This window comes from Terrapene carolina, unplaced genomic scaffold, assembly GCF_002925995.2.
Source record: "Terrapene carolina triunguis isolate 2854851 unplaced genomic scaffold, T_m_triunguis-2.0 Scaffold68, whole genome shotgun sequence".
Classification (NCBI taxonomy): Eukaryota; Metazoa; Chordata; order Testudines; family Emydidae; genus Terrapene; species Terrapene triunguis.
This window is the reverse complement of record NW_020664419.1, coordinates 52,169,551-52,236,484: the sequence shown is the minus strand read 5'-3', so window position 1 is coordinate 52,236,484 and position 66,934 is coordinate 52,169,551. Positions and strand designations below refer to the sequence as shown.

Below are 66,934 nucleotides of genomic sequence, written 5' to 3'. Positions count from 1 at the left end.
GACTAACAAATTTATTAGAGCATAAGCTTTCGTGGGCTACAACCCACTTCTTCGGATGCATATAGAGTGAAATATATTGAGGAGATATATATACACACATACAGAGAGCATGAACAGGTGGGAGTTGTCTTACCAACTCTGAGAGGCCAATTAAGTAAGAGAAAAAAAACTTTTGAAGTGATAATCAAGATAGCCCAGTACAGTAAACTGTGATCTGCACCAGTGGTTCTCAACCAGGGGTCCGCGGAGGTCTTCCGGGGTCCATCAACTCATCTAGAGATTTGTCTTGTTTAACAAGAGGCTACATAAAAAGCGCTAGCGAAGTCAGTACAAAGTAAGTGACTTGTTTATACTGCTCTCTATACCATACACTGAAGTGTAAGTATAAATTTTATATTCCAGTTGATTTATTTTATAATTAGATGATAGAAACAAGAAAGTGAGCAATTTTTCAGTAATAGAGTACTGTGACAGTTTTGTATTTTTGTGTCTGACTTTGTAAGCAAGTAGTTTTAAAATGAGTTGAAACTTGGGTTATGCAAGACAAATCGGTCTTCTGCATGGGGTTGTTTGGAAAAGGGTGAGAGCTACAGAGCCAGCATGCTAGGAAGGTGAAACCTGCCTGAAATAGCCAGGGGTGTGTGTGTCCTAAGCTTAGTTGCTCTCACAGGGGTAGGTTCCTCAGTTTGGGCAGTGAGGAGGCACCTGTCTCTGCTAGTGATCTATAGCCAAGACCCCATCTTTTGGAATAATAAGATGAGTGCTCTTAGTCTTTTCTGTTGAAGCTGCTCCACTTCGTATCAATGCTTAAATAGCCACTGGGCCACAGAGAAAATGGACTGACTCTGTAAACTGGTAGGGCACCCCAGGAGACCTCGGGTCCAGCCTTCCTGCTCCAATGATTATTTAAGTATTTATCCAAAGCTGAGCAGCTACCACAGCAGTGATTGAGGGTGCCTCATGTGACCTGGAGTGCCTATGGTAACCCTCACTGAAAATGCCAAAGTCAGGGCAGGCTGCGAAAAGGAGAGCAGATGCTCTCAAAAATGGTGGTGAACACTGACGTTAGACTCACCAACCAAACTTCTGATTCCCCACACTGGTTATCAAGAAACTGGAGGGGGGGGAATCACACAGCTCCCTTTATTGTATTCCAGTAAGGTGAGGAGTTATTTAAAAACTCTGCTCGCTATACAAAATGTTCTTCTGAACCCCAAAGGGCTAGCCACATTACTAGGCCAATATTAGTTTGGATCTTATCCAAAATACCACATTGCCAGGCAATTTTTCAGTATCTAAAACTAAAGGTTTATTAGAAAAGAAAAGAACAAGAAGAGTTGCTAAATGGTCCAAGTCAGCTACGTACATAAGACTTCGAAGTCCATATATCAGGTCTTTAGCAATATTGGTGAGTTTGCTGGCTTGAAAGTCCCTCTGGAACTAGGGATGTAAAATATTAAACGGTTAAACGGTAAACCAATAAGTATTAGTTTTACTGTTAATCCTCCATCGTTCACCCATCTCCTTTCGATCAGCTGGTAGAAGTCCTTGCTGAGGGCCGGGGCCTGCATGCAGATCTCAAACAGGTTCTTCTGCAGCAGAGGTGCCATTTGGGAAGCTGGTAAGAGGTGGCTATGGCATCAGGAAGGGGCAGGCATCATGAGAGATCACTGGGAGCCCAGCCCCCTAATAAAGGAGCCACGTTGATATTAATGCTCTAGCCCAGCGGGGTCTTCGCCCCAGCAGTGAGGAGGGTCCTGTTTTAGTTTGTAAAAACAGTCCCTCCAGCCCCACAGACCTGAGGAGGAAATACTTGCACGGACCTAGGGGTGAGGACCCTTGTGGAAGGATACCGCTTGCTAGGCCAAGAAACGCCTGGCAGCGCAGGTAAGCAGGACGAGGAAACTGCCAGTCTGGGGGCTTCGCAGGAGGCAGCCAGCCTGGCAGGGGGAGTGTGTTTAGGATGGGGGGGGGCAGGGGCTGCAGGCCCCATTGGGGGTAAAGTGGGCCCCGGCATCCCCCCTGTGCCACTGGAAGGAGTTCGGAGGCGGACGACGCACTGGTCGGTGCTGCGGTTTTGGCTGATAATTGAAGGGAAATGAAGCTGCTGCTGGGGTGGCATGGAGCATCTGTGGAGGCCACGTCAGGACAAACTAGATACCTGGGGCTCCTCTCCCTTTTCCTGGTTGTTGAGGATGTAAGGGGCATGCTGGGCCCCCTCAACTGCCCCAAGCTCTCCTGGCTAGGCCTGTTGTGTCCTGCATCCCTCCGCCCCTCCCACCCCCCCGCTGCCCTTCCCCATCTGTCCGGGGCAAGGGGGAGGGGAGACATGTCATCCTAGGCATTGTGAGGCTCAAATTGGTTAACCGGTTAAATGGTTAACCAATATAATTTTTATAGTTTAAATGGGTACTTTTAAAAATGATACACCTCTACCCCGATATAACACGACCCGATATAACACGAATTCGGATATAACGCGGTAAAGCAGTGCTCCGAGGGGGCGGGGCTGCGCACTCCGGTGGATCAAAGCAAGTTCGATATAACGCAGTAAGATTTTTTGGCTCTTGAGGACAGCGTTATATCGAGGTAGAAGTGTATTTACATCCCTATCTGGAACACATCCAAAGCTTGGCTGGGTCATTCAGTCCTTTGTTCAGAACTTCAGTTTGCAAAGAACTTACTCCAGAGGTAAGAAGCAGGATTGAAGATAAATGGAGATGCTGCAGCTGCTTTTTATATCCTTTGGCATGTGGCTTGCATACAGTGTCACACCTCACATCAAAATATCCCATTGCTCAGTGATTAGAGCATCTTCCTGAGATGTCAGATCCTTCTTCCCAATCTGGCAGAGCGGGGAATTGAACCTGGATCGTTCACATCCCAGGTGACCACTGGGCTAAATATTGTAAGAAAACTCCTCCGAGCAGATTTTGAATGGGACCTGATCTGATAGGTACCCTCAGTCCACCTACCGGATTGGTCTCTGCGCATAAGATAGGCAGATGAATGCCTATCTTTTCCTGGTTTGTGCATCGTTCGGCATCTAGATGCCTAGAGTGAAGCAGCAGTGTAAGTGCCCAGAGGTAGAAATTTAGATGCAGAGGGAACCTGTAAACTTAGGCACCAAGTGCGTTTAGGCACCTGTGGGGTTTGGTGGGAGTTTTATGGATCATGGTGGAGTTTAAAACTGGGTTTTAGGTGCCTAAAGCTGAATTTTAAGGGCACTCAAGGACCTTTGTGGATCAAGGTTTAAGTGACTTGCCCAAGATTGCACAGGAAGTCTGTGGCAGAGCTGTGAATTGAATCTAGGTCTCCTGACTAGATAACAGGGAGGTAGATGAGTTATTTTAATTAAGTGCCAATGTGGACACAAGAACAAATGGATATAACCTGGCCATCAACAATTTTAGGCAAAGGCAATTATGCAAAGATTTCTAACCATCAGAGGAGTGAAGTTCTGGAACAGCTCAGGGGAGCAGTGGGGGCAAAAAACGTAACTGGCTTCAAGACTGAGTTTGATAAGTTTATGGAGGGGCTTGTATCACAGGACTGCCTACAATGGCACGTGGCCCATGAGGTTTTTTGCTACTGGCAGTCGCCCAACGGCTAGAGATGGGGTGGATTCTGAGTTAATACAGATCATTCTTTTGCGGGTATCTGCCTGGTGGGTCTTGCCCATATGCTCAGGGTCTAACTGCTTGCCATATTTGGGGTCGGGAATTTTCTCCTGGCTCAGATTACCAGAGATACTGGGGGTTTTCGCCTTCCTCTGCAGCATGGGGTACAGGTCACTTGCAGGTTTAAACTAGTGTAAATGGTGAACTCTCTGTAACTTCAAGTCTTTAAACCAGGGGTTGGCAACCTTTCAGGAGTGGTGTGCCGAGTCTTCATTTATTCACTCTGATTTAAGGTTTCGCATGCCAGTAATACATTTTAACGTTTTTAGGTTTCTTTCTATAAGTCTATAATATATAACTAAACTATTTTGTATGTAAAATAAATAAGGTTTTTAAAATGTTTAAGAATCTTCATTTAAAATTAAATTAAAATGCAGAGCCCTCCGGACTGGTGGCCAGGACCCAGGCAGTGTGAGTGCCACTGAAAATCAGCTCACGTGCCGCCTTTGGCACGCATGCCTTAGGTTGTCTACCCTTGCTTTAAACCATGATTTGAGGATTTCAGTAACTCAGCCAGAGGGTAGGGGGTCTATTTCAGTGGGTGAGTGAGGTTCTGTGGCCTGTAATGTGCAGGAGGTCAGACTGATCATCACGATGGTCCTGTCTGACCTTAAAGTCTATGACACTCCCAATCCAGTGATTGGTCCACCATAGACCATCCTTTCCTCCCCACTTCCCTTATGTATGTAAGTGTATACATTAATTTTAGCAGCAATTCTTTTCAGCACATGCCTGAGGAATAACAAGCCAAAATATCATAATTTGGTCAGAAAGGACCCTTACTGTGTTCACCTGGTTAAAGGCTTCCCTAATTAATATCTCTTATTGTCCTCTGTGTTGAGAGGTATAAATAGAGAGACTTTAATATGCGATGGAATTCCAAGTTTTTTGCTTAGGCTCCTATCCTCCAAACTCTTAAACATGCTAGTACACTTTACAGGGTTCTAAATTAACAGGATCAATGCTAGAAAGGGACCCGAGCATTGGTGTGCTCAGCTCAATGAAGACCTCTGCTCATTTGCAAAAAACAAACAAGATGTTAGGAAGCATAAGGAACAGGCTATAGAATAGCAAGAACAAGAGAAACAGAAGGGTGCCAAATTTCAGTACTAAGATTTTTTTTTCACACAACACGTAATTAGATTATAGACCTCATTGTCACAGGATGTCACTTAGGCCAAGAAATTAGCAGGATAGCAAGAATATCCAGAGTTATAATAGTTAATGGTTACCAAAAAAATAAGAAGGGATATAACACTTCATTTGTATAGGTTTAAAACAATCTAATTTTTACAGATTAGGATAAAACCTTCATGGAAGACAGATTATCCCACATCTGTCTATTGCTGGGTTTCTTGCAGTTCCTCTGAAACATCTGGTGCCAGTCACTTTGGAGACAGGATATGAGACCATGGTTCTGATCCAATGCTGCAATTCCTATGTTCCACTGAGTTCTAAATTCATTGTAACGATTTAGGAAAATGACCTTGGCATCATTCAGGATAGCTCCAGGAGAGCATCTGTTCAGTGTGCAGCAGAGGTCAAAAAAAGCAAGCAAAAAGTTACACTGTATAAAGAATGTGGGTTAATGATCATGAAAATATTATCTTTGTTTTAGGTAAGGCTATCTAATGTTAAATTCTGGTCATCCTGTCTCAAAACAGATATACCAGAAATAGGAGTCTAGGACTCTGAAAACTTGAAGGCGTGGAAAGAGTAAAGAGATTAGTAGTATCTAATTGAGAAAGTATAAAAATAACAGGGGACATAACGTTAATATACAAAATAGTGACTGGAATCAGACACAGTGAATTGGATATTTCTGTTTACCTTCTATCACAATGCAGGACCAAAGGGCATATAAAATTAAATGTAAAGAAAACAGAATTAAAACGGATAAAAATAAGTACTTTTTTACATAGCAGCTGAACAATAATCAACTATTTGTTTTGCATCACCACAAACTGAGACCTGGAATTTAGGAGGGTTCAAAAATATTGAACATCCACAGTGATGTTGGATAGGGTAAACAATATATATTTTTTCTGTAAGTGATAAAACCACATTTCAGGGCATAAATCAGCTGCTAACTGACAAGGGTGTGGTGGCAGTGGTGGGCAACCTGCGGTCCATCAGGGTAATCTGATGGCGGGCTGTGAGACATTTTGCTGATGTTGACCATCCGCAGGCACGGCCCCCAGCAGCTACCAGTGGCCGCGGTTCACCTCTGGGAGCCTCCCCCTTCCTGGTAGTTAAAATGAACGTACATATTTAAACCTACCTAAAAATATTAAATTGATCAAATTTCTGCCCATACACAGACACGAGGTAGCATCTATAGAATGAGTACATTTTATAGCTGCAGATTTTTTGTTAAATGTTAACTTTAAAAAGCCAATTTCCTTGTTTTTTCACACAAGATGGTGTGACTACAATGTTTTGAAAAATTATTGAAGACACATTTCCTTTAATACAAGATCACATAGTTTACTCCTTAAAGAGGCAATACACCTTATTCACAATAATGAAAAACATGACTTGTTTCTTTCTTTTGAAATGTTGCGGTATGTCAGAAAAGTTATAACTTTTTTTCATTTTAATAACTTGTTCTCTTCTCGTCTCCTTACTTTTTCTCACAATGTCTTTGCTCATACTGGTGGGAAGATTCAGTCATGCATGCAAAGTAGTTCGGTCGATTTTTTTTTTCTCATTTTACTGAAACTAGTTTTCTTCAGTAAATGCTTTTGATTCTCATTAAAACCTATTTTCCCCCAAATTCAACAGGTAACAATGACTTCACCAAATAAAGCACTAGAGCTACAGCTGCAAATGAAGCAAAATGCTGAAGAGCTGCATGATTTTGTGAGAGAATTAGAAAGCTGGGAAAAAGATATTAAGCAGATGGATTCTGATTTGAGGAAACAGAGTGGTGCCCCAGAAGAGGTAAATTCAAGAGTCCAATCTCAATATTAACACAGCTATTAATAAAAAGTGGTGGTATTTGTTTAATAATTTATCATTTAGTTTTGTTTTTCTTTGCACAGATTAATATTCAAAGTGATTCTCATTTTAATTGTCTAGGGACACATTATTGCTGCTCCTCAAGGATATTTCATAAAGACTAAGGATCAGTATCTCCTAACCCTCCCCCCTTTCTTTTCTTTCTCTCTCTCTTTTTTACCAGCAGCATGTATGATCAAAGTACATGCAATGCTACCCTGCTATATGTTTAAAGTATTTCTTTATGCTGGGCCAAATCCTCTTTGATGTACTCTTCTGAGAAGTCCTGTTGGTATCACAGGGCTCCCTGCATAAGTAAGGCAAATAGGATTTGGCCCTCTGCAAGTAAACTGATGCTTCAGTATAAAACTGTAAAAATTTAACAACCACTAACGTGTGGAGGTATATGGTTTATTTCTATGCAGAGTAACTTTGTGTGGCATCCTAGCTCCATTGAAATAAATGGCATAACTCCCACTGATGTCAGTGAGGACAGAGTTTCACCCTCTGCAGTCACGTGGATAATTAATATTGGTATGAAACGCACCACTGGCTTTTAAAATGTTTTATGTTTCAGAGGAAAGAGAACACATGGAGATTTACAGAATCAGCACATTTCCCAGTCAAACATGCATATTACCATTTTTTTGCTCCTCTTTCCTTTTTATCCAAAATATTATACATCTATTTATGTCTGAAATTCAAATCCAAAAATGAACTGAATCTTGTTTTACATAGTCACAAAGAGGTTCCACCATGGTAAACATCTTAATGTGTGTATTTTTGAAATTGCATTTTAACACATCCTATTAGATTTATATTATCCATAAGGAAAATCTTTGTCAGCTTCTGGAGCAGCATCAGCATGAACATTATTTGAGTGGAGCTGCAAAGCTGGGTGACAAACAGTTTTCTTCAAAATGTTTTGGATTCAGGGAAACCTAATCTAAAACTAAACTTGAGTCTATCTTACTTCAGAATTGTGACAGTGTAAAGTCTTTCATTTACATTTATTTACAAAGATTTTCATTTTTCAAAATACTTTGAGTATTAAAGTTTACAGATTCTCTTAGAACCGGAGCCACATGTGGCTCTTCAGAAGTTAATATGCGGCTCCTAGTATAGGCACCGACTCCGGGGCTGGAGCTACAGGTGCCAACTTTCCCAATGTGCTGGGGGGTGGTCACTGCTCAACCCCTGGCCCTGCCCCCACTCCACCCCTTCCCTCCCCTGAGCCTGTTATGCCCTTGCTTCTCCCACTCTTCCCCCCGCCCCCCGCCTCCTGCACGCCAGGAAACAGCTGATCGGGAGGGAGGGGGAGGCGCTGTTCGGTGGGGCTGCTGGAGGTGCTGGGAGTGCGAGGGGGAGGAAGCTGATGCGGGAGCTGCTGACGTATTACTGTGGCTCTTTGGCAATGTACATTGATGTATTCTGTCTCCTTCTCCGGCTCAGGTTGGCCACCCCTGTCTTAGAAGATAAAGCCAGTCATGTGTTGCTAGTATCAAAAGCTGTACCACCTTAAATCTGCCTTCAGCTTTAAGACATGCAGTTTTCAATCATTCTTTGTTTTTAAAAAAAAGTATTTTACTTTAAACATTATCCTGTCTTATCTGAAAAAAAATCTCATAACTATTTCTCTGTTAAGTTAAAACTACACTGAAATAACTGTTTGTTCTACCTAGAATTTACCACCAATTCGAAATGAGGCATATAGGAAAAAAAAGAAGAGCAAAGCTAAAGTACCTTCTAAGAAAACCACTGAGGAAAACAAAAAAAACAAGATAAAATCTTATGACTATGAAGCATGGGGAAAGCTTGATGTGGTACGTTATTCCAGGCATATGGTATACTTATCTCCTGTGTCATACCTAATTGATGCTATTGCTTAATATTATATTGCATTAGTGCCTAGAGGCCTGCTAAGTTGGTTCCCAGTTGTACTAGGTATTGTAAAAGCAGAAAATAACACTCCTTCCCCCAAATAGCTTACATTTTGGTCCTTGAAAAGATGTGAAATAGGATATTATAATTTATTTAAAATACATTAGGTGTGAATTATTCCACAGTGGTTACGCCCTGCTCTGGCTCATATGATGAATTTTTGTCTTTAAGAAAAAATGGTTTTAAAAATAGTGTTTTATTTTAAATGTAAAATAATTCTACAAGAAGTGGCTCAGAATAGGAGAAGAGCGTGTGAGGTAAATATTTAACATATATGTTGTAACTTTTTATGGAAGTATTGGTTAAAGCTGGTGTACATATACACCTCTACCTCGATATAATGCTGTCCTCGGGAGCCAAAAAATCTTACCGTGTTATAGGTGAAACTGCGTTATATTGAACTTGCTTTGACCCACCGGAGTGCGCAGCCCCGCCCCCCCAGAGCACTGTTTTACCGTGTTATATCCAAATTCATGTTATATCGGGTCGCATTATATCGAGGTAGAGGTGTATTTTTAAAACATTTTTGGCATCTCAGTTTATTACTACACCTCTACCCCAATATAACGCGACCCAATATAACAGAATTCGGATATAATGCGGTAAAGCAGCGCTCCAGGGGGGCGGAGCTGCGCACTCCGTCGTATCAAAGCAAGTTCGATATAACGCGGTAAGATTTTTTGGCTCCCGAGGACAGCGTTATATCGGGGTAGAGGTGTAGTATGTGTGAATAAGCTTTGTGATTAATATGTTTTTAAAACAAAATATTCGGAAAATAGTTTCTTGAAGTACCTGCCAAACCCTGAGTTCATGAGCTCATGCTGCTTGTGCTGCTATTGACATTGTAAGCATCCAGACCAATGCAAGAAGTGTATTGAATTAAGCTGTTGTGTAAAGGCTGAATACGTTCTGTTAATTATTTGGAATCAAACAAATTTAACCTGTGAAAGTTTTGGAGCTGAAGTCTTACTACTGTAGTGTCTCTTAACTAGGTTCCTGAAGTGAATGCAGCATGGTGTTTAAAAGGAATGGAAACCTTCAGGATACCAATAGGATGATGCCTCTTATGAATTTTAGTCTCAGGTTTCTCATTGGATATGTCTGACTAATGCTACACAGTTAGGTTTACCCAAGAAGGTAACAGCTTACAGAAGCTGGAGATTTGAGGATGGCTATTTAAAAAATTGTAATCAAAGTTAATTTTTAAAAATGTTTCTGTAGCTTTGAGGTAGATAATGCTATGTTTCAAAAATACACCTCTACCCCGATATAACACAAATTCGGATATAACGCGGTAAAGCAGTGCTCAGGGGGGAAGAGCGCACTCCGGTGGATCAAAGCAAGTTCAATATAACGCGGTTTCACCTATAACGCGGTAAGATTTTTTGGCTCCCGAGGACAGCGTTATATCGAGGTAGAGGTGTAACAGATTAACTGTCTTATGATGGGAGTCCAGTATTTAAGGTCTTTTAAAACTTTAATCTGATCTAAAAAATAAAATACTCAGTAGAATAAGTATTAAGATACTAAGCTCATCCCACTTTTATTTACATTCAGAAAAGGGTAGAATCTGTGAGGTTTAGCATGTTATCAGCGATTAAAATGTTTGAATAAGCATTGGGCGTGGGGTGGATTTTTGGGATGACAAATATTTCCCTGTAAGAGTGAACTTTTTCTTTGCTGTGTGGTGGATTTAGCATGGCTGTACATATACTAAATTAGACATGGTAAGTGCAGAGAGACATCTTGTTTGTATATTAATAAATTTTTCCAAGTACAAAATTGTAAACTGAGATTCACTAAAACTAAGTGCAGTGAATACACTGAAATACTGTGAAACAAATCACGATTTCATAATCAAAACTGAGTGTGAAAGCTTTTCATTTAATTATGACTTATTGTGCCACTTACAAATTTAAAAATGATCATGAAAAACCTATACCACTGTCAATTTAAATGTTACAGTTTGGATTACGGATTACAAATTGAGTGGTCTCCAAACATGTATTGCAAGCCCAGCTGCAAAAATCTGTGCAATTCATTAAGGCCTGAATTCAGAAAAGCACTAAAGCATGTGCTTAAATGTTTTCTTGAGTAGAGAAACCTGAATAGGAATCTAAAATCCCTGATGTAGAACGGACATTCAGGTAGTTCAGGGTTTTTTGTGAACTTCGTGGAGTATGGCTATGTTCTAGTCACAGAAAATAATTCTGTATTTCAAACATTTATGGTGTATATTTTCAAATTTATGCAATTTTATACTGCATGCACAGCTGTTACTAAGCACCATCCATAGCACCATTATCAGTGTTTAAATATCTGTAATAACAGTTAGCATTTTACAAGAACCCAAGTAGAATAACTTAGTTTTATTATTTTTTAGTGTGTGTGTCAGGAAGTTGTTTTATTACCTTTGTCAATATTTCAAAATCAGCTTACAAAATTATAAGTCATACATTCTTAGGCCTCAATGCTGTATAGAGATCTGCACAAGTGAACCCCCGTGGCTGAGCAACATCGCAACCTTAGTTAAATAAAGACAAAAAGTACTATCAGTAGTATTTGTAATAATTGACAGATGTATTTTTAAAAATCCTATGTCTAGTTTGTCTTTTGATATCTAGTTATAATTTGTATAGAGTCATGGAATATAATGAACATTATATACGTGAATTTATTTTATGTTTTTAGGACAAAATACTTGAAGAACTTGACAAAGAAGATAGTACCCATGATTCCTTATCTCCAGAATCGGACTCTGAAGAAGATGGAATTCATATAGATGCAGAAAAAGCTCTTGCTGAGAAAGAAAAGGTTATTGCAGCATTAAATGACCATTTAAAAAAAAAAAAAGTGACCGAGACATTTGAACTTTGGCTGCTTCTTCAAGTCATTGTCCACATGGATTCCACTTCTGGTGAGCATGTGCCCAATAACAGATTCTTTTAGACAGCAGTGTCCGTTGGGACCATGACCATGCCCCACATACACTTGAACTGCACCACCCTCTCCACACTCATACTCCCTTTCGGAAAGGACATAAAGGGAGCAATGGGCCCAGTTATCCCTCACTTCTTTCTTACTGCTCCTGACAACAAGAGAGAACGCTTGCAGTGTCCGCATACTCTGTGCACTAACCTGTTAGTTGTCAGGATAATTAGAATTGTTAGTGTAGTTAGTCAATAGTTACTTTGTTACACCCATTTGGCTAAAAAAAAATTAGATTAGATTTGGAGTTTACCTGGTACTTAGTTGATATGGCTAAAACTAAATCCCTGGGATTTAAAACTTGTCCTTCTTGAGAGGCTGCTATGTTGTTTAATGGTGGATGGTCTTGGTGTTTCTTCTGCCTTGGTGAGGGACAGAATCCTGATAAGTGTTCAGTCTGTTCCTTTTCCAAGAGGATGCACAAAGCCACCGAGGCCCATCTTAAGCTCTACTTTTAGAGCACTAATGAGGGCCTCTTCAGAGCCCGAGGCTAAAAAGTCCTGCTTCCTCAGTCTATTTGAATGAGCACCCTACTGAGCTGTGGCCCTACACCAAGCTCCTAGGCACTTTCTTAATCTAAGACTACTGCATCTGGCAGGACAAACAAGAACTCCTCTACCCAGTCATTGTCTGAAAGTGATTGGAAGCAGCGCCGCTCCACAAACATGGTCACCCATCATGGTGCCCAATAAAAACAGACAAAAGACCTACCGTGACTCGAGCCAATGCCCCTTAGCCAAAAGGCAGTTGGTAACTGAGACTGGGTCCCTCTGATGCCTTGGTACAGTTAGTCGCCAGGAACTTATGGCACCATCTGAAACCACGGTCTTCATTTCCCTCAGTACTGCCATTGGAACTGCCAGCCTTGAGCCTCAGTGCCCATGACTCAGACTTCACCTCCGCAGTGCAGATGTTTCCAGCACTGACTTTTTAGGTACCCATTCGTCTTATGGTCACCAGACTACTGAAGTCACCCCAGCTATCTGCATCATTTAGCAGAGGTGCTTCTGCCTCACTGCCAACTTCTGATGTGGCCATGGTAGTGATGAACTCACCTGTTAAATCCTGTCACTTGGTTGTGGGAGGACCCTAGGACACCTGACAAGATTGCTTCCTTTAATGGGGGAGCTATTCATTTTCTTCCTGCCCTTTAGAGCATAGCAGGAAGATATCTCCACATACACCTCACTCTGCCTTGTATAAATCTTACTGGCCAGATAGATTCCAGAGAGTGCCATTATAGGCACAGACATCAGGAAACTTGAGGAGAACATTCTTTGTGGCTTCACCCCCATGGCCTCCACCCCTGTGTCATCCCAGGACACCTTGTGCTGCCCTTACCTTTACTCTTCCCCTGCTCTGTAGTTATATCTCCTACAAGACACCGTAGATTTACTCAGCAGGTCTTAGTACAGTCTCATAGTCTGCAACAACAAGACCATGACAATGAAGAATAGCAGCTGAAGATGGAAGAACACTTATTCCCAACAGCAATTCCTTCTATTCACCAGATGAGGCAATCACTTCTGTTCTTAGCTAGACAGATGATTTCAGGACCTTCTGAGAGCTTTTAAGACACACAGCAGATATGTTAGAAATTCCCGTAGAGGTAGTATAGGAAAAGCCACACAAATTACACGCATGCGTCTGACGAAGTGGGTATTCAGCCACAAAAGCTTATGCTCCAATACATCTGTTAGTCTGTAAGGTGCCACAGGACTCTTTGTTGCTTTTTACAGATCCAGACTAACACGGCTACCCCTCTGATACTTGACACAAATTACTAGGTATCCTGCACTCTTTCATGCCTTCAAGTAGCCTTACCATGCGTGTTAATGGAGGCTTGTTAGAATAGCTAAGATCTTGTGGCAGACCCCAGCACCAATGGCACCGACTTCGAAAAAAGCCGACAAGCAATATCAGGTTTCCTCTGAGGGATCGTTGAGCCCATTCTGTCTTTGATGTCCTTGGGTGGGTGGGGACATCACAAAGGTATCTAAGGCATATATGTGGCCCCAATGGATGCGGCTGAAAGGATCTGATCTCACATGCATGGGACACATGCACACCAGAAGCAGAATCTGGGTGGACAACACAGCTCAAAAAACCTCAGTTACTGTAGGTTAAGTAACCATTCTTTTTTCTCTCCCCTCCAATTTCAGCTAGAATGTATGATATCTTCATTTTGCCAAAGGTCCATGATTCATTATATTCTTCTGAGTGAGAAGATTCCCTCCTGATCTTCGCACACCATTTAAGTCAACTTTCTGCTTGTTAAAGGGGATAGGTTGTTGAGACTGAGCTTCCCTATCTTAAATATAGCACAGCCCTGGAAATACTGTTGTCTTCCCTTCCTCCACCACCTTGCCAGTATTCCTCATCCTGGACCTAAAGTAGCTAAATCTAGGAGTGAGAGTAGTTCAGTCTTTGTCCATAGGTCTCAACCTTGGTCTTTCTGTTGACTTCGAAGAAGGGTGCCAATTCTGATGGGAGTTTTTTGGTTTTTTTTGTTTTTTTGTTTTTGTTTTTCATTTGACTATCTGTTCATCAGGATTTGAGGTGGGAACACCAACTCACTATATATGACTGTGCAGAACTCAGATGGTACAGTACTAATTCTTTGTCACTATCAACCTTGGCTGGACTTGAAAGTCTTCATATCCTGTTGTCAGTCTCCTGACCTTTCCATTTCTTTTATGAAGTATACGTTTTTGATTCACTCTCTCAATTCTGAGCTTCCAGCTTACCTGTATGAGTCTGTTGCCTTGTACAGCAGCTGATCACTGGGCTCATTATGTAGCTTGCAGAATTGGTAATCTTGTGAGGCAGCAGCAGGCTGTTAAGAGTAAGAACGTGTGATGCGTATGTCATCCTCCTTCCTAGAGATTGTGTTCCCACAACTGTCCTAGATCCAACCATCTGAGGGGGAAGAAAAAAAAAAAGGGTTTCCATTACTTCTGAATTTCTCTTGTACGCTGTCCTGTATTATCTTAGTCGCTCTCATTTATGAGTTAACCTTATGATCACTGTTTTTATTTGTGGGACACTTTGTTCTTCCATTATAGATTGAGACAGTTCATCTTGACTGATGGGCTGGACAAATATTCCTCACAAGATTTTATATTGGCTTCTTTCCCATACTACTATTATTTTTCTAGCAGATTTTGTTTTAAGATGCTATGTAAATTATTATTGGAATAATATTAGCAGAAAACAGATTAATGTAGAAAATATACACAACTCTCAGGGTGCATCTCAATTCAAATTGGTGTCAATTGTGTCTTAAATGTTCCTTTAAAATCTAACCCAGACTGACTTTTCTGAATGCCAATAGAAAGCTGCTTCCATAACTGTGGAAACAATGCCAAAACAATAAGTTCTTTTTTCCCATCCCTTCTCCAAATATCTCCAAATTATACTTGGGCAAGCCAATATTCTGGCCTCAGAATAACTTGTAACATAAAAGGAAAATACAAAATGTACTATGGCATGATGTCATAAACCTTCTTGGAAAGCTAAAATACTGTGATATTTGGTTGGATTTTCATTGGCAACATATGAGGAGATTTTAATAATTATGGAAATTCAAACAGCAGTGGTCTGTATTAAGTTGAGTCTTTTAACAAGCTGGATGACCTTGAAATAATAGAGTATGACAAAGTAAACCATCTTTATTACAGGGATAATAAAAATTGACTGTAGGAAGGTGAGAAACATTTTAGAAATGTTTTGTAAGTAACAGACTAATGATAGCAATGTTTGGAGACTTTAAACTGGAATGTTTAACCCAACGTATAAAATGTTTGTTCTCTTTGCACCACAAAATTAAGAGACTGAACTGAAATGAGTACAAAATGTTTATTTAGCAAAAGACTGTACTGTGACAAATTGACAACAAGCTGCCTTTTTTGTTTTGTTTTGTTTTTATAAACAGGGCAATATGTACTTTCAACAGGGAAAGTATGATGAAGCAATAAAATGTTACACAAAGGGGATGAATGCTGATCCATACAATCCAGTCCTCCCCACAAACAGAGCATCTGCTTTCTTTAGAATGAAAAAGTAAGACTTGTTATCAAATTTTTTCTTTGGAATACTATTTTGCTTTGAATTGTAGTCATAAATATATTGTTTGTCATGCAAAGATCCACAGGTCTGTTTATGTGCATTTTCAGCCTGCTTGCAGCTTTGGAGGTAGAATTTGATTTGCCAGGGTGGAAAGTGTCTTTCTGAAGTTATCAGTTTCAATCTGCCTCCACAGCTTCAGACTGAAATCCCAACCTCCCTGTTGTAGAATATTTGAGTAAAGATACTCTTTTTTTTTTGCCCTCTAAAATAGCCCCAAATTTTCACAGTGCTTCCAGGGCTTCCCATTTTTGGCAGAGGGACTGTGGTGTCTAGAGACCCTGCACACCTATTATATTGGAGTGCATCGTAACAAAGAAAAGGAAAAAATATTTGTCTCTTAGGGATCGTCTACACAAACACTTAGATTGCAGCAAGCTGGGGTGTAACTAGCCTGCCGCACACTGTGGACCCTGCTGCTGCACATTAGAAGTTTCCTAGTGTGCTTTAATCTACCCTGTTTGGGAGTAGATTAAAGCACACATGGGAATTTCTAGTATGTGGCAGCATACACACAAAGTTCCCTAGCGCACTTCAGTCTGTTCCGATTTCAAAGCGGGCTAGGTTAAAGCTCACTAGGGAACTTTTAGTGCGCAGCTGCAGTGTCCGCATGGGCACTTAGTGCACAACAGTTTAGTATGGGGTTGATTTACATCCCAGCTTGTTGTGAACTAAGTGTTCATGTATACAAGCCCTTACTGCTCCCTTTATCAGGTACCTCAACTGAGATCTAAACCTCATTTCTGGGCATGATCCAGGCCTTTTATTGGGAATTCAGTCTTTATTGGGCAGCAGGTATTGCTCTAGCCTCCTTCAGATGTCAGGAAAAGTCCCAGGTGGCCCTGGGGCAGAGAGAGTAAGCTGTTTGTTTTTTGCCTTTTTACTCCCAAAGGGGATTACCATCAGAATAGTGCTGAAAATACTTTGAGGAAGAGTACACCTAAAATTGTCAGAGTTCATGTCAACAACTAATGCTGAATACCGCCTCTACGCATCGTCTTTATCTAGAGAATTAATGTCACTGAAACCCCCCAAAATGGACTCTCTCTAATGTTCTGTCATACTTCGGATAAATCCTGTTAGCTTAATCTGGAGCCATACTTATGTTTCTCTTTAATCTAAATGTATTCAAAATAACTAATTTGCAGTATTGTTATAGGTTTTCTGTTGCTGAATCTGACTGCAATTTAGCACTTGCACTAAATAAGAATTATACAAAGGCTTATTCCAGGAGAGGAGCTGCTCGCTTTTCTTTGCAAAATCTTGAGGGGGCCAAAGAAGGTTAGTTTTTTTTTTTTATTATTTAAAACAATCCTTATTGTAAATGCAAACTCTTTTATACACTAAAGCTTCTTTTTGTAGATTTTTTGTTTGTTTGTTTTTATCCCTGTTGATCAAGAACTCTTGATTTCCATTTTCAAGAAGAAATCAAATGGGTGCCAGATCGAGTTTATCTGGCAAGTTGAAAAGGGATAGTAAGTCTAAGAAGAGTAGTTACAAGTAGTATATGAAATAATTGGATTTTAAATGGCTTAGAATAGTAAACTCTGTGTGACATCTTAAGCCAGCTAGCCAGTTGTTGTTTTTTTGTAGTACCACAAAATGACTTGATAGAAGCTGTCAGTTCACATTTTGGTACTAGTTAAATATGCTAGTTTCTAATTTCTCACCTGTAATGTTGTTATATAAAAATATGGAATTTTGATGTCCTATCTGCTGTTTAGATTATGAAAAGGTTTTAGAACTGGATCCAGATAACTTTGAAGCAAAAAATGAACTCCAGAAAATCGATCAGGTAAGAGAGATGAATCGTTGCTAACAGTTTAATAAACACCTTTTTTTATATTTAACTTGATTCATGATGCCAAGAAACTCTTTGTTAATTTTATATTTATGCTTTTAGTACATGGCATATTTTCCGTCAGGATTTTAAGAAAAATTTTAGTCTACTTCTTGCAAATTAATAAGCATTGACCAAAGAAATGGTAGCTCATTGGGGCCTACAGTGGACTAACCCATATAAATCTTGGTGAAAAAAAACAGTGGATACCAATATTCTGACCATGTCATGTTTCTAACCTGTTTTTGATTTCTCAAACGATTTTCATCCTCCCATCTGTTCTTTTGTTTTTGTTTTTATGTTTGTGATCAGTCTAGCACAAGTCACATAGTAGCACTGTATATAAGTGGAAGAACCTTACGTGTTCCGTTAGCTACAGAGTAATTCTGGCTGATCGTATGTTTGAGTGCGCTCTACTTATGCCTCAGACTAATTTTTGTAGTTGATACAAATTGGGAAGCGTGGTGAGTTGGGTGTAAGCATGGCAGGAGATCAAAAATCGATGTGGATTAAAATCTATGGTAGGTCCACCACGCAAGCAGTGTACTGAGAGAGAATGTTGATTTTAATTAGCTGTGGTAAATACAAGTTACTCAGAGTCCAAAAATAATACCCCTGTTATTTTGGAAGCATTTGAAAAAGTTACTTTTAAAACAAATCTTTGCCTTTTAAACATTGTAATGAACTCTAAAATGATTTGCCAGCTGGAGCTAATGTTGTACAGACAGTGCTGGGAATAAGCTACAAGCATTCTTCAGAAACTGGAACATCAGAATCAGAATTTTACTGCCATCTGCTAAATATTTTAACAAAAATCAAAGTTGTGCTTCACAGAGACGCTGTGATGGAAGCATGTGGTAGGTAGACACTTCAACACAATGAAGAGCTCTAGTCCCTTTTAAAGAGCTAGTCCCTTTAAATGTTTTTATTTCTAACAGTGAGAAATTGTATGCATCCAAGTTATAACAAAGTAGCTTTCTTAAAAATAAATAAAATGCTTTCCAAGATAGAGTTTTGATTAGACTACAAATTGTGATATATTCCAGTTGAAGAAAAGTGTGTGTGTGTGTAGACTTGTCTACATGGTGCCTTAGTCCACACCAGGAGGAGTGTAAATGCTAATGCGTGCCAGCATGTTGCACATTAAATGGCCTGTGTGGATCCTGCTGGCACACACTAAAAGATACCTACTCAACTTAGTGAGTGACATGTTAGTGCACATTAGAATTTATACTTCTGCCTGGTGTGAACAAAGCCACCATATAGACAAGCAGTGTGTGAGAGAAAATGAGTTGAATAATATTGCTGATGCTATCTATCCCAGGCTCTAACATCAAAAGAAAATTCACAACAAAACGAAGCTGAAGAAGTTGGAGAGAAGCTTGAATTAACAGAAGAAGAAAAGAAGCAAATAGAAGAGCAGCAGCTCAAGCAGAAGGCTATTGCAGAGAAAGATTTGGTAAATCACATAACCTTTACACATGAGGGGAAAATGAACAAAATATTTACTCGAGATAAGTAATAGTATACTATAATTTTACTGTGCAAGCAACAGTGGTGCCAGGTTTATTTTTTTCAGAATAGCCATAATAACTAGAGATATAGACTTCTATAGTCAGGGGGAGAAATTGTGCATTGACAAAGCATTTTGCGATCTGAAGAAGATGAGTTAGAGGGCCTACCTAGAGAAAGAGGAACTCTTGGCTTTTCTTACAGCTAAGTCATAATAAACTATTGCTAAGGATTCCTTATGCTGAAATCAGTCTGCTTTTGTTTTTCCTCTGTGCTTATAAATTTCCTTCCTTCTCACTTATTTCTGCAACAGGTGGTACTATAGGTTACACTTGGATTATATGGAGCCATATAATCTTGAAGTAACTCCGTAAGCTTTTCTATAGCTGATGTCCTATAACTATCTGAAAAAAAATGCATCATAGATGTAGATTTCTACCGTAATGCAATAGAATGTTTTGCCATATGCATTATTTTTGATTCTAGATTTTATTTCTTCTAGTCTTCTTGCGAAGAGCAGGAATCTGACAAATAAACTGCACACCACCACCCTTATCTGAGCAGTGATTGAGTCCTTTTTTTTATAGGGCTGAATCAGTGGAATCTCCCATCGGACATGGGTTTTTAAAAAAAAATAAGTTTATACTCTTTTTAAAGAACTTTCTATATGAAATGTAGTAATGTAAATGTAGTAAAACATTTTTTTTTAAATTTGCAACTTAGAATAGTATCACTACATCACTTATTTTTCATTTTTATTTATATTTATATAAAAAACTATTATTTTAGTGTGTGTGTGTGTGAGTGTATTCTATTAAATATAATCATCTCATCCCATGGCGCTGGTCTGTTGTGAGAAATTAATTTTGTGAAGAATATTTGAGTAGTGGTAAGGTTAAAAAGTTAATCCATGTTTGACAGTTTTTCCAGTGTGTTATTCTATATATGAAAACTAAGTAGGCACCATGAATGTCAAATCTCTAATTTTTTGCATTGGTAGGCCAAATTGAAGATTTATTTCACCTACCACCCCTTATTCATTTGAACAGATAAAATTATCTCTCTAAAATTGCAATGGAATGTATTATTTATGTATCTGGCTACAAAATGTCTTCCATTTAATGTAGTAAAGTACTTCTCATTTCTAGCAAATTTTAAAGTGCATCACTTATTAATGTGACTCGCCTTATTAGTATTTTTTAAATGCTCACCAGTATATCTAATGTCTATCAGAACTTCCTTAATATTGCACAATTTTTCCATCCAAATATATCAGGGAAATGGATATTTCAAAGAGGGAAAATATGAAGCAGCAATTGAATGTTATACACGTGGTATAGCAGCAGATGGCACCAATGCACTTCTGCCAGCTAACAGAGCTATGGCCTATCTAAAGATTCAGAAGTAAGTGGTGTTGAGTGTATGCTTCTCTATTCTTTGTAAATTGGGAACAAAAAATGATACATCAGTTTCATTTAAATTCAAACTGTTACTGCCATTCATTCTACACTCTTCTCAGAATTCAGTATAAAATATATTCAAACAAATGTTCAGTTGTTCTTTTCAATGTCTCCTTTAATATATGCATATGTTATCTTGTGATTAATTTTTAATTAAAACATTTTGAAAGAGAAAAATAGGGTTAGGTTGAAACCACAATGAACCTTGAATTATTTTCTCACAATTTAACCAGTCCAATTTTTCTTACTTTTTAAAGTTCTGTGCAACTATACTCGCGTCTTCAAAGGACCCGGATCAATGCTGCTTGTGTATGACAAAAAGATAGAAAGTTGCTAGATGTCTCATATAGGATGGAAGAGAGCTAATTTAGCTAAAGAAATTGATTCAGATTTCAAACTTCTGAAGGAATGGTTATAAGCAGTCTATAAAAACAAATATTTTTTTAACCATACAAACTCTTTTCAGTAATGGACGTAGAAAGGTAGTTGGGTTTTTGTTGTTGTTTGCTGTTTGAGTAAACCAAGAAGTCCCAGTAACAATAGACACGCATACTTGTCTCTGTAATTGAATTTTACAGTCAAATGAGACAAAAGTTTCTACCATTTGTAAAGGCTCTTTCCATGTAGTATCTGTTCTTCTGTGTGGCTATCACAAAATTCAGGTACAGAACCAATATATTAAAGTATATCATATAAATGTTTTTAATAAGTCTGTTAGATTACGCTTATTTGGAAAAATATTGCTTTCTAAAAACTCTGTAGTTTGTTGTATAAAAAAAAAGTCTAGAAATAAACTAATATTGTAGACAGACTCTGACAAAAGCTGGGAATTTAGATCTGTGATGTGTCACTGGATGTAACAAAAACTAAGGCTAACATTTTCAAACCTAGGTGCATAAAATTAAACCCTTAGATTGATATTTAATCACTTAATAAAAGAGGACTGATTTTCAAAGGTGTACTGAGCTCCTGAACCTCCCATTGACTTAACGGGAGCTGGGGATGCTCAACACTTCTAAAAACTAGGCCACTTCTATTGGTGTCTAAATATGGATTTAAGGACTTAATTTTAGGCATCCGGATATTAAGCCTTTGGTCCAAATGTTTATACCTTGGAGAAACTATTTTTTTTTAATATTGGAAACTGTGTTTTCATTACATGATTAGTATAATAATCTTTTAAAATTTATTTTCTGCTGAGATATGAGGAGGCAGAAGCAGACTGCACACAAGCTGTATTACTAGATGTTTCCTATTCTAAAGCTTTTGCCAGAAGAGGGACTGCCAGAGCAGCACTAGGAAAACTAAAAGAAGCTATGCAAGGTGAGACTTTGTATGCAAGCAAATATTTGTGATGGGTTAGGTACCATATGTAGATTTATTTAGTCCTGATTCTTTAAACACCCAATAAGCAATTACACCAATTTATTGGCATTTCCAGTATATTGGGGCACAACTTCTAGGAAGACCACTTTTTTGGTACCATGAATGTCAAATCTCTAATTTTTTGCATTGGTAGGCCAAATTGAAGATTTATGTCACCTACCACCCCTTACTCATTTGAACAGATAAAATTATCTCTCTAAAGATTGCAATGGAATGTATTATTTAAAGAGTGTTGTAGAAGGATTCTAGGTTTGGATTCCTGCAAGAAATTAGGGCTCAACAGCATGGGATGTGAATATTGGGAGAGTGGGAGATATGAAGACTGATACCGTAGTGGTCATTAAACCAACCTAATTTTCAAGCTTCAGCATGTGTTTTTAGTATTATCTCTATCCAAAAACTACATTAAGATGGAGTCTAGTTTGAGAATAGTAATTTAGAGGAAAATACATCACAGGAATAGTGTAACTGTTCCAGAAACAAATATGATAAAACAAGGTAATTCAGAGTTAAGATTAAATTTAAAAGAAATCCAAACTTGTTAAAGGTATAGAAATGCAAAGTTAAGGCACCTGAACAACCTTAAGTCTCTGTACTGACACCATGCAATAACCACATAATTATAATTAAAGCATTTTAGTATTTATAGTTCCATTTTAGGTAAAAATAATTTTTTTTAAAGATACACTTTTTTTTTTTTTTTTTTTCCCCCTCAGCCCTGCTGCCTTGTGGTATCACTACAGGACAGAGTTATGGCTGTTTGGGTGCACTAATTATGCATTTGTAGTTCCTGTTTAAGTATAACATGCCAATCAATCTTAAATATGGAACTGTTACTGATGCTTTCATAATAAGTCTTATTTTAACATAAAATGTCTTTCCCACCTAGTTATACAAATTTTCTTATATTACATATTATTAGCTACTAGGAAATAGTCTAGCTTTATATTTTTCTAATTTAAATTCAAACAGTTAACTCACATGATTAACTCAAAAAAGTTAATCGTGATTAATCGCACTGGTAAACAATAGAATACCCACTGAAATTTTTTGGATGTTTTTCTACATTTTCAAATATATTCATTTCTGTTACAACATAGAATACAAAGTGTACAGTGCTCACTTTATATTATTATTTTTATTACAAATATTTGCACTGTAAAAATGATAAAATAAATAGTATTTTTCAATTCACATCATACAAGTACTGTAGTGCAATCTCTTTATCGTGAAAGTGTAACTTACAAATATAGATTTTTTTTGTTGTTGTTACATAGTTGCACTCAAAAACAAAACAATATAAAACTTTAGAACCTACAAGTCTACTCAGTCCTTCTCCTTGTTCAGCCAATCGCTAAGAGAAACAAGTTTGTTTACATTTACGGGAGATGCTGCTGCTCGCTTCTTATTTACAATATTACCTGAAGGTGAGAACAGGCATTCACATGGGCGTTTTTGTAGCCGGCATTGCAAGGTATTTACGTGCCAGATATACTAAACATTTGTATGCCCCTTCATGCTTCGTCTACCATTCCAGAGGACGTGCTTCCATGCTGATGATGCTAGTTTAAAAAAAAAAAAAAGTGTTCATTAAATTTGTGACTGAACTCCTTGGGGGAGAATTGTATGTCTCCTGTTCTGTTTTATCTGCATTCTGCCATATATTTAATGTTATAGCAGTCTTGGATGATGACCCACAACATGTTGTATTAAGAACATTTTAACAGTAGATTTGACAAAACACAAAGAAGGTACCAATGTGAGATTTATAAAAATAGTTACAGCACTCGACCGAAGGTTTAAGAATCTGAAGTGCCGTCTGCAATCTGAGAGGGATGAGGTGTGGAGCATGCTTTCAGAAGTCTTAAAAGAGCAACACTCCGATGCAGAAACTACAGAACCCAAACTACCAAAAAAGAAAATCAACCTTCTGCTGGTGGCATCTGACTCAGATGATGAATATGAACATGCGTTGGTCCGCTCTGCTTTGGTTCATTATCGAGCTGAACCCATCATCAGCATGGACACGTGTCCTCTGGAATGGTGGTTGAAGCATGAAGGGACATTTGAATCTTTAGCGCATCTGGCACGTAAATGTCTTGTGACGCCGGCTACAACAGTGCCATGCGAACGCCTGTTCTCATTTTCAGGTGACCTTGTAAGCAAGAAGCAGGCAGCATTATCTCCTGTAAACTTGTTTGTCTGAGCGATTGGCTGAAGTAGGACTCAGTGGACTTGTAAAACTTTAGAGCCTACGTTGTTTTATTTTTGAATGCAGTTATTTTTTTGTACATAATTCTACATTTGTAAGTTCAACTTGCATGATAAAGAGATTGCACTACAGTACTTGTATTAGGTGAATTGAAAAAAACTATTTCTTTTGTTTTTTACAGTGCAAATATTTATAATAAAAAATAAATAAATATAAAGTGAGCACTGTACACTTTGTATTCTGTGTTGTAATTGAAATCAATATATTAGAAAATGTAGAAAACATCTCAAAATATTGAAATAAATGGTAATCTATTATTGTTTAACAGCGCTATTACTTTTTTTTTAATCGCCTGACAGCCCTAATTTACTTGAAAATTAATTATTTTGGAGGCGGTTACCTTTGGGGGAAAACAGATAGTTTAATTAAAAAAAAGAAAAAGACCAGAAATACTTCAACTTGAAACTTATACATTTTTTTCTCATGTTTTTTTATTCACTTAGATTTTGAAACAGTTTTGAAGTTGGAACCTGGCAATAAACAAGCAATAAATGAACTAACCAAAATACAGAATGTATGTATGTTTGTGACAATATGTTGCAGTTTATTAACAGAATATTTCTGTGCTTAGATTATATGTATAAATGTAATGAATTTCATAACTAATCTTAATTTTAATTATCTGAACAATTATCTTTAAGGAATTAGTTGAGAAAGGGCTGTGGACTTACCAGGAATGTCCTGAACCATCTGCAGAAGAAACAGAAATACGAAACCTGGTGCAGCCCATTGATAAACCCTTACATCTTAGATCAACTGTAAGTGGGAGAGAATGGGGAAAACATCTTCAAAATATAGAGGGGCATGGAGGAAATAGTGGAGTTCAACATTTAACTCCTTTCTTACCTGTTGTGTTGTAAATGTAAACTGATATTTGGCATGCACGCTTTTAGTGTAAAAATGCCTTATTTAAATATATATTAAGATAATAAATGTAGTTTGCAGATACAGATTTCAGCATGTATTAGACTTGCATTATTCATACATTTTAATTCTTTTCTGTTTCTTATAAATATAAGGTAAATTCCCTGGGACACAGAGAGTATTTGCTGTATCTTGTACAGTGCAAAGCACGCTAATGTTTAAAAAATACATTTTCTCTTAATTTAATAAATAACTTCCAAACAGTTTTGTTTCTTGAGTCCATTAATTGTAATATAAACCAAAATTGGTAACAGGCTAAAGTTAGGTAGAAAATAATGTCCTTTTCTTTAAATTTTAAAAATAAGCATTGGATTAATTACATCCAGTTAAAAGATATTGTATAATACAAATGTAATAGAATATATCCTCTATAATGTTAAATTACACTTGGTTATATCAGCAGTAGCATTATTGACATGCTAATTTTCAGCTTAAAAGCTGCACTAACTGGAGATACTAAATATAGATTAATTTGTCCTTCATGGTTCTATTAATGTTAGACATTTACTGACACTTACAAATGTACTGTCCTACTCTGCTCCCTTTTCACTGATCTTGCAGTACAAAGAGAACAGAAACCACCTGTATCTCCCCAGTGGAGACCCTACACCTCTCCTGACATGGGGCAGGATGGGTTGTGTCCATAATGGATTGCACTCTGCCTATCCCAAGATGGAGGACTGTTCTTTGGAGATTGTTGCTAGCTAGCATAGCTGTTAGAGCAACTCACACTGTTCTAACCTAAGGTGGGGCTGGGCCGCAGCTGGGGCCTGGAAAGTCATAACTGGTTCCCTGATGGCCTCTTCACTGTGCTAAGCAGATCTCAGTCATGACAGAGAATCTGCCCCAGAATCTTTTGCATTCTTCTGTTCTTCCCTTTAAAGATTAATTGGCTGTTTGAACTTGAGTCACATTACTAATAATTGTATATAGCCTTGCAAATATGCATAACACACTCTGCTCCCAAAAGATTACATTCAGTGGATGGAATTCACCCTTCATTTGGGTGGCTGGTAAAAGACCCTGAGGTCCTGTGGAGGGCCTGTAATATGATGCCTGCAATTGTTGGAGATCAGGCAGGGATCAAAGTAATTATTAACAAAACAGGAACAAATAAAACAAATTATTTCAGTAACAATGGGTAGGTAAACTATGGAATTCAGTGCCTCAGGATGTCATTTAGTCAAATAGTATGGCTGGATTTTAAATGTGACCACAGACCCATTTGTAGTTATTTATATTTTATTTATATTGTAGTATATTTATATAGCAAAATAAAGCTAGTCAAATCTCATTGCTACATCTTTCTTTTGAAGTCAGGATACAAAATTTGATTGACTAATGGACTGACCAGATATCATAGATCCTAAATTGAAAGACTAAAGGGCCTCTCAAGAAGTATGGTTGTTGTTGTTGTTGTTGTTTTTTTAATCTTTTAGTTGTCTGGGAGAACAGAATATAGAAATGGAATGACTTTGAGGTGAGGATGCCCCATGATACAGACGAATAAAGTAAAATGGTAGCAGGGAAAAGGCCAAATGAGAGAGAATATTTTTCATTTTATGATGAGTTTTGAAGTCACATTATAATAAATATGTAAACACTGTATATTTTTATTGTAAAGTATCTGCACTGGACACCAGCGCACACTAACATGGTGACTCTGGGGTTCTAGTCCATTGTAAACAATAATCTTTTATTTGTAGTCTTTACAAAGAATAAAGTAGAGTATCCCACTAACCTTAAGTGTTTGTTCTATTTAGAAACCTTTGAGAAGAATATTCATTGAAGAAGTAGATGATGAGATGCAGAATATTGATGTGCCTAACACTACTACTCTAGTCAATAATTGGATTAATTCTACAAGCGTAGAAACAACAAAAAATCTAAGTCAAGATGACCTCTTAACCACATCTGATATTCCTAGAGCAAAACAGTTGAAAATAGAAGAAATCAGTGATATACCAGCCTTCCAGTGAGTATAATAAATTCTTTGGTGTTCTCGGATTTGATAAGCAAATGTGGGTGGGTATGTAATTCTTCTCAAATTATTATATGCTTGGAATATTGCACCAAAAAACCTTGCTTAAATGTAGTTGTAATTGAAATTTGAAAATGTAACTACTGTATTGTTTTTATTAAATAGTCTTGTAGCTGTATACACCTTGTTTGAAGATTTACTTTAGAAACACAGGTTCACAGAATGTATGTGTGTGAGAGAGGGAGAGAGACTTCTGAAACATAGAATCATAGAATATCAGGGTTGGAAGGAACCTCAGGAGGTCATCTAGTCCAACCCCCTGCTCAAAGCAGGACCAATCCCCAGACAGATTTTTACCCCAGTTCCCTAAATGGCCCCCTCAAGGATTGAACTCACAATCCTGGGTTTAGCATGCCAATTCTCAAACCACTGAGCTATTCCCCCCCCCCCCCCCCCCCCCCCCCCAACAAATATGAGTCTTTTAGATACAGGTAGACAAGTTGTTAACTTGGATTGTTTTTTGCTCAAGTATTCCAAATATCTGAGGAAAGTTATGTAATCTTGATGTAGAAAATATGCTACATTTCCTATGCACTACATCTTATCTCAATTATAGAAGGTCAGTTGGGAATTTTAGGGCAAATTCTCAGGAGTGCTAGAGGTTTGCTCTGCACACTCAGGGAGGGGAGGCAACAAAGATGGTATTAAAGCATTTTACCACCACTTCTCCAATTGTGGAGGCAGCCAGGAGCCTCGTGTCTGCTCTAAGCTCTGTTGACTGGTAAGAGCTCCCAAGGAGTCTGTGGCAGGGTCAGACTCCACAGCACCCCCTTGTGGCCCACCACAGCACTATTCACCAGGCCTCAGTTTTCTCCCAGGGAGTAGTCTTCATCAGCCTTACCCGGCAAGGTACTGGTAATGAATGTAAACAGTAATCCCAAGTGCAGCATAACAGAAGGGTTCTCCACCCTTCTTGGCCTACGCTCTCAGGTCTTTCCCACTCTCCACAGAGCACTGACTCTTAGGGTGCTTCCCTGCTTCCAGGGTCAGTCATAGGAGCCAGTCTCCTTCCTGAAACCCTCAGTCCACCAGGCTGTCTGTCTGGGAGCTACCCTTCTCCAGAGTCTACTAGAGGAATCAGCCCGCCTCCCCAAACCAAGCTCTTGCAACCCTTTGGGGTCATCCCGTAACCCTTTCTCAGCTGGGACTAATAATTAAACAGGACTATTTGCTCCCTAGCTGATCAGTATCAGCTGGAGGGAGAGGGTAGCTGACCTGTCTCGACTAGGCTGAGCCCAACTCCCCTTAAAACGCCAGCAAGCCTGTGACAGAGTCATTACATTTGCTGGAATCATCCCTGGGATGACTCCTAAAATGGGTGTGTGCTGGGCTGGGTGATGTAGAACCAATGGAGATAGCTCCCTACACCTAGGTGTTGGGAATCCTTGATTGGCTGTTTAAGCTAATTTCCCAGGCTCTTTGAACTGTCAGAGAATATTAATATGGTATTCCTCGCCTTTTTAACAAGTTTTTACTAACTGGAAAACTGTCTGGAAAAATTTAGTTCTTTTTTTCCTCCCCTGAACAGCTGAATGGATTCAGTTTGTAGTGTTTTTAGGGCAAAAGTACATTTTTACAGCCATGTTCTAACCTCTAAAAATATACTGATTGAAATGACAAATAAATTATAGGAGAACAAATGGCTGCACTGTAATCAGTGTTGAAAATGTTTTCACATTTGACATGCTTATTGTTTTGCATTATGAAATTGCAAAGAAAACTTATTTTCTTATTCTTGCAGCTGTGGGGGAAAGAATTTCTGTAATGCTGATATATATTGAATGGTAGAAGTTTTTTGTGCTCTAAAAACAGTTGTTTCTGGAAATATCGTAAATATGTAGCATATACTTTTTTACAGGACTGGAAAATCATTTACATTGACCAGTAAAATCATATTTTAAAAAAACATTTAATTAGCTCCATTTAAATATGTTTGTTTGCTTTTATTTCAAAACTTAGGAATATTTTTGTCTGAAGAAAATAATTGCTTTTTATACAAAATATTACTAAAACCTTGAAAGTGAGGATATTTATTAAGGCTCAGGTTTGCAAAAGAGATGGCACCCAATAGCTCCAACTAAGACTCCTTTATGAAATGGCCAGAATTTTTATTTTAAAATGTATAATTAAACACATGTTTTAGACCTCCTACCAGTATGAAAGATATGCCATCAGCTACACCTCAATCGTCCAGTCTGAGAAATCATCTAGAAAAAGAAAAAACATTACTTCCTGCATCTACATCTGATGTCCCTGCAATCCCTGCAAATTCATTCCAGCTTGAATCTGATTTCAGAAAAATGAAAGGCTGCCCAGATAAGATGTACATGTACCTAAAGGTAAGAGAAGTAGTATTCTGTGACTGCAACTGTAGAAATAATTAAAGAAATAGTGCCCTTTTACGTTGGTGGATTGGGAAATTTAGTGTCTGGAATGATTTAACAGTGCACAAATGGCAGTATCTTTATTTTAATTTAAACCCCTTTCCCATGAAACTAGGAGCTTTGACTCCATGTGAAAATAATTTTCATTCTGTGCTTGATTTTGTTTTATTTGACATTTACAGTATAAGTTGAGGAAAGGTGCCCTATTTTTTTTTTTTTTTTTTTTAAATCCCTTCCTTCTAATTTAGGCCCAAATTATGTAAACACACATCTTGGTATCCACATTGAACTCCAGTTACTCACATGTGTGTTTACTGGATTGGAGCTGTAGCATTGAAGAATACAGCATTCTTATTCCTGTATAGGCTGTATAGATATTTTAAAGTGCCTCAAACTACTTTAATGTATATTTTAATTCAATATTTTTGAAGGAAAAAAGTAATTTTAGTTCCTCCCTTGTTACCAAGGGTTAATCTACATTTTTTTTAAAACCTTTAACAATCCCTTGCAAAAAGGTACAAGTAAATAAAATAAAATGAATAGCTCTAAGAAGAAATATATATTTCCTTGTAACTACGGCTATCTTTTCAACAGAATGTAGAAGGCCATATGCATAATAGACCAAAACCTATTCTTGTAATTTTTTTTAACTTATTTCCAGGAGTACCCATGATGTTGGTAGGCACTATAAAAATATGTGGAAGGGAATGGATCCTGCTAGGAGAACTTAAAATTACTAGTTTCAGTTTTCACAATTGAATAATATTTTTTGTCTGTAAATAACAGTGTTTTTTATTCTTCCAAAGCAAATAGAGCCTTCGCTTTACCCTAAGCTGTTCCAAAAATCCTTAGATCCAGATGTATTTAACCAGATTTTGAAAATTCTGCAAGACTTTTACATTGAGTAAGTTCATTTCCTCACTAATTATCCTAGGGTTTTATATTGCTTGCTGCCAACAGAGGCTTTTTCTGTTTAGTTTACCGAACAAACTGTCTATAGTATATAACACTGGCTTATCAGGATGTAGTTATCTAAATGTATTCCTCAAGAAATTAATTCTTAGTACAGAAGAATATTTCAGAAGGATTAGCTAGGAGAAAATTGGTAATGAAATAAAAAGCCTTTTGCGTTAAGTCATTGGTTTAAATTCAGATTGTGTCATTACTGGCCACTGATTGACTACTTGGTGGCCTATGTGAAGTGATTTGTTTCTATTGGAAAGATAGCACATTCCATGAGCACAGAATTCATTTTTAAAACAATGAAATGTAGCTCAAAGAAGAGCAAACAACTAAGAAATTCCATTATTTTATGCTATCTTCATTGTGATGCCTTCAGTGTCTGTTTTTATTTTTTTCCCCTTTAATTATATGCTTGTATTCTGTAACAGAACACTTAAAAGTAGCAAGCATGTGTATGGGAATTAAAATCTTAATATTAAGAAAATAGAAAGCACTTGGCAGTTATTTCTGAGATATTTCAGTGCTGCATTATTTGAGGCTAAAATTCTGCTCATTATGAACAGCGTATTAATTAATCTGAGCTCTAAAAATATGTTATGGTTTTTTATTATGCAGAATAGCAAGTGTAAATTAAAGGGGCCAGGCTATAGGCCGGTAGCAAGTATTGTCCAACCAATAACAAATCATAAGGGTGAATCACCACACCCGAAGAGGCATGTCCTACATTCAGTGTTACTATGTGCATGGCTTCTAGAGAGTGAATTTGATGAGAGCAGAAAGTTAAACCAGTTTTAAAAAGGAGGGGAATGTGAGGTATAAAGAAAAAAGATTATTTGTAGTCCTTGGTAGTGAAAGAGGAAGGCAGGTGGTCTCACATGCTCTCACTGTCCAAAAAAAAAAATCATGAGATTTTTCCATACTGCTGAAAATGACAGCAATCATGCATCACTATGTAAATCCTCACAATCAAATTACTAGGTTCCCATTAAAAATCTCTCTCATTACTTTCCTTCTGAAACCCTCTGGATTTGCATACACTAATCCAGGGGTCGGCAACCTTTCAGAAGTGGTGTGCCGAGTCTTCATTTATTCACTTTAATTTAAGGTTTCACATGCCGGTAATACATTTAAACGTTTTTTAGAAGGTCTCTCTCTATAAGTCTATATATAATATAACTAAACTACTGTTATATGTAAAGTAAACAAGGTTTTCAAAATGTTTAAGAAGCTTCATTTAAAATTAAATTAAAATGCTGATCTTAAGCCGCCGGCCTGCTCAGCCCGCTGTGGGCGTGGGGTTCCATTCACCTAGGCCGGCAGCGGGCTGAGCGGGGCCTGCGGCCGGAACCCCGGCTGGCAAGGGGCCGGCAGCCGGGACCCCAGACCGGCAGCGGGCTGAGCGGGGCCGGGACCCCAGACCGGCAGCCGGCCGAGCAGCTCAGCCTGCTGCCGGTCTGGGGTTCCGTCCACTGGCTCCTGACAGCCAGGGTCCCGGCTGCCTGCCCCGCTCAGCCTGCTGCCGATCTGGGGTTCTGGCTGCCAGCCCCTTGCCAGCTGGGGTCCCAGCCGCCAGCCCCGCTCAGCCAGCTGCCAACCTGCTGCTCAGGGTAGGGATGTGGGGGATTCAAGAGTCAGGGAATGGGGCATGGGGGGCTGGGTATGTGTGGAGGGTGCAGGGGTCAGGGCAGAGGGCTGGGTGGGGGGGGTGGGCTGGGATCAGGGGGGTGCTCCCAGCCCCCTGCCCTGAGTGGCTCACGGCAGGGGGCTGGAGGGATACGCCCTGCTCCTACCCCTCTTCCCCAAGGCCCCATTCCTGCCTCCCTTCCCCGCCTCCTTACCGGTCTGAGCAGCGAGGGCGCTGGGGCTGCCCTTCTCCCCTCCCTCACAAGGGCCATCGGCAGCAGGGAGGGAGAGGAGGCAGGACTCCACACAGCATGCTGGGGGAAGAGGCGGGGGAGGGGGAAGCTTGGCTGCCGGCGGAGCCTGCGGTACAGCAGCAGCCGGCAGGAGCAAGCTTGCTTCTGCCCCCTGCCCCTGCCAGAGAGAGCGGGGGGCGGAGAAGAGCGGGCTGGGTCGGGCAGGATTTTTAATGGCACACTGCTGCCTGCCGGGGTCCGGCTCAGCCGGCTGCCGGGGTTCGGCAGCGGGCTGAGCCGGACCCCGGCAGGCAGCAGCATGCCATTAAAAATCGGCTCGCATGCCTTCTTTGGCACGCATGTCCTAGGTTTCCGACCCCTGCACTAATCAATAGATCAGGGGTAGGCAACCTTTCAGAAGCGGTGTGCCGAGTCTTCATTTATTCACTCTAATTTAAGGTTTCACGTGCCGGTAATACATTTTAACGTTTTTAGGTCTCTTTCTATAAGTCTATATTATATAACTAAACTATTGTATGTAAAGTAAACAAGGTTTTCAAAATGTTTTAAGATTAAATTAAAATGCTGATCTTACACCACCAGCCTGCTCAGCTCGCTGCCAGCCTGGGGTTCTGTTCACCTAGGCCGGCAGCGGGCTGAGTAGGGCCTGCGGCCGGGACCCCAGACCTGGGGGTGGGTGTTTCAGGGGTCAGGGCAGAGGGCTGAAGGAGGGGGTGCAGGGCAGAAGGCTGGGGTGTGTGGGGGGTGTAGGGCAGAAGGCTGGGTGTGTGTTGGGGTGTGGGGGGTTCAGGGCAGAGGGCTGAGTGTGGGGGGGGGGTTCAGGGCTGGCGGTATGGGGGTGCAGGGCAGAAGGCTGAGTGTATGGGGGGGTTCAGGGCAGAGGGATGGGGCTGTGGGGGTGCAGGGCAGAAGGCAAGGTGGGTGTTGGGGGGTTCAGGGCAGAGGGGTGGGGGGGTTGGGGTGCAGGGCAGAGGGCTGGGGTGCTCGGCTCGTGGGGGTGCTCCCAGCCCCTTGCCTGAGCGGCTCATGGCAGGGGGCTGGAAGGGATATGCCCTGTTCCACCCCCTTCCCCCAGGCTCCGTTCCTATCTCTCTCTGCCTCCTCAGTGGAGCTATGTGCAGGCTGCCGCTCTTCCCCCTCCCCCTCGCTAGGGCCATCAGCTGATTGGCCAGGGACGGAGAGGAGGCGGGGCAGGAAAGCATCACGCTGGGGGAAGAAGCGGGGAGGGGGGAAGCTTGGCTGCTGCAGAACCAAGCTTCTGCCTCCTGCCCCCGCAGGGGAGAGCAGTGGGGCTGGGGGCCGGGACCATGGCAGGGAGCTGCGTGCCACTCAAAATCGGCTCACATGCCGTGTTTGGCACGTGTGCCGTAGGTTGCCGACCCCTGCAATAGATCATGATCTGTAGATGTCAAAAGTGGCGAATCAAATGGATTTCTTACTACTAAGGCAGTTTATTTGACATAGTTTGTATGAACATGTGCTTCCTTAGGAAAGCCAGAGATGGTGTTTTTAAGTGACATTATCTGTTGCTTCCATTTTTGGTTGGAAACGAGGAATTTGATTTTTCTCTTCATTATTATGAGCTAAGAATAACAACTCAGAAAGGTGTTGTGGTTATGGAAAGGTTATAAAAGAAACACACACCACAAGCACCAACCTTTTGGGTACTGAAAAGTATGATTTGATATTTAGAATAGCAATAACTAGTGCATGATTAAATGTTTTACACCTTGTCAACTTTCCTCCTCCTTTCTGTATTTTTTTACCTTTGTTCTCTAGTACTAAAAATATTTGTATACAGACTTTGTTTGTTTGTTTGAGTTCATCTGTTCCTGTTGCTTGAATTTCCTGAATTCCATAATCCTGCTTGTAGCTATTGGATCTTTCTAATCAGAGGTAGTTATTTTCATATATATTTAATAATCTGCTATTTTAGGAAAGAGAAACCATCTCTCATCCTTGAAATTCTCCAGAGGCTATCTGAATTAAAAAGATTTGATATGGCAGTGATGTTTATGTCAGACTTGGAGAAAAAAAGTAAGTACAAAGTAAAGCTGGATCATTTTTTATTTTATTTTTTCAAACTTGGATCTTGGCATAGGTCTCATTTCAGTCAGATACAATGAACTTCAGTATCAACTCAGTTTACAACCAGTAATGGAAATACACATGAAATCTTATTTATTTACACTTCAGAGGCTGCTTTAACTAAGTGCTTCTAAAAAGGTCTCCAGTTTGATTCTTTTTTGAGAGGTTGGGGGTGGGTGGTGGAGGGGGAGATATGTGGATCAGAGTGGTTGAGCAGTGAACTCAACCACCCTGAGAAGGGAAATTTTCCACCACTGTGTAGTGACCATTCTTGCCCGTGCAATTGTGGAGCTGACAGGTTCCAGGCAAATCATATCCTCCTTGGCTGGGAGATCAGTTTATTTAGGGCTTTTGTAAGTGGGGAAAATAAAGGAAGAAATGAGGACAAATCCTTGGGGTACTGTGCAGGGCTTGAAGGACCCTCCCAAAACAAATTATTCTTCATAGATTTTAAGCCTGGAAGGAACCACTGTGATTATCTAGTCTGACCTTCGGTATAACACAGGCCATGGAACTTCCCCAAAATAATTCCTAGAGCATATCTTTTAGGACAACATTTTGAATGTCATTGAAATGTAAATGATTTATTATAGATTACTTGAAATTCCATCTAGATGATTTTAAATGACACGAACACTGGCTCAAATTAGCTGTTTTAAATGTGCTGCTCAGAGACTTTGTTTTTAGGATCTCCTTCAAACTCAAACTAACAGCCAGAAAAGACATGCTGGTTATAACTACCTTTTTCAATAGCAATGTTGTGTACAAACCCTAGTAGCTGCAATTATAATTGAGCACAATATAGTACCAAAATGCATGATGTCATATCTGATTCTCACTAAATCAAATTTGGGAAGAAAATTTTCAAAATGTTGTAGAGTCAAACTCAGGTTCTAATGCTGCTACCTTTGCATTTTACCCATCACTGTAATATCAAGGCACTAAAGGCTTGATTCTGTCTTGGCACGGGAGAAGGTTGGTGGGTTGAAACAGCTCCCTGATTTGCATGGCTGGCCCCAGCTCTGATGCAACTTAGAGCTGCTTCGTGGCAGTTTTAACTCATGCCATTGGAAAAGAGTCACTAATATGATATACCCTGCCAATGGATAATTGCCATGATGGAGCTCCTCCGTGCCCCTGACGCACCTCTGTTCTCCCACCATTTTAGACCCTCTAGGTTCTGCTGTGGGATGTATGGTGCAGGGCCTGTGAAAGCACACATACTCCAACAGAGTTCCTGTACTTCTGGGACATCTCTGGGCATATGCAGCTACATTATGATCCCTCTGCACCACTTGAGTGGTGCAAAGGGCTGTGACCCACCTTGAGAATTTTGCCCTAATACTCTTGTTAGTAAATTTTTTTTTTTAATATTGGTTGTTTTCACACTTGCTACATGATTCAGATTCTGTTGGATCCCTCTTAACATCTTTTGAACATTCGTCATACATTGTAATTGTTTTGACATCTATTTTTTCAGTTGATTTTTTTATTTTTAATTAGTGTTCATGTATGTGCTAGATTTCTCAGTCCTAGAGATTGACCTCTTCTGTTTACCACAGAACACATTTAAGCAGAGACAATGCAAGCTTCTCTAAAGTGTTCTGCCAGTATGTGTCAGCACTGTTCTTGAAGGACCACCACAGTTAGTTCACAGGAGTTTTATTCTTTGTGCCTTGACCCTCCTTTCATACGGCCCATTGAGGTGTGTGTTTGTCATTTGAATGTTTGTCTACTTCAGACCTGGACTGAGACCACCAGTTTTGTGCGCACAAGCTGTTTGGTGTCCTACGACATCTATCGCTTCTAAATGGACATTTTAAAAAATAAATTTGGAAATTACTGCATATAGCTGAGCTTCACTACAGCTACCACTCTTTCTTTATAATAAAAAACAAATATGAGCCTCTTGGACAAATAGTTTCGTTGTAAAAAACATTTTCATGTTTTGAAACTATTCATTTTTTTCTACTTTTTTACTTCAGTATATTTTTCTTCATTACAGCTTATAAATTTGAATAAACAACTTTATTTTTATGCCAATTTTGTCTGATATCTGGCACAAACTTTTTACCTTCTCTTTTTAATAGCATAAAGACAAGATAATTTGTGTCTTGTTTGTTTTTCTGTTTTTGTCATCAGGAATATGCACCTGAGGAATTATGGGTTTTTTTGGCTAACTACTTGCTGTAAAAGGACCTTTATTCATTGTATAAAACACCAAAACAAAAATGGTGGCTGTTGCCATTTGTGGGGGTTTGTTTTGTTTTCAGTTTCTTATAGACAGAATATTGAGTTTTAACTAATTATTATTGAGATTTCTTCTTCTATCAAATCCAAATGACGTATTAAATGTATTGACAGTTTTAAGACAGGACATATTTATGTTCTATAACAGTTTGTCTGTAACCTTAAAATCACACATTTAAAAAAGTGTGTCTGAAAGTCTAAAAATGGAAAGTCATGTTAATTTTTATCTTCTCTTACAGCTGCACATGTATTGTTCAGTCACATGAACCAGTCAGGATTGGAGGATAATTCTGTTGAAGAGCTGAAGAAGAAATATGGTGTTCAGTATTAATGAGATTACTGATGTTACGTATTTATATATGTAAACTAGTCTGATTCCGCACCTCTTCTCTGAGCTACTTGTACTGAAGTCAGTGAAAGAGTTACATCCATAAAGTTGCATTTATGTAGATAATGAAATCCTTATACCAGACAAAACCAAATGGCAAGTGCCTAGAAAGGATAATGGCTTATGCCCCAATTCTGCAATTGTGCCCCAATTCTGCAATTATTTCAGAACCCTGGGGCACCGGGAGGACTCTCCCCAGGTTTAAGAGTCCACTTGAGTAGATTGAGTTGCAGGCTAACGGCTGTAGCCAGACAGTTATTCAGAAATAAAGTTAATTATTTATAAACATGGGTTTTGGTAAGAATAATTTGGTAACTTGATGATTATTAAAAGATCAGCATTAATTTTATTTTGGGAAATAAACTTAACAGTGTTTAATTCAAAATATCAAAATTGTCTGGTATAATTTATTTTAACATAAAATATACTACTTAATGAACTTGCATTTCTCAGATAAGCTAAATTGTTACTTATCTTTAAATAGATTCCACTCAGGACAATATGAAAACTTCATCTGATGCTCAGCAAACTTGGGGTCTGATGGCCAGTAAATTCCTAATTTCTTTAGCTGAGATTGCCCTAATGCTGAGTTCTAGGCACTGACAGCTGAGATACCCCAGTGAACCTCAACCATTGGAGTAGTACAGAAGGAATCTCTCTTAAATAACTAGGTTCCAGACAATGTAAGATTTTTAAAATAGTCACTAAGACCCTGAATTGCACCTGTGGCAGAATGAAAATATATAAAAATATGAATGTATATTGCACCACACAGAGAGCACAATTCTTAACAGTCCTATTAATCCATCTCCTTTACAAGCTGGTAACTATGCAGTATTTCTTTTTATATTGAGTTTTAACTAATTACTATTGAGATTTCTTCTTCTATCAAAAAAAGGTCTTATTTGCCACACCCTTTCAATGGGACTTGTGCTCTTAAGTTACTTAGATGCTTTTGAAAATCCCACCCTTTATCCTAATGCCTACACACAAGAGGTCCACATTCAGGTTGTACAGGCAAACTTAATTCTGGCAATTTCTAACTTTTGAGCACTTGATTTTTCAACCTCAGTGTTTTAAGTTACTTTTTGTAAAAATGCAGAACAGCTAACAAACCAATAAAACCTAAGAACAACAAGATGGATAGAGCTGAGATGTGGAGTTTTGCTTCTTTGTTTGTGAGGGTTTTTTTGTTCTTTTTTGCTGCATTCTTGCTACCTACTAGATATTCAGGTTATAGCAATAGATCAAAAGCATTAACTGGAATCTGTCTCACCAATGTCTTCATGGTGTACTGTAGCTGTACAACCCTTTAACTTTACAAGGAGTCCTGTTGCCAGGGTTGGTCAAGCTTTGGCAAATGTGTTTTTCGTTTTGTGAAAGAAATGTGGGCAACATTATGGGCTTGTCTATTGTGAAATAAGCTAGAGTATGAATTTAAAACACAATTGCTATTCCTCAACTCCCTGTGTGGACACTCTTATTTGTTACTAAAATGGATTGAGTTAAATTGCACAAAGGCATTCTTAGGACAGAATAAGAGTCCATATGAGGAGCTATTGTGAAATATCTATTCCAGGCCATTTCCCCCTGTAGACAAGCCCTGTGGAAAATAATATTGCTGTATTCTATGTAAGAAATGCTGGACAATGTATCATTATGTAGTATAATGCACTAGAGATAGACTAGCAGGTAACAGCTGGGGTATGGTGTCGTGGTGGTGACCCACTTCACAGTGAGGAGGAAAAAACCCTAGCCCTGTGGCAGAAGGTTGCCTTGCTGGGTCTTAACTGGAGGTATAGGTTCTCTCTCATATCTTCTTTCTGGCTTAGTTCAATTTCTAAGCTATGTGACTTCATTAAAATTTCATCCCTGACTGAATGGCATCAGTCAGCCTAGGAAGACTTCAGTCCCACTATGTGGCCACTCCTAAAGGTGAAGTTCCCTGCTGAAATTGCAAGAAGCCTCTGCAGCTGCATAGGCTAGAACGCTCATGCACCTTCCATAAATCAGCAACCATGAAGACAATTTGGGGCTGGATAAAGGCTATTTAATTAGCCCTGGGATAGTCATGCGGTTACCTGGGGTCTTCAGAACCCCCAACAGGGGCAACTTAACTATTTCACTCCAGGCAGTGTTAGGAATAAATCAATAGGAACACAGCAATTCCATCTGATAAGATTCATGCAAGTAAGCGTACTCTATCTAAAACTGCGGTTTATTAGATTCAAGCACACACAAACATAAGCAATAGGTTTAGAATATCCCAGATATTTACCTAATATCTGGAGTAATTAACAGCAGGTTCGTAGTGGCCAATTGCTCACCCACTGGGAAGAAAGAGTGTCAGGAAAAACCTCTCTCAAGTTGGCTTCCGAGGACTGCTCCAAAGTACTCTCTATTAGCTAATCTTTTATAACTAACTTCTATAAAACACATAGGTCATAATAATCCCTACTATGTCATCACTTTTCTAAAATTTTCAATAAACTTTTAATATCCAAGGTGTCTAGACTCAAGGTTTTCCAACCACCAAAGTTTTCAGTCTCAGTTGTTTTTCTTGTCTGTCACCTCCCGTTCTGATTAGCAGCAAACTGCCAGCTAGATATGACCTTGCTTCTGAAAGCCTGTCTCCAAATTAACCCTTAACTATGTGGTGTTCTATTTCATTATTGTAGGGTGGCTGAATGCATGTAATATGCTTGCAGTTAGCTTAACCACATTCTGGGGTATACACACCCCTCAAATACAGCGCAACATTCCTCTCCTTAAAGGTGATATATTTTTAATATTAAGGCCTTTACATATATGAGCAAAAATCTTCTCGCTGACACTCTCCGGTTTCACTCCTGACTTTGCCTCGTTAAGGACCCGACTTCATGTACATATCTTCAGGGTGTACCTGTGGTCTATAGAACCGCTGGCTTTGCAACTGATCCATCTTCCTCCGAATCCAGCATATCAGTACTGGATGCACAACAACCAATGCCACCTGAAACATTAGAATCACCACAATTAAATGTAAGGCCAAATTAAATCTCCGGTGCTGTGGGGGACCATCTCAATAACATCTCCCACCAATTTTGTTCCGAATCTGCTAACCATCTCAATCACTTATTTAATCTAATTAGAAGCGTGGTGGATGGTAACCATGACGCTGCGTGCTTCCTGCCTAGCAACTTACCAATAATTTCTTAAATAGGAATGCTTAATTAACATTTTAAAAACAATCAAATTTATTTCAATAAATACAGGCATATTCTCTCTATTCTAAACATACATCTTGTAGCTATAAGATATTTGTGGTACATTCATATTCAATCCCAAATTCTTCTAAGCAGGCTCCTAATTTCCAATGTGAGTATCCCACTCATACCATCTCAAATCATGTTCTTTACCATATCAGTAACCCATATCTGCATTTGCAAGCATGTCAGGGCCAAGGAAACATTACTCTGGAGGGCACCAATAGCCTGCAAGAGGTAGAGGTGGTCCTTTTCTTGGGATTGCTCCCATTTCTCTAAAACCTGTTCCACCCCATCCTGTATGCAGCTTAGCTGATCTAAAAATACCCTCGGGGGCATTGCTAAATCCTTTAGGTATTGATCTATTGCATTAATATTATTCACCTCTTCATTCATACTGTTTCATTGTCTGTATTGTACATCCACACACTCACCATAATTCACCTTACTCTTAACCTTCATCTCTACATACGTCTTCCCATTGATTTGAACCACATATGCTCCAATCAAATCAATTCTAGGTGGTTACAGAATTCACACTTCTATACTTTTTAACCATCCTATTATTCAGATATCCTTTATCCCTCTTACAAATTTCCTGATGACCTAGGGCCTCCCAAGTGCAAGGCAAAAGAGCCTCCCATTCCCCTCCTGGTGTCCTTATCTGTAATCTTGCCTCTCCCCAAAGTTTTCTGCCCAATGTTTGGATATACAAGTGAGTGTTTCAGCCTAAAATGAATTGTCTCTTCCCCTGATGCTGTCCAGTTGGGGATATCAATTCATAAATGAACACAAAGGTGGAAAAAGAACTAAAATTTAAACTAGCATTTGTCACCAATTTACAGTCCTAAAGCAATATTGCTTTTTTTTCTGTCCACCAAAGCAGATAGCCCTCATTATGGCATCTGGAGATAAGTCATGGGTGGGATCACTTCTGTCCCATTGACATCTGACCACTTCCAGGAAGCATTGACAGCACTGCTCGAGACTTTTCCAGTCACCGTGGCGACATCAGTTTCTACTGCGTCATTCACTTTGCACAGCACTGTCATCCACAGGAAGTTTTCCCACGCTGCGGGCACACCAAGTTCTAGATTCAGACCATCAGAGGAGTAGGCCTGTGATCCAAATGCCAGCCAAAAAGCACACAGGAATGCATCATCTCCAATGTCTTCCATCATCTACATAATTAATATTCTAAAACAAAGCAAAACAAAACTTCTGCCCTCCCTATATTGCAGGAGGTATACATTTAAACGTAACTTAAACAGGTAACTAACTTATTAACCTGTACTTAGGCTATTTGGACCTAAGTCCCTCTTTCCCATCCCCCTGGGAGGGGCTCTTTAATTAATTTTTTTAAATTAATGGAGATATTCTATCTCCTAGAACTGGAAGGGACCTTGAAAGGTCATTGAGTCCAGCCCCCTGCCTTCACTAGCAGGGCCAAGTACTGATTTTGCCCCAGATCCCTAAGTAGCCCCCTCAAGGATTGAACTCACAATCTTGGGTTTAGTAGGCCAATGCTCAAACCACTGAGCTATCCCTCTGCTCCCTCCTTTTTTAACTCTTAACTGTGCTTTGAGCACCCACTTGGGGCTCAGCAAATTAATCATCTCTAATTTGCTTAGGGCTTGCTGGAGCTGAAGACATGACCATTATTAGTCTTGCCAGTAAGCACATATTTTACTGGGGAATGGGCAGTTTTCAATAACACAGGGCACAATCCCACCAGGTATTCCCAATGCTGCAAAACCCAAACTAGTGCCCAAACCTCCTTTTTCACAGGGAGTAAACCCCCCTCTCTATTTAACGTATAGTTTTGGAGGCTTAAACCACAGGACAGAGGCCTGTTCCATGGTTCTGATTTAGCACTGCTCCCAATCTCCTTTCTGTAGTTGCTAGCAGTAGCACAAATGGTGGTTGCACCTGGGGTACTAAAGCTGGAGCCTAAACTAAGGCCTGCTTTAACTTGATCATGGCTTCCTGCTTCAGAGGGCCCCAGTTCAATTCCATCCTCTCCTTTAACAATTCATGCAGTAGGGCTGCCATCTTTAACAATCCTTGGGAGAAATTAACCATTCCCAGGAAGAATCTAAGAGCTGTAACATCTGTGGGAGCTGGTAATTTAGGAATCAGCATCACTCTGTTGATCAGGAAACGCCCTTTCTGTCCCCAAATCACTCCAAAATAATATACCTGCTGGGAACACAACTAGGCTTTCTTTGGGCTTACTTTAAACCAGTTTTCTGAATCTTTCATAACACCCTATCCAATACTTCCAAACTCTCTTCTCTGATCTAAATACAAATCAGGATGTTACCCATATAAAAAAATCACACTGTCTATTTCATTCATCCCATTCACATCTTGATTACAGGGGGACCCTAGCAAAACACAACTACTTCCCTTGAAAGGTAAAGCAAATTTGTAATAGCTGCCCCGATGTAAAGGGATAGCAAAGAAAGCATTGGCCAAATCCAAAACTGAAAACCACTGTACTCCCGCCCCCCAATGGAAACCATCGTGTCCTGATACTTAGCCACTATGGCGGCCATCAGTGGTATCACCCAATCAAGGGGGTGAAAATTAACTACCAGCATCCAGGTCTTGCCATCGCCTTTCAGGACTGGCCAGAGAGCAGCATTATTGGGTCTTGACTAAAACCCCTTGGCTTAAAAGCCCATCAGTTGTTCCTCTCAGGCTGGCTTCTGCCTCCTTTGGATACCTGTACAGTTTCTGGGGTGGGGGATCAGGGCCTGTAACTAGGATTTCTGCTTCAATTTTACCATATTCTATTTTATTCTTGGCCCCCACCTCCTAGTATTTCTCTACAATTGCCAAAATTTCTGGAGTACACGTGGGCCACTCCCATTCTTCAGATGCCTTAAAGGCTACTATCTGGTCACTTGCTAAAATCTCCACTGGTTCCTAGGATATGCCAGAAGGCATTTCCCATAGAACCCTGTTAGCAAAATCAGCTAACACTCTTAATTCTCTTAAAATATCAATTCCCAAAATTCCCTCTCCTCTCAAATTCATTAAGTCAAATTGCTCTTTATTTCTCCTCCTCCACATCTAATACAAAATATTTCTGCAAAAGGAAACAACACTCTTTGTTTCATTTGTTTTAGCCAGAGGGCCAAACAGGTTCTTATTCTGGGTACTCATCCAGGAGTAAGTGGCACCTGTATCTAACAACAAATTCTGTCCAAATGCCCCTCCTTCAAACTCCACATAAACCATGAATCTCCCCCATCCATCAGTGTCCAAATGTGCCACTGCTGTGGAGTTGAGGGCGTCCAACCTCCCTATAGGGAGGCAACTGGCAGTGGTAGTGGTGCACTCCGGATTTTCCCTGTGCGCTCAGCCAGCCTTAACAAAAATTTCGGGGTGGACAAGCTTTAAAAGCGGTCTTCAAATTTCCACCCACCAGGGATCAAGAGCTTTGACTAGGCCCTTCAAGGGCCTGTCTTCATTCACTTCCCTTTTTCCTCCTTTAAAATTTTATTTAGGAGGGGCCATGGCTTTAAACAAGATTGCTTCATGCAGACACAAACTTTTCAATCTTTGGGCCCAATCCTTCTTTTGCTATTTTACTGCCTTTCTCAAAACTGCTTTCCAGGCCCTAATCAGAATTGCCTGGCAACTATATCGTCAAAGACAGTAAATACTTTCAGTGGAGCAGGGGGAAAGACGACAGAGAAAGACAAAAAGTGGAGGGCAGCGGGAGAAGAGATGGAGACAAGAAAAGCAGAGAAAGGGGAAGAAGCGGAGAGGGGCAGTGAAAAAAGAACGACTTAGGGAGAAAGGAAAACCTAAGCTGAGGAAAGTACAGACAGCAACAACAAATCTAGAACTAGGGCTCTGCAGACCAAAGCATCAGGGAACCTAAACCCCCTATCCTGGCTCCAAGAGGAGAGTGGGAGTTGCTGCCAAATCCGCCAGAGAGTGACGAGGTTCCCAGCTATCTTTGCCAGTCATTCCAAGGCTGTGCTCTGGGTTAATGGGCCAACCAGTTTTCCTGCAGCTCTAGCCTGGTTAAGGGTGAAGAGCCTGACCTCTACCCATTCTTTCCCTCCTGGGCTACCCCTTTGGGGAACAATCTCGTTTACAATGGGGGCTATGGGCGCCTGCAGCTCTTCCAGTGTTTCAAGCAAGGGACCATACAGGGACTGCCAAGAAGAGTCCAAGGGAAAAGGAAGCTCATGGGGATCACATCTCTCATCATCAGAATGAGGATACGAGTCGACATCCTCATCTGACTTGCCCCCCCTTCTAAGGCTACAATTCCCACAAATTATAACCACTAGTCCCTTCTGCTCTCCCCGCCTGGGCCTGGGCACACAACTTTGACTCTTACATTTCCTGAGATCTGCCTGGCTCTTATCCTGGGATTCCTTTGGTAAGGCTGTAGCAACAGATTCTCCGTTTTCTGTTGTTTCAATCCAAACACTTCCTGCTCCAACCTGTTATTCTCTCTATCACTGTCACACCCCTACTTCTGCTGTGCCACTATCTGAGCTGCCCTCAGTCTGGATATTTCTTTGTCTTTCTCAACTTTCTCTATTGCTGCCTTTATCGGCTACCATCATTACCATATGCTTACAGAGCTACAGGAATGTTCTGGGATCGGCAAGGCTCCCGGGCTTCCAAAAACCATTATCATGCACCTGCATGAAATCTGCCAAGTTCGTATCCAAATCTACTTCTAGCTTTTCTTTCTCTCTAGGAGCTCCCTGTCCTCCTGACACATCTTTTTACTTAACCTGGTTTTTCAGCCTAAGTCCGTGAATCAACAACAGAATGTGACCGCAAATCAACTCTCAGACTACGGCCTGGAGAATTACAGGTTGCTGCTACCCTGTTCCACTGCCCCCTTCACCTTTTGCAACAAACACCACTTGCATCAATCGTTCCCTTCCTCTACACAGGCTCCTGGCTAGGCTAGCCAAAATCTATAACCCGGGGTTTTCAGAACCCCCAGCAGGGGCAGCTTAACTATTTCACGCCAGGTGGTGTTAGGAATAAATCAATAGGAACACAGTAATTCCATATCATAAGATTCATGCAAGTAAGCATGCTCTATTTAAAACTGCAGTTTATTAGGTTCAAGCACACACAAACATAAGCAATAGGTTTAGAACATCCCAGCTATTTACCTAACATCTGGAACGGTATTGAGCAATTAACAGCAGGTCAAGTTCGCAGTGGCCAGTTGCTCACTAACTGGGGAGAAAGGGTGTCAGGAAAAACGTCTCTCAGGTTGGCTTCCGAAGACTGCTCCAAAGTATACTGTAGCTAATCTTTTATAACTAACTTCTACAAAACACATAGGTCATAATACTCCCTACTATATCATCACTTTTCTAGCTTTCAATAAACCTTTAATATCAAAGGCATCTAGACTCAAGGTTTTCCAACCACCAAGGTTTTCAGTCTGAGTTGTTTACTTGCCTGTTCCCTCCTCCAATTCTCATTAGCAGAATCTGCCAGCTAGATATGACCTTGCTTCTGAAAGCCTATCTCCAAATTAACCCTTAACTACCTGGTGTTCTATTTCATTACTTCAGGATGGCTGAATGCACATAATATGCTTGCAACTAGCTTGATCACATTCTGGGGTATACACACCCCTCAAATCCAGGGCAACAATGCACTTTTCTGAATGATGCACTGTGTCATTTCATATGCACCACTGCTATTAACTGTCAACCTCAAGCAAGCCAGGTTGCAGTAGACACTTCTTTTTTTTCTTTTCTTAGACAGCTCCTGTTCTGGAATTGGACTTCGAGGAACAGCTCTACAGCAGAGATAGTGTTGAGGTGGTGGTGGTGTGGCTTCTAAACACCTTCTCCCTCATTCCAGTCTTGCTGTTCACTGATGCCCCGCAAGTCTTGAAGGATAGAGGATAGGGCACCAGTAGTAGAAATCACAATCTCCACCCAATCATTTGCAATAACATTTTTTAAGTCTTTCACCATAACTGTGGTAGATGCAAATAAAGGTTGATTCTCCACCATAGCTTCCGTGTTGTCTCAGTGCCCTTATAGTTGGTAGACAACCGAGTAAATCTAGTGTTTAGCAATGTGAAGGGGGTTTACTTTCTGTGGTACAGATGGAATTAGATAGGATTTGGACAAGACTGTATGTTAGCAGATGCATATCCAAATGAAACAAACATGACTACTTGTCTGGTTAAATTTCAGCCAGTCTGTAACTGTGGTTATAGAGGAAAAGTGCATCACCAAACGACCTTACTGTTTCTTTTCATTTCAGCACCATTATATCTTTATTGCTTACTTTCTAAAAGCAAGAAAGAGTAGAGGTTATTCTTCTAACACAAATTATTGGGAGATAAACTATAGGCCAGTGGTTCTCAACCAGACGTACACATGCCCCTGGGTGTGCACAGAGGTCTTCCAGGGGGTAAATCAGTTCATCTAGATATTTGCCTGGTTTTACAACAGGCTACATAAAAAGTACTAGTGAAGGCAGTATAAACTAAAATTTCATTCAGACAATGATTTGTTTATACTGCTGTATATACTATACACTGAAATGTAAGTACAATCTTTATTTTCCAATTGATGTAATTTATAATTATGGTAAAAATGAGAAAGTAAGCATTTTTTCAGTAATAGAATGCTGTGACACTTGTGTATTTTTATGTCTGATTTTGTAAGCAAGTAGTTTTTAAGTCAGGTGAAACTTGGGGGTGCGCAAGACAAATCAGACTCCTGAAAGGGGTACAGTAGTCTGGAAAGGTTGAGCCACTGCTATAGGCAGAGTAATAATTCAAAGAGCTGCAGTGCAGGCTTAGTTTCTTCCAGGAGATGTCAGTATTTTTCCTTCTTCTGAATTACAGCTTCTCTCTCTCTCTCCCTCCCTCCGCCCCCAATCCCCCAATTAAAAACTTCATGTACTGTGGGGAAACTTGTTATACCTCCTGGTACTGCAGTAAAATTCACCACACAGTAATGAATTCATTTGCATTAAGTACAAATTTTAAATTTGAAACAATGGACCAGATCCTTCACCATGACAGAATAGTAAACTGGGATAGTTGATGGGGTGAGAGGTAGCACAATGCAGAGAGGTGAATAACGGGGTTTCCCGAGGATCTGTACTGGGATGTGTACTGTTCAACATAGTCATAAATGATCTGGAAAAGGGGCTGAATGGTGAGGAAGCAAAATTTACAAACAATACAAAATTACTCCAAATAGTCAAGTCCAAAGCTGATTCTGAAGAGTTACAGAGGGCTCTCACTAAAGTGGATGACTAGGCAACAAAATGGCTGATTAAAGTCAATGTTGAGAAGTGAAAAGTATAGCACATTAGAAAAAAATAATTCCAAGTATACATACAAAATGGAGTCTAAATTAGCTGTTAACAAATGAAAAGAGAAATAGAAAGAGATCTTGGAGTCATTGTGGATAGTTCACTGAAAACATCCTCTCAGTGTTCCATAGCCCACACTTGGGTTCTGGTCACCCCAACTCGAAAAAATATATTAGAATTGGAAAAGGGCAACAAAAATGATTAATGGAACAGCTTCCATAGGAGGAGAGATTAAAAAGACTGGGATTGTTCAATTTAGAAAAAAAAAAGGATTAGAGGTATATGATAGAAGTCTATAAAATCATATGGTGTGGAGAAAGTGAATAGGGAAGTGGTATTTGGCCCTTCACATAACACAGGAACTAGCGGTCACCTGATGACATCAATAGGCAACAGGTTTAAAACAAGCAAAAGGAAGTACTTCACACAACACACAGTCACCCTGTTACCAGTGGATGTTATGAAGGCCAAAAATATAACTGGGTTCAAAAAGAATTAGATAAGTTCATGGTTGTTAAGGTCCATCAATGGCTATTAGCCGAGATGCGCAAGGATGCCACTCCATCCATGCTCTGGGTATCCCTAACCCTCTGAGTGCCAGAAGCTGGATGACAGAGGGGTGGATCATTCATAATTGCCCTGTTCTGTTCACTCCCTCTGAAGCAGCTGGCACCAGCCATTGTCAGAAAACAGGATACTAGGCTAGATGGACCTTTGGTCTATGCAGAATGGCCCCCAGGCATAAGATAGAGTAACTTGAATGCAGTTCTAAGTTGCACCACCAGTAATGTCCCTAAGAGGCTAAAATTGCAGAATTTGGTGCATTGTAGGGATATTCCACCTATACCCCTTTCTTCCATCCACACATGCTGGCAACAGTGAAGGGGTGCTGCATAGGAGCTTCTGTGCCACTCCTGCTCCACCAGAATCTCCTCCTTATGTTGGGTTGATCTGCCAGTTTTATGGCCAGAATGCCCCAGCAGTGTGGCACAGAACACCTTCAACCACACCAGAGGAGCTAGCCTACTAAATAATTTTTTTCTCTTTAGTAAATATCATTAAAGTGCCTTTCTGTCCTAGAAAGGGCCTCTATTAGAAGGGTATTGTGGGGCTCCATATTCGTTGTGTCTCACTGATTCCCATGCTAACCTTGCTCCATTTGTAAGTAGTATGTGTTATATGTCCTGCTCTTCCTGCACTCCCCTCCTTCCCTGAGATCTGACAGTCAAGCTGGATTCTGTCTAACTCAGTTCATCACCAAGTTTAGAAATTCTGCAGGCCAAATTATGCCCCCATCTACACCTATGCAACTCCACTGTCTTTAGAGTATGCCTTCAGGAATGCCTTCCTAACCTCAATATCTTTCAGTTCCAAGGTTTGCACAAATGCCTCTGAGAGCAAAATTTGACCTACACAATCATTTTTTTGCTGTTGATGATCCAAGAGACGGAGAACCCACTCTGACTCCTCTTCTCCAAGAGTTGATGTTTGATACTGCAGGACAAATTCAACCTCAATGTAAGCAGGTGTCATTTTGCTGAAGACAATGGAGTTGCACCAGGGATGAATTTGGCCTTATGTCTAGTACTTAGGTGCTGCTTAGGCCTAGGGAAATGAAAGTCTTAAAATTCAAGGATAAATTTAATTATACTTTTCATTTTCTTCTCGCCCCATATCATTCGTTTCAACTTGATTGCAGTAGTGAAGTGCTCTCTTTTTTCTCCTTTTCTTTATTATTCTCCCTTGCTTCCTCACAATATTTCTCATGCAATCAGTTGCACCAGATCTCTCCTGTCATTTCTGTCACCTTGAGCTGGACCCCTCCTTTGATTTTCTCTCTCACTGTGCCCTTTCTATCTTCTGTCAAGTTCAAAACACTTTTTCTTTTCCAATGTATTCCCTCTACTTTAATCAATACTGTGAGCTGAGCCTCTAAAAGTTAATTTGAAGGCTCTTCTTTGTTTTTCTAGAAGTATTTTCTCAAGGCTTTTATGTTTTCTTAAAGCAGCTTTCAAGGACTCTGCCTTTAAGCTACAGTTTACAGCTATCTTTATTTTCCTCAAGCAACTTGATGTAGAAACAGAAGCAAACAAACATATCTGCTGGGGGATTCTTTTTCTTGCCCGCTGTTAAGGTGGTTCCCAAATTCCCTAGTCGATGGATACCCTCATGGGAATCTATTCCTTTCCAAACAGTAGCATCAAGCAATGATTCCTTTCCAGCCATCTTCAGTTTTCAGGCCTTCTCTTGCCACCTACACCAGTAGTTTAGTTAATGGTGTTTATCTGGATTAGATTAAAAAGTGATTCTGATTCCCTACTGCTTATACCAATGAAACGCCACTGAAGTTGCTATAACAGAATGAGGAATCCGGCCCAAATACTGGTAAATTGACAATCACCCAACTATGGCAAAGCCTCACCGATTTGTACTAATGTCTGGAAGTCTCATTACACATCACTGTGGTTTGTAAATGGTCAAATAAGGGCTCATCTTGCAAACGGAGCCACACGGGGTCTGCTCACATGGCTCTGATCAGGGCCTAAGTGAACAAACACACACAAATACATCAGACTGCATGCCAGAAATGCTCTTTCTTATTTGTATTACATTAGGGCCCAGTTGTCCTAGGCATTCTTCAGACACATAGTAAGAGACAGTCCCTGCCCTAAAGAGTTTAAAATCTAAATAGGTAAGACTGACAAAGAGCAGGAGAGTAAACAGAGACAAACTGACTTGTCCAGGTCATATAGCAGCTCAGTGGCAGAGAGGGCAATAGACATCTTCTGAGTCTCAGGCTGGGTCCTATCTACTGGACCACACTATTTATTTTTACAACTGAAATTTAATTTATTAACTAATAAATGTATTGCCACCTATTTTGGATTCATGGTAGAAAGGGAGGATATAATGGAAGCTAGGATCGACATTTAAAACTGGAACCTTCACATAAAAGTATTTAGCTTCCTTAGATCAAAGATAGGATGAAAACCCACCATCTTTTGTTGAAAGAAGTACCTTGAATAAAACTGCTGACCCCACAAATCTCTGAGAACCTGCTCTATGGATATGGCAGGAGTAAAGATTGAACCTCTGATATCAAAACTCTCTCCTGGGAGTGGCCACTGATTAGGGAAGGTGAGGACGTATTTGAAGAGGGTAAGGTCTCAAATTGGATTGAATACCCCTTGTCTACAATTTCAAGAATCCGTTTATCTGACATTATCAGCTTCCAGTTGCTGGCAAATTGAACCAGCCTGTCTCCAAACAACAGGTAGGAAAGATTGATGCCAATTCCATGAGGGTGAGTATGCAGAGTCTATGTCGAAGAGCTCAAGTTACAAGTAACCTCCATTTATTTATTCATTCACTAGTAAATGTATTGCCATCTATGTTGTACAGGTACTTAGCCATCTAACTTCACAACATTATGCTATAAAATCTTTGCTGAGAAGTGAGGTAAGGTCACTATTTTTGCTAAAATTATTGGGTTTGCTCATTAGCAAAGTAAGAATTAGTTAAATTCCACTTTAAATTTTTTGATTGCCTCATATTTAAAATAAACTCATATGGGCTTCTGTCACTCCACTTCTATTTTTCTTCACATTTGATGAGTGAATTTCAGTGCATGTGAAAATTACATTGGTTATCTCTGGTTTATAGCTTTGAAACGATAAAAAAATTCACTATATAGTATTGGATTAATTTAGCTGCAATGGGAAAACAGTCTCACTTGCTAGGGGAAAGCTTTGTTACAGAATTTCCATTTCTTCTACACTTTATAGTCATTCTAATCTCAATGGAAGGTCTACAATGAATTCCTTTAAAACCTGATGTGACGCTTATGCAAGATTTTCTCCAATTCCATGTCTTCTTCTAGATGGAAAAGTTGCTTAATAGGTTGGGAAAATTGGGTGTGGGGAGTATTGATAATTTGCAGTTCAATAGCACCTTTTAACCAAAAATCTCAGTGATTTATAAATACTAATTCAGCTTCATGAGGGTTTTATGCAGAATCTAAATTGGTAAAGCAAAGAAGTATAAGTTGATGTTTGCAAAGCAGTGCAGGGAGTTTGGCCACACACATCTTCCATTCAAATGACACTCCCAGATCTTTAAAATTAATGTAAGCTATGTGTGTAAGGAGGAGGAGGTGCCTAAAGCCCCTGCACTGCTTTGAAACTGTCAACCTTAGGCGAACTCCTACAGACACTCATGGCCCTGCTCCTACATAGAGTGCCACTTGGAATCTAGGTGCCAAACAAGCAACAAGGTCTGCCAACATGGAATAGCATACAGAATGGGGCCCTAGTGACTTGCTCAAGGTCATACAATAAGACAGTGAAAAAGCCACATCTTAGCTTTAACAATTAGACTACCCTTCTTTTCAAATTCTAAATAAATATTTCACACAACAGAGTATAAGGTGAAAATGTTTAAAGTACATTATAGGCTCAAATTGCAAACATTTGAATCCAGAGTTCTAATACACTAAAGTTAAGGGGAAGAGTTCCTTGGGTTTGACTCAGACCCATCTCAAATTTAAAGTATAAAAGGGTAGTTTGTATACTCTCTTTAATGACCTGACTTAAGCCACACAAAACCTGATGCCTAAGCCCCCACGAAAGGAGCTACAGAAGACTGGTACAGAGGATCTGCACATTTGTCCATGTATGTAGTCTGGCTTGAAAATTACAACTATTCTTCCCTAACCCATTATTTGTATTCTTAGTAAGGTGGAGAGTGCTAAGGAATCAGAATATACATGCACCACCTTAGCTCTGCTTTGGAAGCATATGTGGGCACCAATTTGGGGGGTCAGTTATGAAGGAAAGCAGAACTTGATCATAGAATAAAGCAGGAGTGAGTGAGTCAAAATACTATCACACAACTGAGAACAGTAGAGGATGTATAAGGAGGGTGTCAGGAGAAGAACAAAATAATGGAGCTATTACTTTGAGTTTGTTGAATGTAATGCTCTGACTGAGCAGGTATGTGACTGTACTGTGTGACCCCACTTCTTTCAGTGCTGCCTTCATGTCCTTCAGAATCTAAAATGTAATTTAAAAAAGTCTCTAGTTGTTATAGTTGCTGAGATACAGTTGTGTCAGGTTTTAAAGGCTAACTGGTGCAGAGATGTCTGCCTGCGTTTGCAGAACCTGAAAGAGTATCCCTAAGAGGGGTGATCTGCCCCATCCATTTCAATGGATGCTAACGCAGATGCCAGTGATAACACTTTAAAAGTCAATGTTAACACATGCTTCGAGCAGTGAAAGTAAGGAGCAGGAGGATCGTAGAATGAAGATATATAAGCTACTGCGAGTGACGGCTCATTCTGGCACCAACAGTGAGTGGAACAGGGCTATGGAGCCATTTTTTCCTACCCTCAGTCAAGAAGGAGTGAAGCCCAACAAGCGTAGCAGGGAATCTGAACACCTTCCAGTGGGAGCCAAGTTCATGGTACACAGGCCTCATTGATGAGGAAGCCAAGCACAAGTTGCCCAGAGACCATGCATGATCGTATTTTGAACACCTGCACATTCTACTGTGAATGGCGTCTCATGTAGGTGGCCCTTACTTAGTGGACAGAGCTTGGAAGAATACCACTTCCTTCCCCCTTCCATTCTCCCCAAATATGACCCCTGGACTGAATGAAAAAACACTTTAATCCTGGAGTGACTGCTTGCTTACTTCTTCCATAATGCAACCATATAGTGCATCTTGAAATCACTACAACACAGATGCACAGCCATTATAACCCCTCACACTATTATTATTTCTAATTTGCATTCCAGTAACACCAAGTGACCCCAGCTGAGACTGAAGCCCCAGAGTACTAGAGTCAGGTCAAACATAAAGTAAGTATTTTCCTCAAGGAGCTTGTAATCTTAATAGACAGCACAGATAAATGAAGTATTATTATCTCCATTTTTAGGGGTGAGGAACTGAGGTACCTCATGTCCAAAGAATAACACAGGAAGTAAAGTGGTTGAAAAATAGGGAAATAATTTTGTAAAATCTTTGAAATTTCAAAGTTGTTTCCATTCCATGGGGTTAGAAATCTTTTTTGTTTGTTTTTTTAGGGGTTTTTTTGTTTGTTTTTGCAATATTTTTAATCACTGCTTTATCAAATTTTTACTCAGTTATGTTCAAAAATTATACATTTTCTGTTAATTGAAATAAATTTTGAAAACCACACTGATAAAAATGTAAATAGTGATAAAAATTTCACTGAAAATTTGGCAAAAAAAATAAATTTTAAAAAGTTTGACAAGTTTGAAGTTTTAGTATTAAAAATGCCATTTTTGACCAAATGTGTGAAAATTTTCAACTGGTTCTAATGGAAAAGCTGTGGTAGAACCAGAGATTCAACCCAAATCCCCTGAGTTCCAGTTCAATGCCTTTAACCATAAGGCTATCCTTTTCCTTCCTGGCATAGGGCAAACATAGGTGCCAACTCCATGGGTGCTCCGGGGTTGGAGCACCCACGGGGAAAAAATGGTGGGTGCTGAGCACCCATCGGCAGCCTCCCTATCAGCTCCCCTACCCCAGTACTTCCCACCCGCTGGCAGACCCCGCAGATCAGTGCCTTCCCTCCCTTCCCACACCACCTGCCCGCCGCAATCAGCTGTTTCGTGGCGTGCAGGAGACTGAAAGGGAGTGGGGAGGAACGAGGATGCGTCATGCTCAGGGGAGGGGGCAGAACTGGGTGGGAAGAGGCAGGGCGGGGATGGAGCGGGGCCGTGAAGAGGTGAGGTTGGAGCAGGGGGTGGGAAGAGGTGGGGCAGAGGTGGGGCCTTGGTGTAAGGGGTGAGGTGGGGGCGGGGCCTGGGGCAGAGGTGGGGGTCGAGCACGCCAGCACTTTGGAAAGTTGGCGCTTGTGAGGGCAAACAACCACCACCCACAGAAGCCACAAGAAGGGGTTGAAGAACTCTTATAGTCACAATCAGCCCCAACCCACTGCACCTGTGTAGCTTGTCACATCTGGGGTAGGCCCTTAAAAGAGAGGAGCTCAGGCCAGTTGGCTGAGCTGGTACTCTGAAAAAAGCAGAGCCAGAATGTCCAGAAGAATGGCTTGAGAGAACCACCTGAGAAAAAAATGGTCTGGTTTGTTTATTTTCTTGAAACTCCCAGGACTAAGTCTTGGCCTTTAGCTATAGAAGGGTGAGAGTTCCTGGGTAGTCTGAAAGACTGATTCCTCTCCTTTGCATGAGGGAGGGGGGGCTCAGCCTGTCCCCTTTCAGGCTATGAAACTATCTTTCTTTTTTTTTTGCTTGGATTGTTTTTCACACACACTGTTCACACTGGGGTGGATTTGCTAAGAGGTGCAGCCGGTTGTATACCCCAGGTTTGGACCACAGGGCTGATGTGGCCCAGAGAATGACTTATGAGGTAAGTAAGGCACCTCCCTTTACCCAACCTTGAGATATGACCTCCTGTTTCAGGTGCATGCCCATGACAATTTGGCAGTGCATTGAGATGGAGGTGTTAGGGATTCCTATGTACACTGCTTCTGTTGTTGTTAGATTCTGTCAGAATAACTTTGTTCTTTGAGTGCTTGTGTAACCCACAGACCTCATGGGTGTGGTGTTCTGTCCCATCTAGTGGCACCAAGACCACTTAGAGAGAAAGATTAATGAGTTTGCTCTACAGCCTTAGCTAAAAGCCAACTAAACACCGTAGAGGCTCACGTACTAAGCTCCAGAGGTCCCCACTTCGATCCTGCCCACCAACAACCATGGTCTGTCGGCGTTACACTTGCACATGTCTATTCCCTTAGTGGTATCTGTTGGAATGGCTCCAATGGCCTCTGATACCACATACTCATAGTAGCTGTATAAAGGGTCCTGCTTACCCCACACTCCTTCAGTTCCTTCTTACTGCCCATGATGGCTTATTGCTTATTGCTCAGACAATCTTTTTTTTTAAATCAATGTGTAATGAGGCAGAGTGGCCTCCCTCCGGACTGTAGAGTGAAGGACCACTACACTCCCCCTGGTGGGCGGAGCTGAACCCGCCCTGCCCTCCTCGCCAGAAGTACCAGGGCGGGACAGAAAGTATAAAGGGAGGGCTTGGCAGCTGAGTTGAGGAGGATCCAGGGAAGGAGAATGATGCCTCCACTGTGCTGTGGCACCTGGAGCTGAATCTGTGCTCTGCAGCACCCTGCCCCTGGAGGAGACTGGGCCTGAAGAGGAGTTGCCGGGATTGCCATCCGTTGTGTACCCAGAGGGCCTGTGGATCATAGAGGTACCAAACCCCAGGAAGGTAGGAAGTAGCCCGGGGCAGCCGACGACTGTCCGGCTACTTTGCTGACTGACTCTAGGTCAGCGTGTTGCGGCTGGATCCCTGCTGACCCAGTGGCAGAACACTCCACCACTGTTAGGGCCCTGGGCTGGGATGCGGTGGAGTCGGGTGGGCCCACATTCCCCTACCCCCTGCCACCCCATGCTTGGGGTGGCAGACTCCCCACCCTAGGCCAGGAGGCCTGTGTGAATCTACTGTCCATCAAGCTAGACTCTGTTGGTGCTCACCCCTGCTGGAGCCCCTAGATTGTGGTGGTGCTCCCCCGTATCTGAACCCCTAGACCCAGTTTGCTGACTGCCTTAGCCTGCAAGCTGAGGCTAAAGCTTGCTCCCTGCTCTGCCCCAGCCCAGGGGCTAGGGCTCTAGACTGTGTGTGTTTTCTGGCTGCCTTAGCCAGGAGGCTTAGGCTACAGCCTGCTCCCTGCTCTGGCCCACCCAAAGGGTTAGCGCCACATACTGTGTGTGTTTGCTGGCTGCCTTACCAGGAGGCTTAGGCTACACACCACTCCCTGCTTGGCCCCGCCCAAAGGGCTAGAGCTCCAGACTGTTAAGTACTGCCAACCCCAGCTGAGGGGCTAGGAGGTAAAGACTACTCAGTGCTCTGCCCTGCCCAAGGGTGGGGAGAAGAGCACCAGACTATTGTTATTTGTTTGCCTCTGATAGACGGTCACAGAACTATAGACTATTTACGGCTCAGCCCTGCCAGCATGACCTGAGCTCAAGGGATACCGCCCAATACAGCGAGGCAAAGTGGCCTCCCTCCCCAGTGGAGAGTGAGGGACCACTACACAGTGTATATAGTTATAGTAGTGTTAGTTAATTGTTGGACACCTCCACACTTAGTTAGTGAGGTTCACCACTCCCTGGTGCTGGGGCATGCCTCGGTCACTGGGCTTCAAGCCCTGCACTTCCTGCAGCAACTTGATGCCACTGAGTGACCCGCACTCGAGCTGTCTCAAATGCTTGGGAGAATCTCATAGGAAAGATTGCTGCCAGATCTGCAGGGACTTCAAACCTCGCACTAAGAAGGACCAAAAGCGAGGTTGAAGGTCCTTCTCATGGAGGCAGCTCTAAAACTGCTTCTGAGCTATACTCAGACTCGGCACTAAGCACCTCAGCTTTGGTGCAGAGTGCTCCCCGCACCGGTTGTGAGTCTTGGCACCAGTCTTCATCCCCGGTGCCCAAGAAGAAGCACAGGATACAGCAGGAGAAGAGCCAATTCCCAGTTCTGAAGGCGAGCAGGCATGGAGACTGGAATAGAGCAAGACCCGCATCAGGCTGCTCTCCCACCCCCCACTAACACTGCAAAGCCAATATCATCAGCTCCAGTACCTTTACACGCCCGGCTGACTCTGGCGCTAGAGGCACTGCAGACAGTGTGCCAGTCAGTTTGTGGTGCTGTCTATTCCGGAGGCGTTTGCAGCAGCCAGGGACCTGTTTTTGTTACTGGTTCCTGCATCCCCAGAGGTTCAGGATTTGATACCGCTGGTACCGTTGAACAGTATAGAACCATCCCCCAGCCACTGCCCAGTACCAAGGCCATCCTTTAGGGGAAAACCTCCTATGGTAGCCTCATCATAGGCTTCTCTGCAGCACCGATTACTAGCACTGAGGGGGTCAGCACCACCATGGTCTTCACATCACAATTCTTTGTCTTCGTTGGAGTCTGAAGTGGTATCCTACTCTTCCCACTGTCCTGGTTGCCCACACTACTCCTCGGGCATTTCTACTTTGCTGTGGTCCCAAGCACAGGGGTATCTCCAAACATTTGGCCATCGGGTTTGTGGGGACCATCATCCATGCAATGGCCATTCTGAAACTCATGGGGTTTTCCCCCAGGCCAGGGCACTCTCTCGAGGTGTTCCTACTCAATGGCCTCTGAAAGTAGGACACATCCGGTATCTTGCCGTGAGACCCCTGACCTGGACTCCGGTACCGAGCCTGACACCGAGTATCTAGAAGAAGCCCCACAGGTCCCAGTTGATACAGAGGGAATGGTGGAGATCCTCCAGCCTGTCATAACCTCCTCCTCCTCTTCCGCAAATGAGGTTGTGGTGGCAGCAGGTGTGTCCTCTTCACAAGATGACCACTGTAGGGATGCATAGCTCCCGAATCGTCAGCCCACGGGTGCGGCACACTGTGCCCGTGGCTACAAGGCCGGAGCGGCCTTCACCCCAGCGTCTGTGTTTGGGAAACTTATTGGCTGACCTGATTTTCACCCTCGCTGCTTGCTTTCACGTGCACAAGATATGGGTTTGTTATCTCATGTTGTTGTACACTGTACGCTCCTCCTATGCGCAACAATTCAACCACTTAGAAGTGTTGTAAACAGGGAAGTAGAAAGAATAAAAACCCCAGGAAAAATTCCCTGGGAGGCTTTTTGGCTACCACGACCTGGCGTTCTGTCTCCTTTCCTCTTTCGTCGCCACAGACCACAAGGCTTACCAAGACTTAGTAAAGTGAGTGGCTTTGAATCTAGGCATACAGGCACGGGAGATCTACAGTTTCACATAGTGAACCAGCAGGGTCTGCTAGGCTGCTATGACTTTAATATGTGGGAGTCTCTGCAAAAATTTAAGGACATGCTCCTCCAGGGTGCCAGAGAGGAGTTCTCTTTACTGATTGAAAAAGGGAAAACAGTGGCGAGGGCCTCCTTGCAGGCAGCCCTGGATGTGACTGATTCTGAAGCTAGATCGTTGGCCACAGCAGTGACCATATGCAGAAGCTCATGGTTGCAGTCATCAGGGTTTCCCCAGGAGGTACAACAAACCCTCCAAGATCTACCTTTGGAAAGTTCTCACTCTTTTCAGAGGACATAGATGCCAGGCTCCATGGGCTTAAGGACTCCGAGGCAAAATCTCTGGGACTATTTACCCCAGTGGTATCCAGGAAGCATTACAGGCCCCAACAAACTGGCCGTTACTTTGCGCAGCCAGCCAGGACCAGCAGAGGAGAAAGAGCAGGGGGTTCAGGCGTAGATCTCCGCTGACCTCATTGTGACTCTGTATGATTGAAACATGACCATTTATTTCAATATTGCCACTGTTAGACAATTGCAACAAATCTTATACAAAGTATAAGTCATGTAAGGAGTCAGTGGAAAAGTTATGACTTGCTAAATATGATTATCCTGTTTTTATGCATGTATCATTTTTGTATCTGAAGTTATAGGTATTGACTACATATGTACTGGCATCCTACAAATGTGTTTGCTCGTGGGGTAACACAAACAATTAATTTTACATCCAGTGTGGTCAGCACATTGTGAACAAACTATTCAAACTGATGTCCCATCAAGGAACACTTACTTAACTCTTACAATGAACCATAGAAGAAACTTGTCCCCTTCCGGTGAGCCTTCCTGTGGATGCTTTAGACAGAATATGGGCCACTCCTATGAGTCATCCAAGCATGCTCGTGTGAACCTGGACTCCATTTTGTGCCTGTAATTTTCCACAAACTAAGACTGAGTGTGTTTCCTCCACATGGGAGAAAGTAGAAATGACCCTGGAAGCATCTCCATTTTGCCTCTTTCCAGCTCTGATCTGGACTATGGATTTACACTAAAAGGAACATTCCAACCAATGGACTAAAGATTTATTTATTTAAATATTTATTTTATTTAGATCTTCCAATCTTCTGGAAGTTACTAGAGATTTTACAAGCCAGCAGTTTATTCCATCACTGCTTCAAACCTGATACAAGAATTCTACAATGATTGTATGTGTTTGATTCCTTTGACCATTTTAACTCTCTCCTCTGTCTTTTCTCTTATATCTAAACTTTTAGATATTGGACACAAAAGGATTGGCAACAGCTTGATTATTGGGTAAGATCTGAGTTATATATTGAGCTGGCTATGTGGATGATCTCTTGGGATTAGAAGTGTCCTTTCTTTGACTAAATTGGTTTTAAATAACAACTCGTCATTAAGTCTAGTGTGTGGGTGGTGAAACAAGGACTGAAGTTTGGACTTCTTGTTAACCACTGTGGTGAGACAGAAGTTTACTTTTGTTACTGGCTTGGTATACCTTATGGAAGAATAACCATTTGGGGTGAGTCTACCCTATTTCTCAGCAGTTTGTTCAGAACCTGGCATCCTCAGCTGTGACCCACTGAGGCATGGTGACACTCCTCAACAGGATCGATGCAGACCACCGCTAGACATTTGGGAAACTCGAAACACTCGTTTTGATGAGATGCTTGAAGTCAACATCACAATCCCCACAATACCGGATCCAGTTACCGATCTGTTTTTGGACTGACTCTCCCACTTATTCAATGCCTGGACCCACATTACTTCAGACCTTTGGGTACTCAGCGCAATAGAAGTGGGATACACCCTCCAGTTTTTGTCTACCCCACCTTCCCACACCTTCTTCAGGGACTCTTCTCATGAGCAATTGTTGGAACAAGAAGTCCAGTCCCTCCTTTGAGTGGGAGCTGTAGAAGAGTTTCTGCATCACTTAAGAGTGTTACTTCCTAAAAGCCAAGGGTGGTCTCATAACTATCCTAGACCTGCATCATCTCAACCCCTATCTCAAGAACTTAATATTCCACGTGGTCTCCTTGGCTTCCATCCACATATTGATTTTTTCCCCCCAAGGCCACAGATGGTTCCTAAGATTCGTCTTGAACCAAGTAATTACCAGTTCACAATGCTTCTATTTGGCCTGTTGGCTGCCCCACTGCTTTTTACCAAATGTATGGCGGTGGTGGAGGCTTTCATCAGAAAAAGGGGAGTTCATCTTCCCATACCTTGATGACTGGCTAGTCAGAGGTCGGTCCAGAGCTCAGCTGGAATCAAGCATCCACATCATCCACATCAACCTTCTGGGCACCAGGCCTACTGATAAACACCCAGAAATCCATTCTTATCCTAATGCAAAGGATAGAGTTTATCGGGGCAGTTCTTGACTCCATACAGGCAAGGGCCTTGCTTCTGGAAGTTCAGTTTTGGGCAATCATGGTCACAACAGCTCAGAAATGTCTGAGTCTTCTGGGACACATGGCATCATGCACTTACGTAGTGCAACACATGAGGCTACGTCTCAGACCTCTCCAAGCTTGGCTGGCCACAGTATACTCACCTTCGCAGCATCATCTGGACTTGGTGCTCATGATTCCTGCTCAAGTCCTGGGTTCAATGATGTGGTAGCTGAACCACCACGTGGTCTGAGCGGGAGTACACCTTTCACAGCTCCATTTTCTACATCAACAGGCAGGACGGAGATCTCTCTTCCCCCCATATCAGGAAGCAATCCAACTGTGGGAGTTCTTCATAACACATTCAAACCATCTAGAAGCGTCATACCTCCTGGGAGTACAGAACCAGCTGGCAGATAGCCTCAGCAGGTTTTTCTCCTCTCACCACGCATGGTGCCTTTGTCCAGACATCACAAGAGTCATCTTCCAACAGTGGGGGACTCCCCTTATAGATCTGTTTTCTACCTGCAACAATAGAAAATGCCCTTTGCGAGGGGCCACAGCCCAGGGTCTCTTACAGAGTCCTTCCTGCTATCATGGACAAATCACCTGTATTACTCCTTTCCACTTATCCCGATGATATACAAGGTCCTGATGAAGATCAAGGAGGACCAGGCAGGGGTCATTCTCGTAGCCCTGGCATGGTCCAAGCAACATTGGTTTGTTACCTTTTTCCACCTCTCAATGGAGACCCTGCTCCTGCTTCTGCTACACCCAGATCTGATCTCCTGAGACCATGGTTGGCTGCTCCACCCAAACCTCAGCTGTCTTTGTCTGATGGCCTGCAAGCTCCAGGCTGAATCCTGAGGAGCAAGCTGCTCGGAGCAAGTCTATTAAGTCCTGCTAGGCAGTAGAAAACCCCCCAGCAGGATCACTTATCTTGCAAAATGGAAGCAATTCTCCATCTGGTCCTCCCAATGTGGAATTCCGCCTACACAGTTCTCATAGCAACTCATATTTGAGTACCTTCTGCTTTTGAAACAACAGCCCTTTCTTCAGTCAAGGTCCATCTAGCGACAATTTCGGCCTTCCATCCCACGGTTGACAACCAGTCTGTCTTTTCACATCAGATGGTTATCCATTTCTTAAAGGCCTGGAGAGTTATACCCCCAGGTAAGAGACCCAATTCCTCCCTGGGATCTAAACCTTATCTTGTCAAAGCTTACAGGTCCCCCGTTTGAGCCACTAGGAAGGTGCTTGTTGGTTCACCTCTCCTGGAAAGTGGCCGCCTTAGTTGCCATCACCTCAGCCAGAAGGGTTTCAGAGATTCATTCCCTCACATAGGAGCCCCCATATATGATTTTCTTCCATATATGATTTTCTTCAAGGATAAACTGCATCCATACCCGGTGTTCCTCCCAAAAGTGATTTAGCAATTCCACTGCAGCCAGGAAATCTTTCTGTCAGTATTCTCCCCAAAAAACCATGTGAACCGAGAGGGGCAGCATCTACATTCCTTCGATGTTAGACACGCCCTAACTTTCTATATACAAAGAACCAAACCATAGTGCAGATCAACCCAGCTGTTCATAGTGATATCAGAGAGGATGAAAGGCATTCCCATCTCTGCCCAGAGGATTTTGCCCTGGATTACAGCATGCATCCAGGCATGTTATGAATTTGCCGGCATCCCGCCTCCAGCTAAACTGACTGCTCATTCCACAAATTCACAGTCCTCTTCAGCCGCTTTCCTAGCACAAATCCCAATTTGGGACATCTATGAAGCAGCAACCTTGTCGTTGGTGCACTCATTTGCAACACACTATGCCATCACCCAGTGGGCCAGAGACAATGTCAATTTTAGTCATGCAGTCTTGGAGTCAGCCTTTTCTTGTACTCTGATCCCACCTCCTGTTCAACTGCTTGGGAGTCACCTACATTGGAATAGACATGTGCAAGCAGTTGAAGAAAAAAATATGGTTACTAACCTTTCTGTAAAGGTGGTTGTTTGAGATGTGTTGCACATGTCCATTCCAAAACCCACCCTCTGTCCCCTCTGTCAGAGGGTAAGAAGAAACTAAAGGATCATGGGGTCAGCAGGACCCTTTATACCAGCACTATGAGCTGACCTCACAGATACCACTAAGGGGAAAAATTCCAGCAACTGTGCTCAGGGCGCGCACACACCTACATTGGAATTGACATGTGCAACACATCTTGAAGAACAACAGTTACAGAAAGGCTAATAACTCTTTTTTCCTGTGTAGTAGTGTAGAAATCCAGCTAGCTAGAGATGCCCACACAGTGTAATAAAACACTTAGGAAGTCTTCAGCCACTGTTCCTACATGTTTTGAATCAAAGCCTAGTAGAAACAGATGACCACACAGTCAGAAGTGAGTTCACAGCTATTAAGTACTGGTCCCCGCACAATATAATTCCAGTAGCACCTGTGCTAGATAATGTTGTGAAGATACTGTGAAAAACTGCAGCAGTCAGAAAATGACCAGTGGCCCAGTTCTTCCCCATCAGTCTGCCAATAATAATCCAGAGCTCTGCCTCCAAATCTCTTAAGCTTTAGAGCAGTGAAGACAAGTATGCTTGTGCTCAGTTCCATTTGAGCAACTGGAGATGATAGAGTGATTTCAAGCATCTTCTCCTTTCAACCCAGTGAAACTTCATAATCTCTCCATCTCTCCTGCTGAGCTCTGAAACCTGCCTCACCTCCCTCCAGGCTGATGCCCTCAACTGCCTGCCTGCCTCCACTCTCCTCCACTGCTGCCTCTTCCCCATCTCTGGTCTCCACAGAACACTGCATCCTTATTAGTTCTAGAAACAAGGCAGTTAGAAACTGATGGCAGAGGAGGTGGTTTAAATCAGAATAGTAGGATTTTGCTAATAGATTGGCGTTGTTTTAAACAGTTGGGACTCTTTGAGGATTTATCACCACATGTCTCACTTCCTAGCATCCAGAAACCTTCAGTCCTTCCTGCCACATTGCCACCTTCTGATTCATATAAAGACACTTTGACGCTGGGTGTCTGCAAGCTGCTAGACGTGGGGGGAGATTATGAAAGACACTAAGGACAGCTCCCACTGACTTTCAAGAGGAAATGGGCACCTAACTGCCTTTAGTGTATTTGAAAATCTGCCCCATGTGGAGTAGTCATTGTCCTGAAAAGTAATGGTCTGGTTTTTCTTTGCTTGTTACATTATCTGCAAGATGCAGCTATGCTGTGTTTCTTTTCAATGGCTACACTCTTGTTTCAGTACTTATAATTAGCTTATTTATAAAAGAGCAAAGCAGGTTTTACAACATTACTGTTTTAAAAGATCACTCAAAAGTCGTGTGATGTTTTAAAGAAAAACACAAAAGGTCTAGCCTTTAATGGGAGTTGCCCTTTGCCTTTCTAACAGTATATTTAAATTTATCCACAAAGCATAACATTTCTTTCAACATTACAAATGGGAAGTCATGGTAGCTTTTATTTTTAAACAACTTTGCTATGCTATCTCACGCAGTGCAAGAATTCAATGTAGAAAAATCCATGCATCAGCTCTGACTGTGCAAAGACTGAGTGTTTCCCCCCAAAACATCAGGAACTATCAAGGAACTCTGCTTGAAGATCAATTGATCTGAGAAGGATTTTTTTCTTCTTCTAGATTCTCATAAATACTATCTTGAGAAAACTGTCCTGGGAAAGTAAGTGAGATATGTATCTTTGCTATGGATTCCCGCTCCTCCTCCCCTCAGTTAAAGAGGATGTGAGGCTCTGATATGGTTGCTACACACAAGTGGTGGCAGAAGACAACTAAACTTTTTTTCCTGACCCATATCCCTTGGCTTGGGTCAGCTTACAAAGGTTAATACCCTATTACATGACAGAGATCAGACCCCAGTGGTTATTGTTATTTAGCACATTATTCAAATGAAAAATGGTAGGCAATGTATGGCCTGACTGTGTGTGACTCATGAAGGTCACTTTCCCGCCACAACAATTTCAATCTACTCTGATTTCCTCATTATCTCTAGTTCAGGGGTCGGCAACCTTTCAGAAGTGGCGTGCCAAGTCTTCATTTATTCGCTGTAATTTAAGGTTTTGTGTGCCAGCCCTGTAAATGTAAAATGTATTACTGGCGGATGGAACCCCAGACTGGTAGTGGGCTGAGCGGGCTGGCGGACGGGACCCCAGGCTCAACCTGCAGCCGGTCTGGGGTTCTGGCCACCGGCCCCTGCCAGCAGGGGTCCCGGCTGCCAGCCCTGCTCAGCCTGCTGCCGGCCCGGTGTTCTGTCCATCCAGGCTGGCAGCGGGCTGAGCGGGGCCGGTGGCGGGGACCCCAGGCCAGCAGCAGCCTGCCATGGTAAATCAGCTTGCGTGCTGCCTTTGGCACGCGTGCCAGAGGTTGCCGACCCCTGCTCTAGATTCATAACCTTAAATAACAATGTTCTTCAATTACTGGTACTGTATTCACAATTGTCTGAACCATCAGAACTGATAATCAGTATTATCAACCCCAAGCATTCAAAAAATCATGTCAGTCCTCAAAATATCAAACTATATAGATATTTTCTTTTTATTGGTCTTCTGGGGTTTTTTTTAGCCTTTAGCATTCAGATTGTTTTGGAACTTTTCTCTGCAACCATATGAGTTACAAATGTCCTTTTTAAAAAATGAAAGCTGAGATTCTCATGTAGTCACTTGACTCCAGGAGCTGGGGCTTTAAGAAAAATATCATGAGACTCATGATAAAATCTTGAGCTGGCAACACTGCATTACCATAAGCTTAGTGGAACACATTGTTCATTGTCCAGCTCCAAATGGTGGAATCAGGTAAGAGTGTGACGAGCGATGAAGGGTGGAAAGAGGCAAAAGAGCATAGAGAAATTAGACAATGGGGACCAACAAAGTATAAGAATAGTATAGATGTGACAGGAAGCAGATGGGGGGGGGAGTGATACCTGTCAGTCAACTAAAGCCCTGACTCTGCTCCATATATGATACCCCACTGATTTCCATATGAGTTCTAAGTTGAGTGGCTAGAAAACTTAACCCTAATGAAAGCAATGGAAAATAAACAAAACCTCATATTTTAAAAAATTGGAAGAAAGGGGGAAAGAACATAAAGATTATTAAATTTCTTTTGTCATTTAGCTGATTCCCTAGCTGACCTTCCAAATATCCATCTTTATAAATCTACAGAACATTGTGAAGCAAAGGTTTCACATTCCAAACTTCAGGCACATTCAGCTCCTTGCTTTAGCATCTTTGTCCTGCTCCCTTCAGAAAATTGTATTCCATATAGGTTTTTGTACCACCATCATCACAATAGTGCATTAAATCATATGATTAATATCAGTCATATGTAGTTTGCTCTTTTGATATCTTCTCCTCAGGGGGAGAATTGTGTGTGCAATGTAGGGCTTTGTTTGGTGGGATTTATTTTTTGACTTTTTAAAAAATGTACATGCTGCTATGTGTTTGTTAGAGAAGGCAAGGTCAAAGAAGTGCACCTTGAACTTTGCGAGTGGAAGATGGTGTGGTTTGTGATGGCCCTGCAGGAGTTTGTTCCACACTCTGGGACTGGCCCCCCAGCCTACACAGACAGGCTTTACCCTTATGGTAGTGACTTAGAACATAAGAACGCCCATACTGGGTCCGACCAAAGGTCCAGGTAGCCCAGTATCCTGTCTTCTGACAGTGGCCAGGTGTCCTAGAAGGAATGAACAGGTAATCATCAAGTGATCCATCCTCTTTCACCCTGTAGCGAGGCAGTCACCCTGCTTCAGTTAGGAAGGGGTTAAAAGCAGCCAGCGGAGGTTGGTTGGGTAAACAGCCACAGGTGTGGCCATACCCAATTAGGGTCCAGCTGACCCTGATAGAAGGGCAGGCTGAGGGAGTGAGAGGACCAGTTGAGGAGCAGAGAGGACCAGTCTGCCTGGGAGAGCAAGCAGGGTATCTGAGGCAGAACAGAGCTGAGGAGCTCTGGCCTGGTGAGTC

General features: G+C 41.3%; 1 protein-coding gene across 2 annotated transcripts; it reads left to right on the top strand.

Annotated features, from left to right (window-relative positions):
- The first annotated feature begins 6,468 nt into the window (after window positions 1–6,468).
- On the top strand, window positions 6,469–37,504 carry RPAP3 (RNA polymerase II associated protein 3). Of its 2 annotated transcripts, XM_029910871.1 has the most exons (16): window positions 6,469–6,623; window positions 8,363–8,503; window positions 11,313–11,435; window positions 15,544–15,671; window positions 16,894–17,015; window positions 17,459–17,529; window positions 18,899–19,033; window positions 20,363–20,490; window positions 21,748–21,869; window positions 24,648–24,718; window positions 24,846–24,962; window positions 26,892–27,103; window positions 29,313–29,508; window positions 30,360–30,457; window positions 34,330–34,430; window positions 36,971–37,504. In XM_029910871.1, the coding sequence occupies exons 1-16, from the start codon at window positions 6,471–6,473 to the stop codon at window positions 37,060–37,062; spliced, it is 2,010 nt and encodes a 669-aa protein (XP_029766731.1). In that variant the 5' UTR covers window positions 6,469–6,470; the 3' UTR covers window positions 37,063–37,504. The 2 variants fall into 2 exon arrangements, with proteins under 2 accessions (XP_029766731.1, XP_026504554.1); XM_026648769.2 differs by lacking the exons at window positions 6,469–6,623; window positions 8,363–8,503; window positions 11,313–11,435 and adding an exon at window positions 11,442–11,538.
- The last annotated feature ends 29,430 nt before the right edge of the window (window positions 37,505–66,934 follow it).

What these genes read in the sequence shown, in the direction of transcription:
- RPAP3 (XM_029910871.1), top strand. Translation starts at nt 6,471, where the DNA reads ATGACTTCACCAAATAAAGCACTAGAGCTACAGCTGCAAATGAAGCAA. An exon ending in CTATTGCAGAGAAAGATTTG is followed by an intron (nt 19,034 to 20,362) that starts GTAAATCACATA and finishes CAAATATATCAG; the next exon opens with GGAAATGGATATTTCAAAGA. An exon ending in AACTAACCAAAATACAGAAT is followed by an intron (nt 24,719 to 24,845) that starts GTATGTATGTTT and finishes ATTATCTTTAAG; the next exon opens with GAATTAGTTGAGAAAGGGCT.